This window comes from Mustela putorius, unplaced genomic scaffold (genome assembly GCF_011764305.1).
Source record: "Mustela putorius furo isolate JIRA1106 unplaced genomic scaffold, ASM1176430v1.1 tig00003834_pilon_pilon_pilon, whole genome shotgun sequence".
NCBI classification, from domain to species: Eukaryota; Metazoa; Chordata; class Mammalia; order Carnivora; family Mustelidae; genus Mustela; species Mustela putorius.
This window is the reverse complement of record NW_025421987.1, coordinates 37,829,994-37,902,082: the sequence shown is the minus strand read 5'-3', so window position 1 is coordinate 37,902,082 and position 72,089 is coordinate 37,829,994. Positions and strand designations below refer to the sequence as shown.

Sequence of the window (72,089 nt, the reverse complement as noted above, 5' to 3'; positions counted from 1 at the left end):
GGAAGTTTGGAAAGAACCCAAATACATGGAGACTAAACAGCATCCTTCTAAAGAATGAATGGGTCAACCGGGAAATTAAAGAAGAATTGAAAAAAATCATGGAAACAAATGATAATGAAAATACAACGGTTCAAAATCTGTGGGACACAACAAAAGCAGTCCTGAGAGGAAAATAAATAGCAGTACAAACCTTTCTCAAGAAACAAGAAAGGTCTCAGGTACACAACCTAACCCTACACCTAAAGGAGCTGGAGAAAGAACAAAAAAGAAACCCTAAGCCCAGCAGGAGAAGAGAAATCATAAAGATCAGAGCAGAAATCAATGAAATAGAAACCAAAAAAACAATAGAACAAATCAATGAAACTAGGAGCTGGTTCTTTGAAAGAATTAATAAAATTGATAAACCCCTGGCCAGACTTATCAAAAAGAAAAGAGAAAGGACCCAAATAAATAAAATCATGAATGAAAGAGGAGAGATCACAACTAACACCAAAGAAATACAAACTATTATAAGAACATACTATGAGCAACTCTACGCCAACAAATTTGACAATCTGGAAGAAATGGATGCATTCCTAGAAACATATAAACTACCACAACTGAACCAGGAAGAAATAGAAAGCATGAACAGACCCATAACCAGTAAGGAGATTGAAACAGTCATTAAAAATCTCCAAACAAACAAAAGCCCAGGGCCAGACAGCTTCCCGGGGGAATTCTACCAAACATTTAAAGAAGAACTAATTCCTATTCTCCTGAAACTGTTCCAAAAAATAGAAATGGAAGGAAAACTTCCAAACTCATTTTATGAGGCCAGCATCACCTTGATTCCAAAACCAGACAACGATCCCATCAAAAAAGAGAGCTATAGACCAATATCCTTGATGAACACAGATGTGAAAATTCTCAACAAAATACTAGCCAATAGGATTCAACAGTACATTAAAAGGATTATTCACCACGATCAAGTGGGATTTATTCCAGGGCTGCAAGGTTGGTTCAACATCCGCAAATCAGTCAATGTCATACAACACATCAATAAAAGAAAGAACAAGAACCATATGATATTCTCAATAGATGCTGAAAAAGCATTTGACAAAGTAAAACATCCCTTCCTGATCAAAACTCTTCAAAGTGTAGGGATAGAGGGCACATACCTCAATATCATCAAAGCCATCTATGAAAAACCCACCGCAAATATCATTCTCAATGGAGAAAAACTGAAAGCTTTTCCGCTAAGGTCAGGAACATGGCAGGGATGTCCATTATCACCACTGCTATTCAACATAGTACTAGAGGTCCTAGCCTCAGCAATCAGACAACAAAAGGAAATTAAAGGCATCCAAATCAGCAAATAAGAAGTTAAATTATCACCCTTCGCAGATGATATGATACTATATGTGGAAAACCCAAAAGACTCCACTCCAAAACTGCTAGAACTTATACAGGAATTCAGTAAAGTGTCAGGATATAAAACCAATGCACAGAAATCAGTTGCATTTCTCTACACCAACAACAAGACAGAAGAAAGAGAAATTAAGGAGTCCATCCCATTTACAATTGCACCCAAAACCATAAGATACCTAGGAATAAACCTAACCAAAGAGGCACATAATCTATACTCAGAAAACTATAAAGTACTCATGAAAGAAATTGAGGAAGACACAAAGAAATGGAAAAATGTTCCATGCTCCTGGATTGGAAGAATAAATATTGTGAAAATGTCTATGCTACCTAAAGCAATCTACACATTTAATGCAATTCCTATCAAAGTACCATCCATCTTTTTCAAAGAAATGGAACAAATAATTCTAAAATTTATATGGAACCAGAAAAGACCTCGAATAGCCAAAGGGATATTGAAAAAGAAAGCCAAAGTTGGTGGCATCACAATTCCGGATTTCAAGCCCTATTACAAAGCTGTCATCATCAAGACAGCATGGTACTGGCACAAAAACAGACACATAGATCAATGGAACAGAATAGAGAGCCCAGAAATAGACCCTCAACTCTACAGTCAACTAATCTTCGATAAAGCAGGAAAGACTGTCCAATGGAAAAAAGACAGCCTCTTTAATAAATGGTGCTGGGAAAATTGGACAGCCACATGCAGAAAAATGAAATTGGACCATTTCCTTACACCACACACGAAAATAGACTCAAAATGGATGAAGGACCTCAATGTGAGAAAGGAATCCATCAAAATCCTTGAGGAGAACACAGGCAGCAACCTCTTCGACCTCAGCCGTAGCAACATCTTCCTAGGAACAACGCCAAAGGCAAGGGAAGCAAGGGCAAAAATGAATTATTGGGATTTCATCAAGATCAAAAGCTTTTGCACAGCAAAGGAAACAGTTAACAAAATCAAAAGACAACTGACAGAATGGGAGAAGATATTTGCAAACGACATATCAGATAAAGGACTAGTGTCCAGAATCTATAAAGAACTTAGCAAACTCAACACCCAAAGAACAAATAACCCAATCAAGAAATGGGCAGAGGACATGAACAGACATTTCTGCAAAGAAGACATCCAGATGGCCAACAGACACATGAAAAAGTGCTCCATATCACTCGGCATCAGGGAAATCCAAATCAAAACCACAATGAGATATCACCTCACACCAGTCAGAATGGCTAAAATCAACAAGTCAGGAAATGACAGATGCTGGCGAGGATGCGGAGAAAGGGGAACCCTCCTACACTGTTGGTGGGAATGCAAGCTGGTGCAACCACTCTGGAAAACAGCATGGAGGTTCCTCAAAATGTTGAAAATAGAACTTCCCTATGACCCAGCAATTGCACTACTGGGTATTTACCCTAAAGACACAAACGTAGTGATCCAAAGGAGCACGTGCACCCGAATGTTTATAGCAGCAATGTCCACAATAGCCAAACTATGGAAAGAACCTAGATGTCCATCAACAGATGAATGTATCAAGAAGATGTGGTATATATACACAATGGAATACTATGCAGCCATCAAAAGAAATGAAATCTTGCCATTTGCGACAACATGGATGGAACTAGAGCGTATCATGCTTAGCGAAATAAGTCAAGCAGAGAAAGACAACTATCATATGATCTCCCTGATATGAGGAAGTGGTGATGCAACATGGGGGCTTAAGTGGGTAGAAGAAGAATCAATGAAACAAGATGGAATTGGGAGGGAGACAAACCATAAGTTTGTCTTATGGTTGACAAACTTATGGTTTGTCTCCCTTAATCTCACAAAACAAACTGAGGGCTGCTGGGAGGAGGGGGGTTGGGAGAAGGGGGTGGGATTATGGACATTGGGGAGGGTATGTGCTTTGGTGAGTGCTGTGAAGTGTGTAAACCTGGTGATTCACAGACCTGTACCCCTGGGGATAAAAATATATGTTTTTAAAAAATAAAAAATTTTTTAAAAAATGAAGAAAAAAATAAATAAATAAAGCTTTAAAAAAAGTAAACAAAAAAAAATGAAGGTTAAAAAATAAAGGGGGGGGGTCACTGCTAAAACCAGGATTTAAATCCAGACTGGCTCTAGTATGTTTACTCTTGACCACTGCACTGTATAACCTCTCAGACAACACTCTCAAATCGTTGTGAATTGAGCTAACTGGCTGGAAATAGAAATATTAGGACAGAAGGGAGACTTCCAGGGAGCCAAGGAGGAGGGCTGCATGAGGTCCAGACAGAGTGGCCCCAGTCATCCAGATCTGGCTGTATGCCTGTCCTGCAAGGGTCCACCTGGCCTTGTGCATGATACAGGACCACCTAGGTCACAGGGTTTAGCCTACACCTTGATTCCTTCCCTCATTTGTGCCGGTTGATGGTTTCTGCCCTAGGCCAACATTGAGCTTTCAGAAGAAATGCAACCACACTGAGAAAAGCCAGAATGTTTTTAGTTGTCATGAAGATCTGGGGATTCATGGGAAAGAGTGACACCTCCCAGAGCACAGCATTTATTTAATTCTTTCACATCATGCAACTTATCCAACTTCTGAGTCTCTCTTCTTCCTTCCCTGGCCAGTTTCCCACCCCACCCCCACTTCTATCTACCCTGCAGTGCTTGGTTCCAGCTTCTGTTTTACTTCCCTTCTCCACTTAAAACCTAGTCCCCAGGTTCTACCCTCCCCCCAAGCCTATCAAAGTCATTCTCTGTCAGTTGCTAAGAAGATAAAGTTGTCTCCATATCCTGATCGAAGCTCTTGGCCAACTTCCCAAGGCTGACCTATGTGTTGCTGTTGTGAGCGTGTCTAAAAGAAATGCCTGGAGCACAGGCAAGGACCTTCCTCCCAGATAGAATCTCAGCCCTTGGGTACGGGAGCAAAAGCCCAAACTCAGTACAACCCTCAGGAATCTCACTGAGATTTTCTGAGACTGATACCAGACATCTCCTGTTGGCTAGTGCACTTGTTGGGAAGGAGATAAAAGGGCTTGGTTCTGTTCGGGAGGAAATAAAAAGGCCTGGGTAGTTCTCCCCTCTCCAGGAGCTTTGTATAGCTGTCCCACTTGGGCTTGCAAAACAGCTGGCAGTGTGAAGGCAACATTGACTGAGGCGGCTTTTATAACTCAGGATCTCAGGTCTCCGAGGGTGGGAAAAACAGAAGGTGCATGATCTCAGCCTCCCCACTGATCTGGATTACCCTGCCACCCCCTCTCTGTGATTGCATGTGAGAGAGTAAGGGGTGAGGGGGAGGGAGAGAAAGCAGATGGAGCCTCCCTCCAACAGTGTGCACAGACTGAGGTGTGGGAGCAGAATAAACTCTGTAAAAGGAAGTGAAATCCCCGATGGGACCGTCATGCTATGCCTCTTCTTTGCTGTGTCGCCCCCTCACTCTAGGGATGACTAAGCTGATTCATTCAGGGCACATCCATTTTCAAGTGGAGAGGAAAAGTTAGGGCTTGAGAGAAGGAGAGAGGCAGGGCTCCATGTCTTCTCCTGTAAGAGCAGAGAGATGTGTGTGCAGGACAGAAGGATCTGTAGCCCTGTCTTCTGATTAGTAATCACAGTGTTTCACACAGGCCTGAACTGTTGCCAACGTGTAAGAAAGGGAGTTGGGGGTTATTTTTACATAATAAATCAGAATTCATGAATATCAGCACATCTGGAAATCTCACCATCTCATTTTAATAGTTTCCTAACAGGTTTCCCTGTTTACAGTCTGTTTTAAACCCGGCAGCCAGAGGGTGCCTTCTACAGTGTAAATCCCATCATGCCATTCCATTGACTGAATCTGTCCATTATGTCCCATCCTTTCCGAGCAAAACCCCCAGCCCTAGAAATGCTCTGCAAGACTCTGCATAGCAGGGCAAGGATTTCCTTAGCTCCCTCCTCTTCCTCTTTCTCCTCTCTTCCTCTTCTCCCCACAGACTACACAAATTCAAGTCCTAACTCTGTTCTCTGTGTGTCTTTGGGTGAATAACTTAACTGGTCTGTGTCTCACTTCCTCATCTATAAAATGAAGCTGGTCATCTTATCTTTCTCGCTCGATTCTTCTGAGGACAAAAGAAGTTAATATTTTAAAAGCCCTCAAAACAGCCTCACATGTGGTAAGAAGAATCCTGTTGCTCCTCTGCTCCAGCCATTGGGCTTCCTTGCTTTTCTTCAGATAAGTCCCATTTGTACCTGCCTCAGTGCCTTTGCAAATGCTGCTTTCTCTGCATGGCTCTGGCTTCCAGAGATACTCACAAGATTTGCCACTCCCCACCTTCCCTACCACCTTCAAGCTTGCTTACCAGTATTTGGGATGAATCAAATTTTAACAATTCAAAGCAAAAATGAACCAAAAAGAAGGGGGGAAAAAGCCAGTTCAGAGGAAAAGAAATGGGTATTGACTGAAATAGAAATGAAATGGAAGAAAAAGATAGTTATCTCAAAATGAAGATTCGGTTACAAGGTGGCTAAAGGAGAAGAAATTCAGATAAGAATTTAAAAAGGAGCTTTGAAAAAACACTGAAAAATAACAAAGACAATTAAAATATGTGGCAATTTTTTTCTAGAAAATCATAAGGGCACCTAAATGTATAAACTATATATGGATCAGTGTTGTCTCGTTTAGATTTTACTAAACTGTTGTTCTAGATGTTCTGTCTGAGCATCCAAGAGCAGCTTGTCACTGTCCCTGCTATTGAAAACTTTTTGCCATGACTTCCATTCTGCTTCTTTCCCCAGTCCAAGCTGAACCCTGTGGCCTCCCAGGAAGCAGAGGGCCCTCACTCCCTGTGTCTATCCCTGGCTGAGATGCACCATCAGGCTCCCCAGAGTTTCCAAGCGGCAGATTATGCTGGGCTCAGCTCTTCGACCCTCTCTCCATTTTTCTCTCTCCCTCCAATCTCTAGGGTCAGGGTCAGGGTTAAAGTTAGCCCCAGGGGCAACCTTTGCTTCTCTGGAGTATCACTGTTTCTCCATTTCTATTTGGCATGCCAGCAATGATTACTTTCATTCATTCATCAACAATATTTATTTTAAGCAATAAGTATCTAGTATTGTCTTTATTTCTAGAGAAGACGGAACAATTTTGTTTTTCTTATTTCTAAAGAACTCTGAACAGTTATAAATGGAAACCACAGTCTGAGTGCCTTAAATTAACATCACCTACTCAGAGACAGTGGAGGATGGAAGGAGGCACTCTCCACATTCCTGCTTTGGTCCCAGGCCACAGAGAGGAGGCTACAGAGAATCGTCTCTTTTAGGCAGTTTGGAAGATGACTTGTATCTCCTGACCCACCCTGCCCTTGGTGATGCCTCTTCTGGGCTCCTTGGCAGCATGGGGGCTTTCTAGGGAACCCTGGTCCAAACTATAAGAGCAAAAGAGGTGTTTTCTTGTGCTCCTGGCACAAGCCCCCTTTGCACATTATCCGGAAGGAGTGAGGCTGAAGTCTGGGAGAACCAGAAATACTAGAGTGCATCTAGACATATAGGAGCTGTCAGAAGGGTGCCAGTGAATTTAATATGATTAAAAACTTTCCTAAAATACTAAACAGCTCAGGGTGGGGAAGGGAAACAAAAATAGAGGGAAAAAATGAATCTCCAGACATGTAAAGATTTTGTTTGATGTTCTTGGAATTAGAACTGGAGTTAGAGAAGAGACAGTAGTCACTTTTCCCCACCCCTTCCACCTTTTGCCCCTCACCCCAACACCATAGATTTGTTTTGGGGGAGGGAGGAGGCTTAGGTATCTCAGATGTCCACTAATTTTTTTTTTTTTCCCCAGGAAGCTTGTCTCCTGGTATCATCATCTAAAGGCTCTCTACCCCTTCAAATGAGAAAATGAGATCGTTGTTTTGCTAACAAGTGTTGGAGTGGAAAAAAGTCTTGCAGATTTGTTCTAGAATATTGTCATGTTAGTGTTTTCCCTCAACCTGAAATAAAACCAACTTCCCCATTCTGCCATACCCCTCTTTTCTCCTCTCCTTTTTACCAGAAGCAAGGTTCTGTAACCACACTGGGAGGAAGTGAGCTAGTCCAGGGTTCCCACTTCAGCAGAACACTAATGAGCGAGCATGAAATGACTCTGTTCAGGATGCTTGGTGGCATCACCCACTCTCTCTTACCTGTGGCAGAGGGAAGAAGGTCAAAGAAACATGGTGCTGGGGAGAAGGATAAATTAAGAGGCCAAACATAAAGAACATAAAGGGCACTCATGAATGTTTCATAATTAAAATTTGGGTTTATATATGTATAAGTCCTATAAATACAAATTTTAGGAAAAAAATTCTACATTTGCACATTTTCCCATCTGAAGACCATGTTAATATTCATTTCTGTAGCCACATAATATGCTACTTTGCTTAGTTTTCCATTCAACCCTAATATTGCTGCAGTCTGAGATTATTTAAAATTTTACCATTTGAATTTTGACTTTTGAAATTAGATATGTTTGCAAATGTGAAATAAACTGCCTTTTAAAATCCAGAAGTGAGGGATGCCTGTGTGGCTCAGTCAGTTGAGTGGCTAACTCTTGATTTCAGCTCAGGTCATGATGTCAAGATCATGAGATAGAGCCCCCATCAGGCTCCGCATTCAGCGGGGAGTCTACCTGGGATTCTCTCTCTCTCCCTCTGCCCCTTCCTCCCCCTACAAAAAATATTAAAGTAAAATAAAATAAAATCCAGAAGTGAATGCCTTTCGGTCTGACACCCACAATGAGCATATCGAGGTTTCTGGGGCACTTCTGAATATGCTCCCACTCTCATCAGGTTTCACCCCCGTCACATGGATATACTTGCCCACCTCTGTTCTCACCTGCTGCCCCTGGATGAAGCCTGACTGCTGTTCACAATCTAGGATGTGTTAGTGGTAAGTCCACATTCTGAGGGCTGACTGACTGAGATCATGGCATGGCTTTGCCATTTCTTGTCCGTGTGACTTTGGGCAAGTCACTTAGTTTCTCTGTGCACATTGCTTCATCTTTAATATAGGGGGTAATTTAGTCCTTATGTCATAAGGTTATTGTAAAGAATAAAATCATTTTATACGTGTAAAGTAACTAGAACAATGCCTGACAATGTTATGTGAATGTTAGCCATAATTACTCTTCAGTACTCAAGTTCATATTTTCTCCCTGTGAGCTCCTCCTGGGTCATTCCTTTCTGATAATCTGAACCCTTCCTGTTCCTTTTAATCTCAGATAAATCTCCTCTTTCCTATGAAACTATTGTTAGTACCATGTACTTAATCCATAGCGTATCTGTCTTTATTGTATAATGAATTTTTCCTAATGTACCTTTTATATGCCTCAATTAGACTAAAGTATTTAAGGACAATTTAATGCTCTTATATGAGTTTTTTTTATCTCTTATGTCCTGTACAGTCTTTCGCCCACATTGATCCTCAAGTAATTTTTGTTACTTGTTCACTGGGACTAGGGAAAACAGTAACAAAGATTTGAAGAGAATATGGCATAAAAAATAAAGAAACTCTATTTTGGATGTGCCAGCTCCTATTCTGATACTGAAGAATGCAGAATTTTCATCCTTTCTGAGTTGGAGAGCTGGGATGATCATAGTTCTCTTTGTTGATACCATGTGGGTTTTCTTTGAAATATTATCTCTGAAACCACATAGGAATTTTCGTTTGTCTTCAAATTTATCCAATAAGAGAAAGATGCTGACATGCATTAGCCAATACCATTCCAGTTTCGCTTTTCTCTCAAAATAGTCTACACATCTCTCTGCAGAAAGTTCTGCCGGGCTTTGGAAGGAGTGTTGCCCACCTCTCGTCACCCCCCATGATTATGTAGCAGGGAGGCACTCATCCTGGGCCAGTGTTCCTGCAGCTGGCTTCCTGCTGAGATTCTGGTAGCCAGATGGATGCATGCAGGTAGTGCAAGGAGAGGGCAGAGAGAGAGAGAAGCATGAAGGCGGTCTCATACTTTCTCAGGCTCAGGTAGAAGAGCCTGTCTAGGCTGGCTTAGCTTAAAGGATGTGGGTTTGTCCTGGGGTGAACTTGATGGGAAAAGTTTGCTCTAGTTCTGAACTCAGCTCTTAGAAACTCTTGCCAAATTAATCTCTGCTGAATGAAGAAATGAGTCAGTGAGTGAGGAAGTGGACTTAAGAAAACCAATCTTGGTATAAGCCCTCAAACTGAAAATGTGAAAAAGAATATGTTGGTCTGTGCAGCTATCCTAGTGGCCCAGGCCATACTTGGATATCCCCTGAGTTCTAGAATAAAATGGCATAAAAAAATTATACAATCTTTCCACCCGGGTCTCTAAGCCTTATACCAGCCTCTAATCCATTTCTAGAGTTGTCTAAGGTGCAAACATGATCATGTGATATTCACACTTTCAGTGGCTTTTTGCCACACTCTGAAAATGTCCAAAGCCCTTGGCCCATCATGCAAAGTGCTCCATGTTTTCCCCTCTGACTTTTTTTTGTCATTTTGTCTAGTGCTCTTCAATTCAATATTTAAAGCTCCATTTCTTGTCCTTTGACTATGGAAAACTATTTGCTAACCTCCAATGTGTAAGACACTCTCAAACATCTTCACCTTTTGTTTCTCTGCCAGGCATGTCCACCAGCCTTTTCTCCCTGGCTACCATCTACTCATTCTTCAAGGATTAACTCAAGAGTTTCAAGAGTTCCCTCTTGAATGCATCTTTCTCTGATCCCCTTCTAAGTATTTAGGGACCCTCTACATTCTCCCGCAACTTTTACCAATTTCTATTTTAACACATTTTATCTCTTTCCACACTTTGACCTACTCAAGGAAAAATATTTCATTGTACACATGAACATAATTCTGGTAGAAAGCTATTGTTTTACCAATTTCTATTTTAACACATTTTATCTCTTTCCACACTTTGACCTACTCAAGGAAAATATTTCATTGTACACATGAACATAATTCTGGGAGAAAGCTATTGTTGTCCCTAAGTATAATTATGTGATTATAATATAGTATAATGATGATATTATGGATATTGAAGTTAGTATTGCCTGAGTTTCCATTATAGACACCCCCCATTTTCTGAATTGCGCTGGTTTTGTAAACTCTTTAAGCCTCAATGTCTCCATCTATGAAACAGAGATAATAATCAGCCTCCTGTGAGTATTAAAAAGAAATTTTGACGGTCAGCGTCTTATTACAGTGCCCTGAACACAGTGTATATTCAATATTGTAGTACAGACACAAGATAAATTTTTGTTTTCTCTATTCAGCAAAAAAGAAGCTAGAAAAGCACTTTGAACTCAGGGAGGCTAACCTTATTTAGAAGGAGGTTGGGGTGAGGGATGTTCCTTAGAATGCCTGCCCTCAGAAGGGTAATGCCTGCCCTCAGAAGGGTAAAGGGATGGAGAAAACGACAGACTAAGACTGTACTGAAGCTGACACCCTGGGCTTAGAAGAAGGAAAAAGAGGATAGGGTTCTGGGTACTAGCAGACGGCTCAGCTAAACCTAACTCTGCGTTCCAGGTCTGACATGCAGTTAGAGTGGGGTGATCTGTACAAGAAAGAATCACTGATGTAAAAATGCGGGAATTGAGAACTAGCCCTACAACAGAATGCTGGGCTCAGGTGTCGCAGCCAGCTTCTCCTCAGCTTGCAGTGTCTCACTACTCAGAGCTAGTGCAGCCAAGTGGGAGTGCTAGGCTGAAATGTACCTCACAGCCCATAATAGTTTTTTTTTTTTTCCTGAATGAGAGAGAGTGCAAGCCAGGGGAGGGGCAAAGGGAGAGGGAGAGACTCTTAAGAAGGCTCATGCCCAGTGCACAGCCCTACATAGGCTTGATCTCACCTCCCTGAGATCATGACCTGAGTCAAAATCAAGAGTTCGGCACTTAACCAGTGAAGCCACCCAGGTGCCCCTCAGGCCAAGATACTACTTTACTGAACAAAAGAGAGTCCAGGTCTCAGATTGACTCCCATGACTGGTAGGTAGAAGGATGGGCTTCCTTATCAGGTCTCTGGATTGAAACTGGATCATATTAGTTGTGTAAGGACACTTAAAAAGGGGATGGGGCCCTCCCATTATGATGTTGCCATTAGTTGTGAAATGAATGGACTCTATAAGGTGGGGTTGATTTTCAGTTCCCTGAGAGTATCCAAAATTGATGAATATACCACAGGCTATGCAGGACAGTCCACTGAAGTGTGGGAAGAAAATATTAGAACTTCTATTTGTCATTTTTAATATATTATAAAAATATATAGTGTTCAGTTTAACATAGACAAGCCTCACAAAATGAATAAGTAGCATAAAAAAGATTTCTACAAAAACCCCCAAATCCCCGGATCTCCACAATACTCCACATCTTAAAGATAATACTAACAGTATAAAAACTAACACGTCAGAACCGACACTCTTCTTATTTTTAGTTGTTAGAAGATAAACTGAAGGCATACCAAAAATCTTTAGTTTATTTGAACAGAACTTGATTTGAATCTGGCAGCATCCAATCTAGCAGACAGAAAGGAGCTCTGAAGAGCAATACAAAATGGAAGACTTTTATAGGGAGAACAGAACAGGAACTAGGAAGTTGTACTGGCAAAAAGAGGATTGGTTATTGAAGTTATTTTCCCTCAGGAAATGGTGGGGGTCTATCAGGCAGATGACCTAACTGCGGCTAATCAAGAGATTCCTGATCCACTGGTTTAGATTCCATTCTGGGATAGCTGAAACTGGAATTAAGTCTCAGTGTACTGATGTAGGGATAAGGATAAGCAACTCCTTTTGGGGTCTGTCTTCTTGTTTTCAACATAGTATAAACTTGTCAACCATGAAATTATATTAAAACGATGATTTAAGGAGATATGACAGTATGCTATATTATAGATATTTATAAATGTAAACTCAATGTCTTCTTTCAAGGTAAAGAAAGTATTTTAACAATGGGTGAGATGATAATTGCTTTTCAAAAGAACCCCATACTCTGAAAAATGCTTTATGAAAATGATGCTTCCATTAACAAGTGATTTTGTTGCTGAAAATGATTTCATCTTATCAGATACTATTCTTTCTCTACACACCTACAAAATTAGAAAATACTGCTTTCTGAACTATTTTTTAAAGTTGTCCAAAAATGTTTGGTGTTACTTTGACTCTTTTGCTTAAAATATATAAAAGCACAACACCTTGCGGTTCGTTTGCAAGAATAATTGATATCAGGACAAATGTTAATTTGCTAGTTAATTTCATTTTAGCATAATCTTAATGATTTGACTATCTACTCAATTTCTAGAAAGAAGGAAGAGTGAACAAAAGTGCCCCCCCACTATCTTACATTATTAGTTAACTTTTAATGAAGCAAATGGAGTCCATCTCTCAGTTGGAAGATAATTTTGTGTCTACATCAAATAATTTTTTTCCCAACAATTATGAAGCCACATAGGAAGCATGACCATACTGGTTACACTTTTTCTCCCAAATAAGAAATTTGAGCTACAAGTGTGTGAGTATTCTTCTTTCTGGGACTCCTCATTTCTGGTGAATTTACCTTCAGAAATAAAGAGCTGATCAGCATTCAGTTAAAAGTGAACCCAGGAACTCAGATTCTAGGATATCCTGTGGGTAAATCACTTAAATGAAAATTATTAAAAGTGACATTTTATTTAATCTTCATGAGAACATCAGAATTTTAATGTACTAAAAATTACAACATACACACCCTTGGAATTAAAAAAAAAAAAAGGAAAAATTACACAGATACACTTGACCATGTCTTTTATTTAATAGGGTAACAGGGGGCCAACACAGCAGGTAATCCAGAAATTGCTTCAGTTTCTAGGTAAACTACTTCTTGTCCACCTTTTCTCTGGAGCATTATGACTACAGATTATAGCTCAAATGAATGCCAATTCCTTCTGACTATGGGCTGTCCTGATTACTGCCCCACTCACCTCCAGCTGTCTCCCAGATCCAACACACATTCCAGAAGAGTACTGGGGATGGGAAAGTAAAACATATCAGTTAGGATTAGGTTCATCTGTGAATAAAACGGACCACTTTTCCCCTCTTCTTCCCCCCACACACAAAAAGTTACTTAAAAAAGATAGAAGTATCACTTCTTCATGTGAAATAATTTCAGAGAGAGTAAGTCCAAGAATGATGACAACCTCACAATCATCAAGGAACCAATCTTTCTCCAAGGTTCTGCTTCAACATGATTAAGAGGTTGTCCTTGGTCTTGGGGTTCAACATAGCTGCTCGAGCTCCAACCATTGCAAAAAAGATAGAAGTATCACTCCTTCTTGTGAAATAATTTCAGAGAGAGTAAGTCCAGGAACGATGACAACCTCACAATCATCAAGGAACCAATTTTCTCCAAGGTTCTGCTTTAACATGATTAAGAGGTTGTCCTTGGTCTTGGGGTTCAACATGGCTGCTCAAGCTCCAACCATTGCAGCAGCAGGATGGAGGAAAGGCAACGGAGGGCTTTTTAATTAAGGAGAACATCTGAAGTGTCACACAATGCTTCCATTTATGTCATATGGCCCCAAATGAATGATGTGGTCAGTCCTAGTTGAAAGGGAGAGTGAACATGTGCATTTTTTACTATAATCTAGGCTAAAATATGTATCTCTTATTACTAAAAAAGAGGGGAGTAAATATTAAAAGACAAGCATCAGTATTTGTCATACCCCTATTCCTTTCTTTAATTATTTTAGGTTTTATAAAAATGACAAAGTCCATCTCAATTATGTAAATGGGACCTTTTTATACTATGGAGTATTTAATTCCTTTTATTCCATTTCCCATAGAATTTTAAGTTATTGACCCAGAGGCCAAACTCCAGAAGTGTAAATTTCCATATGGCAGTGATCTCTAAATGTGACTCACATCTTTGCTTCCATCCAAAGGTCAATGATTCCCCAAACCATTTTGTTTATTGATCCCACTATTCATCTTTTTACTTATTTATTTGTTTTTAAAGATTTTATTTATATTTCTATTAAAACTTTATATATGTGTGTGTGTGTCTGTGTATGTGTATAATGGAATATTACGCCCCCCATCAAAAATGAAATCTTGCCATTTGTTCTGAAACAGAAGATATATATTTATTCATGGTTATGTGACCTCTATAATTGGGAATTCTTCTAGAAGTTTTGAGAAGAAGGTCTAAGATTTTAGGAAAATATTAAAAATACTAAGAAGGTAAGTTTGGAAGTTAGCAATGATGAAGAAGTGGATTTAATAAGTATCAAATGAGAGATGGCAGATTTTTTTAAAGATTTTTTATTTTTTTTAAAGGTTTTATTTATTTATTTGACAGAGAGGAATCACAAGTAGATGGAGAGGCAGGTAGAGAGAGAGAGAGAGGGAAGCATGCTCCCTGCTGCGCAGAGAGCCTGATGTGGGACTCGATCCCAGGACCCTGATATCATGACCTGAGCCAAAAGCAGCGGCTTAATCCACTGAGCCACCCAGGCACCCCTAAAGATTTTTTATTTATATATTTGACAGACAGCGATCACAAGTAGGCAGAGAGGCAGGCAGAGAGAGAGAGAGAAAGAGGAGGAAGCAGCCTCCCTGCTGAGCAGAGAGCCTGATGTGGGGCTCAATCCCAAGAACCTGAGATCATGACCTGAGCCAAAGGCAGAGGCTTTAACCCACTGAGCCACCCAGGTGCCCCAGAGATGGTAGATACTTTAAATAGCTCACAAAATCTTTACAGAAGAACCCGAGATTCAAGATGATTTTTCAAAAATTTGGATTTGGACAAAAAGAAATCATTTTTAGCCAATACCAAAAGTCAGAAGCTTAACCAACTGTGCTAGCTAGGTGCCCCTACACTAAGATACTCTTAATGATAGAGAACAAACTGACAGTTAGTGGAGGGAGGCAATGGAGATGAGCTAGATGGATGATGGGTATTAAAAAGGGCACTTGTTGTGATGAGCACTGAGTGTTGTATATAAGTGATGAATCACTGAACTCTACTCCAGAAACCAATATTGCACTGTATGTTAACTAAGTAAATTTAAAATAATTAATAATTTATTAATCGTTTGGTGTAATTACTTAGAAAACTCTACTTAGAAGGTGTGTTTTTATTGATTAATTTATTTTACAGTTTGCATTTCAGTGTTCCTAACTCCCTTCACAGATGTCTCTTTCAAGGGGGCCTTGGCTGTAAAACTGCCTGGCAACAAATTTGAAGTGAGACCATGAAAACGGTAGGAAGAAGACATGAGATATCTTTCCAATAGTTGTTTTCTTTTAAAAAGTTTGGGTTCACATAAATATTTTGCACCTCAAGTAGCCATGAGAACAGAAATTTTTACAAAAGATTCTGTGTGATGTCAGTCTTGGATCACTTTGAGAGTAATGGTTCCATCCAGGGATTTTTAGATGTTGCTAATCTGCTATGTTTTTAAAAGATCCATATCACAGTGATAGGAACATGCTGTGGGTAACAAGCAGGGCTCATGGGAATGGTATTAGAGCACAAAACTTTGGCCTTAAGGTCTTTGTTTTGATTCAATGCACTTTGTGAATGACTAACTGCATACCAGTAGTTTGGTAGTTGAGGTCTACACAGATATAAAGAAAAACACATTGTCATTGTCACTAAAGGCACAGTAGATATTAAAAATGCAAATTATATGATGATTAGATAGATTAGATAGATCAACAAAGATTTATAAAATATTAATAAACTGGACTCCTTCTTAGAAATCATGTTGAAACATGCTACCTTTCAAATAAAGGAGTTTCAGACATGGCTTTCTAAATGTATGTTGAGAAAGAGAAGTCAAAGATATATATTGATCTTGCTATAAAAAGAAAGCAAACATTTAAAATAATAATAATAATAATAGGCATTATTTAATTCTCATTTTTGCATACACACGTTAACCAAATACACCATTTCAAGCCCAATGACTTGACTACTAACCACAGTATGGAAACACTATAAAGAAGACTCAGAAAATTACAAAGTTGAAAGACTCCCTTTTGACTTTAGGCCTCAGGAATGTTGTTAAATTAGAAGAAAATCTTTTCCCAAATTTCACATAAAGAAAAAGGAGATTTGGACAATTCAATCATAGACTTTTCTTTTGAAATTCAAAAGATATAAAAATAAACCATTCTTTCTTTTTAGTTAACATATAATGTATTATTTGTTTCAGGGGTACAAGTCTGTGAATCATCAGTCTTACACAATTCACAGCACTCATCATAGCACATACAAGGCACTAACATTTTCCTTTATAAAATAGAGGTAATAATAATGCCTGCCTCATCAGGCTATTCACCTGAGAAGTCCTGGCATGAGGAGATTGCTCAATATAAATTCATTTTCTCTTTTCAAAGACAGTAATTAAAATGTAACTATGAATATTTGTCCGGATCACTGAGGACAAAGTAAATTGTGATGGGACTTATTTTTTACTTTTAGATCAAATTTTTTTATTTCAAAAAAAGCAGAGAACTACAGTAGAGGTAGAGAAATCCTTAGAAAATCATTTCCCTTCCAAGTTCTTCCCTTCCAAGAGTACACCCACATCTACCTTCACATAACGATACCACTGGACTCTGTAATTGTGACTAATAAACTTACCCACTATTTTACAACTATGAAGTCTATAATTAACAGAGATATAAATATTTAAGAGTTAAGGTAACCCTTGAAAATGTCTTTCTTCTTCTAGAATTACAGAGCAATTAAATGTAAAAATGTAACTAAAGAAAGACTACTTAAAGGCACTTCATAGAAGGCTGATAGTATGAAGGAAAATACATCATATTTATAATCACAAAAACTAGGTTTCCATTTCAGCTGCTTGTGTAAGCACTCTGTGCCCCAGAGACTAGATTTCCTTGCCTGTGAAATGGAGATGATACCTGCTGTAAGAATAAAATAGTGTGCATAGAACATTCAGCCTACTATTTATCTCATAGTATTCACTCCTTCCTTCATTCAACAACGTTTAATAAATTCTTATATTATGTCTGTCGATGTGCAAGGCACTGGAAATATAGACATGGTTCCTGCTCTTATGGAGCTTATAATATGATGGAAGAGGCAGCCATTAAGAGTGACACAAATCATAGTTTGATAAATAAGTGGAGGTTCCTGCTCTTATGGAACTTATAATATGGTGGAAGAGGCAGCCATTAAGAATGACACAAATCATAGTTTGATAAATAAGTGGAAGTTAATTCTGACTAAAAATTAGTTCTATTTCCCTTCTCCTCACTTATAATAAAGAGAACACTTGTTCTTTGTACTTTCACTTGTAAGAATTAACTGAACTGATGAATGTGAATCCTACTTGGAAATTCTACAGCTTTCTACAAATGTCCATTACTATATTTGCAACAAAACTTGATCATGCAAGGCCCTAGGGCAAGTACGAAGATTAACTGGACACAGGTTCTATCTGCCCCTTCTGGGGGAAGGTAGGACTACTGGGCACTGTGAGCTATAATTCCAGGCAGTACGTCCTAAAAAATGTTTTGAGAGAACTTGAGGAAAGTGTTGGGGTCGATTCCACGTTAAAACATGTTAACCCCCTAGGGCCTGCCTGGGCCTACTTAGCCATAGTGACTCCATGTTGCCTAGGTAGACATTTTGTTGTCTAGAAAAGTTACTGCTCTCGGTTCCAGGTAACTGTTACTAAAACACAACACCTAAAACAAGGTAACTGTTACTAAAACACACACCTAAAACAAGGCCATTTTGTTGTTTAATAAATGCCTCAACAGTTACTAGTATTGGTTCCAGGTAACCGTTACTAAAATACACAGGTAGGAGACATCCAATCAGCCAAAGCCACATATGCAGATGTCTACCATTGTGCCCTATAAAAACTAGCCTGTAAGACCAAGGGGCATCGCTCTCTTCGGAGGCGGCCCGGGAGGGTCAGTCTGACTTCTAATGCTTGGCATAGAATAAAGCTTTACATACCTTTCACTTTGTCTCAGCCTCATTTCCCTGGCCGGTCAGTCTAACTTCTAATGCTTGGCATAGAATAAGGCTTTGTGTAACTTTGTCTCAGTCTCGTTCCTTTGATAACGGACCCAACAGAAAGTAATTAGATACTTGGAGGCAGCAAAGATGGGCTTGATTGAGAAGGCTTAGGGAGACTTTAATGGAGCAGGTATATTTGAACTGGCCTTGACAGGAAGCATTTGGATTTGAGGAGATCAGGAAAACAGAATAAGCAAAAGCACAGAAGCTGGAGAACAAGGGGCAACAAAGAAACAGTACATGCTGCTTTATGGCTAGACTCAAGGAAGTGTTTTGGAAGTACTTGGCAATTAAGAGTTTTGACAAGTAGATTGAGATCACAGCATAAAGAGGGAGTATGACCTGTATTTTTGACAGCTGCAAGTCATGGAAGGAATTTGAGTAAGACAATAACATGACTGGAGCTGTGAGTCAAGAAAAGTAATCATCCTATAATAGCATGTCAAAAGGAGTGTTACGACTATTGATATAATTTTGCTGAAGAGCCTGGAGAGGAAGATTTTGAAGTCTTATATTTTGTCTTCTTGAAATCCAGAGTCTTGAAGCCATCAGAGTCAGAGTGGTCTAGGGAACTTGAAGTATTCTTATAGTTGTTGGCACTGGCACAGGTAGAAAATAGGCTTCCTTTTCCAAAGAGTATGGAACTCGTAATATAGATTCAAAGAGCATTTTTGTTTGGTGAAAATAAAGCCCTCTTTGCAACCACATCTCTCATTTGCCTTAGTATACATCACATTATCTATAATCTCATCTCACAGAAATAGACTAGAGAGACACCAGGAGGTAAAAACAATTGCTCTGAAAACCAAGCTGCAATGACTCACCATTCTAAAAGGTATACACCAGACCCTGTTTCACACCCACTCAGGGCTGTGACTTTAGCATTCAGTAACGGCTGATCAGAGCAGTTTAATGAAATATCCCTGCTTCTGGAATTCCCAAGGGCTGCGGCACAGAACAAGCTGACCCTGACCCTCTCCCTCCACACCCAAGAGCCTCTCAGAGCCAAAACAGCTGTGGGAGATGAGTGGCAGCTGGTCAGCCAATCAACAAACAGCTGGTGGGTTACAGGCTCCATCTGTGACTCTGCAGAGGTGGTGGGGGAAGCCAAGTTGCTCTGCCCAGCTGGGTTCAGAACCTCTTGACTGAAAGAGAATAACAGATGTTCATTTAAAAAGTCCAACTACAAACCTCAAACATAATTTTACTGCACAAATACATGCCAGTGAATATTTGGAGAATAAGAACATTTTTTTGCCAGCCCTCACAGGGCGCTTGGAAGACAGACTCAGAGAAAGGTCTACATATTTCTAATCTTTATCACATTTCCATGATGAACTCCAGAGAATGTGAGACACTGTCTTGGTATGTTCTATAGAGCTTTCAGGGCTTGCACTGGGTTTGTTTAGAGCTGGGGCAAACATGGGACTGGGCTTCTTATTCCCAAGGCAAGGAGAATTGATTAAGTAGGAGCGGGATAGATAGCTATAGGCTTTGTAGTATTACTTTATATATAAGTTTTCACATTAAATAGACACATTTAGCATGAATTGACCAACATAGAAAAAATGACACAAAACCATCTACATAAGCTTTTAAAGAATTCAAAGTTCAAGATTTAAAATTCTCTTTATCCAGATAAGCAACTAGCAACTAGGGTTGGGCCTCATGATAAAAAGATTATGCAATAAAGAGAGGCATCCAGAGGTTAAGCCCTTTCTCTCAATGATGAGCAAGAACCTGGAAATCTCCAAGCCTGGAAAAGATCACCTGAAGGCCTGTTCTCCAGAAGCCTTACCTTGCTGCCTTGGCCCAATGTTTTTATGGCCAATGTGTGAAGTTATGAGTTCTCTAAAGGTCAAGGAAGTTGCTAGAAAGGTCTTAAAAGGTTTTTTTCTGGCTGGTCTTTGGGCTCTAGTTTATATTTGCGGCTCTATCTTGTCTGAAACTGCCTCCAAAGTCTTTCTAGTTCAATTATGAGAAGGCCTGAACCTCCACTTCCACATCAGGATTTCCTGCTCTCTCCTGGAGGACATTACTCTGTAATGAGGGAAGGAGAATATTGGCTTCGGGTAAACTAGAGGTTTTGGGTATCCAGGACAATATTCCTTAGTCCTTCACTTGGGGTAGAGTTAAATTTACTTTAAGCAACCAAATGATACCTGTGAGGATTGTGAGAGTAAAAATGGATTCTAATAGGCACTCAAACTGATGAGCTAGATCCCAAAGCACTAGAGGTAGGTCAGGAGACCAAGATAGGGTTCATGGATTAGAGATCACAGGCAGAGTTGGGACAGACACAGTTCAGGGTAAACACCTGAATCTTTTTTTTTTTTTTTAAGATTTTATGTATTTATTCGACAGACAGAGATCACAAGTAGGCAGAGAGGCAGGCAGAGAGAGAGGAGGAAGCAGGCTCCCTGCTGAGCAGAGAGCCCGATGCGGGGCTCGATTCCAGGACCCTGAGATCATGACCTGAGTCAGAGGCAGAGGTTTAACCCACTGAGCCACCCAGGCACCCCATAAACACCTGAATCTTGGTATGCTGAATCACCTAAAAAATATCACCCATTGTCACCGATAACTGCATTCAGTGACCGAGGTCCCAGGGCATGCTTCCTACCTTGTGTTAGTTGTTTTGGGTATAATTGATTAGTGGAATTATCTCAGATTCCTAAAGAAGCTTCTGACACAACAGGCATGGAATTTTTCCTTTCAAATTGACATAACATCTGCTATTTCTACTGTGGACTTGTGTAGGGTGGGAAAGTTTAAATAACTTCTTAAAAATTATTAATACAGTGCCTCTCATGGTATATGTTTGTTTTCAGGTTGCTTTAAGGACCTCCCTTGGAAAATACACGAAGTCCTTACTTCTCAACAAAAATGTCATTCTGAGAGAAGACCACCAAAATTAATCCATCTCAACAAGTACTAAATGCCATAGCAAATAGTTCAAAATTTCTTTGCAACCTTATCTTGAAATCTGAGAGAAAAATATAAAGTTTATTTTAGGTGTAACATATTGAGTTGCAATTGCAAATGTGGGCTACATTCTTAGGATGATGAAAAAATGACTCAGCCCTTGCTTTGGGATAGAGCACAATTTTCCCAACCAAATCTATAATGTGACCCAGCATCCATCACTTCACAGTGGACTAATATAGCACAGTCCCAATGAGGATCACATTTTTAAGCTTATTCAATGGCTTTTCAATGGCTTAACTGATTTTCTGAAAGATATATTTCCAAATAATTTTCATGCCCGGTACCAATCATTCTTTTTGCCCTTGTTGATTTTGTCTCCTGCCAGATCCATTGCATGTAACTTTAGCAGTTCTTCACTATTTCTTGTTAGATAAAGATGCTAATTGATGGGCACAGTTGTCACATGGAGAAGAACTTTCAGGAACTAACTTTGTAAGTAGACAGTCCACTATTTTTGTGTTTTTATGACACTTGCTTCTTTTCTACCTTTTTTCCTTAGATAACAATTCTGATGACAGGTATTTCATTCAAATATTTTTTTTTTCCTCAAAAGTGAGCCAGGGGGTCGCCTGGGTGGCTCAGTGGGTTAAAGCCTCTGCCTTCGGCTCAGGTCATGATCTCAGGGTCCTGGGATCCAGCCCCTCATGGGGCTCTCTGCTCAGCAGGGAGCCTGCTTCCTCCTCTCTCTCTGCCTGCCTCTCTGCCTACTTGTGATCTCTGTCTGTCAAATAAATAAATAAAATCTTTAAAAAAAAATAAAAGTGAGCCAAGGAAATTACTTCAAGTCATACACAGTAATTATAGTAACCAGACTCAAGGCAAACTATTCACCTGGGGTAGCCACTCTCCAAATGTTTGAATTTTCTGTGAGGGAACCTCTATTTTAACACTTTCTCCAACAGGATGCTTGCTGTCTCCCCAGGCATTTTGCTTCGCATTTGAACAGCTCTGGTGTTACAACATTTTCCTTATAGTAAGCTGAAATCTTATCTAATATTTGGGCATATGAGAGTACAGCTGTCAGGATGCTGGAAAAAACACAGTGGGGAAAAGGGAGGAAAAAGATCAATAGGGTTATTTTTGCCATGGAGGCAAATTGAGTTTGAATAGTTGGGTGAACATTTAACTGGCTTACTGCATTTGAAAACACAGAAAAGAAATTGTTCTTTTAAGTATCTGTCAGATTTTCATGCTCTGAATATCTATAGAAAAAATAGTTTGAAATCTGTCTAAGTACTTGTGTATTTTCAATAAACTGCATAAATATTAAACATTTAAACATAATGAAGTATTTGTTTTTCAAAAGAAAAAAACTCTAAGAAATAACCTGTCGATTTAAAATCCTTTTTTTTTTTTCCTCTATGTCCATCTATATTACTTACCGAGTGAGAAATGCTGATAATTTAGACATACTAGCTCACCACGAACAGGTGAACGTGTGTCATGTTTTATTGCCTATTTTGAGACAACACTTAAATTAAAATAATTAAAAACTACCATATTTTAAAAATCAAAGGCATTATTTTATTTCTTCTTTTAAACTTTATTCTATTTTTGTTGTTGTTGTTGTTAAGGAAATGTTGAAAAAGAAAAACAAGACTGGGGGTATCATATTGCCTGATTTCAAGCTTTACTACAAAGTTATGATCACCAAGATGCATGGTACTGGCACAAAAACAGACACATAGACCAGTGGAACAGAGTAGAGAGCCCAGATATGGACCCTCAGCTCTATGGTCAAATCATCTTCAACAAAGCAGGAAAAAATATACAGTGGAAAAAATTCTCTTCAATAAATGGTGCTGGGAAAATTGAAAAGCTATGTACAGAAGAATGAAACTCGACTATTCTCTTACACAATACACAAAGATAAACTCAAATTGGATAAAAGACCTCAACATGAGGCAGGAATCTATCAAAATCCTAGAGGAGAACATAGGCAGTAACCTCTTCGACACTGGCCACAGCAAATTCTTTTAAGACATGTCTCCAAATGCAAAGGAAATAAAAGCGAAAATGAACTTTTGGGACTTTATCAAGATCAAAAGCTTCTGCACAGCAAAGGAAACAGTCAACAAAACAAAGAGGCAACCACACAATGGGAGAAGATATTTGCAAATGACACTACAGAAATTATTTTATTTCTAAAAATAAAGTTAAAGGCATAATTTTCTTTCCTGCTTTTTTTCTTTTCTTAAGTTTTAAGTTATAGCCAGGTTAATTTAGGTGCAACATGGCAAAAAGAAATGATTTCCATCTTAATCCAAGTTTACACTCAGGAAAACTTTTATAATTACGTTGTTAAAACCCTTAATTAATGGAATCACTGCTCAATTTCCAATGCAACTGCACTGCTCTTTAATTGAATACAGAAGCTCTGGGGCTCTGCTTTCTCTTCCTACATGGGGATGTTCACCATTCAGTGGACCCCATAAGATGTGTCTGGGGAGTTTCATAGTTCCCTGCATTTTGTGCAGCTCACATTCAAACCATCTTCTTCTAAAGACTGTGGACCTGAAGGTCATGCATTTCTCTTGCTTCTCTAGGGTACCTTCACACTCATCTGTTGGTTAAAGTTCAAAACCTTCTTTGCAGGAGGAAATCCCAGGGTCCCAAGCTCCACTCAGGTATTATACTGAGGGCCTACCATCTCATGACCGCTTGCAGCTTGATCCAACTTCACAACATCAGCAGGGTTCCACAATTACTACTAAAATCAGTGCCCATCAGCAGGTTTCCAAGGTTACTGCTAGAATCAGTACCTATTTTTCAGCCCACTTCTAGACCAAGGGAGCCTTGAGTTTTCTCTCTAAAGTTCTTTGCTCACAGTTGAGGAATTTGCAGCAGGAATAAAACATTGATGTTTGAGGAAAATTATAGTGACAACCCTTTAGGGGATAGATTAGAAGGATGGGTCTGGTGGCCAGAAGACCAATTGGAAGACATTTGCTGCTGTAAAGGTAAAAGCCAACAGAAGACACAACGTGTAAACACTACTCTGGCTTCTGATTTCACGGCAGATTGGCCCAAAATAGTTAATAGGTGACTCCTCCTCAGTTTTTAACCATTTCTCTTTGTGTTTGGAGCTTAGCACTTCTGTCTGATCTTTTAGTTCCTTCCCACATCATTCCAGTAAGCTGTTGCCTTAGGCTGGATGTTCTTGTGCAGTCACTGTTCCCCTCTGTCCTGATTATCTGAGAGTTAGCACTGTGGTAGGCACATCGCATACATAAAAAATAGCCATTTACAGTCCAATCCATAGAGACGGGTCAAATAGTGGTTTCCAGGGACTGAGGAAAGGAAGGCAACAGAGGGAAATCATTTAATAGGTAGAGTTGCAGTTCGGGAAGATGAAAAAGTTCTGGACATGGATGGTGGTGATGGCTGCAATGGGCATGCACTCGTATTGCTCAACTGGACGCTTACATATCATTAAAATGAAAAAAATCATTAAAATGTAAATGTTATGCTGTCTATATTTTACCACAATGAACAAAGAAATAAAAGAATGAGAACTTCTGGGGCAAATCAATCCAGAATCTTGCTCTACTTCAAGATACTTTATTTGTGTGAGCTAACAAATTCCCTATTGTTTTCAGCAGTTAGCTCTGGATTTCCTGTAAGTTGAACCATGAAGCACTCTAATAAAATCATTGTTAGAGAAAAGTTGAGCCTTTTATGTAAAAAATAACCATTCTCATTTTTGGAGATGAAGAAACTGAGAGGTTCAGGGAGGTTGACAGCTTGCCCAACCTTGCCCAGCTTCTCACACCATTAGTGAGCATGAACCTCGGATTCTAATCTAAGGCTTGTCCAGCTGAAAATTTTGTGCTGATGAATATATGGAACCTCCAAATATGGGAGCTGGGAACTGCTCCCCAACCAGAAACAGGAATTTTTTTTTTTTTTTAATCTAAGCCCTTTCTCTTGTTTTCAAAGCAGTTACTTACCAACATTTATTTGTACTGACTGAATTTCCTGGTAGTTAACGCCAAGACTCCTGCCAAAATCCATCATCTCAAATTATCTATAAAGGGGACCACATGCTTTTATTTTCCATGCTTAACTTTTAAATAAAAATAATATTTAAAGCTTTGGAATGTTACCTGTTAGCATATTCAGAATGAATTTTGAATTTTTAAACTCTCTTTGAAGACCACATTGTATTTGATCTTTATTCTGGAATTCTTGCAACAGATTTTGGTTAAGAATATTTAAGTTATAACAATATAGTTTTTAAACAGAGATTTCTGGGGTGTGATTACAAACTAATGTGACTTTTTAGAAAACAGTAGAATCCAAATTCATATCATTGACATCAAAGCAAACATCTTGGGAAAATGTATATAGCGATATTTCAATTATCCATTCACTGAAACATAAGAAGTACTTATTCTATGTCAGGTGCTCAAGAATTTTTGAAATTCTTTTTTTATATTTCTTCCAAAGCCAGTTAATGAACGATACAGAAAGCTTATTTATGTTTTTACTTGATAGAGAACAAGAAGGAGAACACAGAGGCAGTGGGAGAAGCAGACTCTCTACTGAGCAGGGAGCCTGCTGTGAGACTCAGTCTGAGGACCTAGAGATCATGACTTGAGCTGAAAGCACATGCTTATCCGACTGAGCCACCCAGGTCCCTAGAAAACTTATGTCATTATAGTCATCTATTATTTTGACCACAGCCAGAAATATACAATTTTGTCATCTACTTTATTCAGTTGGCTTGTCTTCTAGAGACTTCAGGCTATGACTAAAACCCAACTCCAACTTCAGAGGTTGAAGAAGTGACAAAGTGGAGGGTATGCTAAGATTCCTTTACACGTAGTGTACAGCTACTCTGGTAAGGTTGGCACTTCGTAATAGCTGATCACCCCATCTTAAATAGTACCTTTCTTCCTTCATTTGCTATTACTTTTCCCCACGTTGCTTTTCTCTATAGTGCTTATCTCTCACTGAGAGAATGTGAGTCTCATGAGGGCAGAGACTTTTGTCTGTTGCCATATTTCTGACACCGGAATAAGGTTCAACACACAAAATGTGCTCCATCTACCGTGGGATTGAAGGAACGAATAAAACGAGGATTTACATTACTTGACACAAATGTTTGGCTTCAATTTCACAATTCCATGACTCAATGCAAGCATAAGGTTCCATTTTGATGACTTACAGTGCCATGTGCTCTGTTACTATTATTATTATTCAATAAATGGAGATAAAGTGATTGGTCCATTAGCAGTGTAGATTCTTTTCTTCTGTTCTTTCCTACTTTAAGGTGATAAGTCATAGTTGGGTTGTTTTCTGAAACTTTGCTGTCTCTCCTTTTAACTATATTAGATCAGTACAAATGTCCCATTTTTGTACCGTAACTGCATGCAGGGTGCTAAGAATGCAAAATAAGTGTAGGGTTACTGCATGTTTTCAGAAGCTTAAAGATGTGCTTGGAAGGACAAGAGCCAGTATTTGAAGTACAAAACAATTAGAAGAGTGATGTTCTGCAGAATACCTTCACAGAGAAAGGAGAACGGTTTGTGCGGGGACTTCTCAGAAAACACTGTGAAAGAGATGGTACAGAGCGTGGACATTGAGAAATGAGCTGAATGTGGGCACATGTGGTTAGGACCTGCAGAGAGAGGGTCAGAGGCAATATGTGATTCAAGCTGTGGAGCAGTGGAAAACAGCACGTCCTCTTGCCTTCCTCCTACCACATCAGCTTCTCCTCCTCCACAATCTGGATTCCTCTTCTCATCTTTTAAATATTGTGTTTTAGGCCACAGGACTCTTCCTCTCCATGTGTACTCCTTAAGTGATTTCTTCCAGCCTCATGCATGAAACAGCCTCCCAGATTTATAATCCTGGCCTCAGTCCTCCCTGACACCCAGACTCATGTACCAACTGCCAGCTTGACCTCTGTACCAGAGTGTCTAACACAATTTTCAAGCAAGACATTTGTCTGTTTCCCAAGCTACTAGTATCATCTCTGTCTTTAAAGTGTATACCAAAGAGGATGGCATTTCCGCACCCATACTCCTGCTAGCAGCCTAATGTAAGCTCCCACACAGTTCACTTGATCTAGTGCAATGTCTTCCTAACTGGTCTTCCTGCTGCCATTGTCCATTCACCATGTAGTATCCATAGTGATTGCTTCAAATTATGTATCAGTTCTGGCCACCTCCTTGTTTACGATCCTTCAAACGTCACTCGTCCATGACACGCTTGTATAACAGAGTCTTCTTCAGTGCCTTGTACCAGCTATTCCCTCCACGTAGAATGTTCTTCCCCTTCCCCAGTACTTGGGTGTATAGCTCTTCCAGCTTCACTTAAGGCCATTATCCTTGACATCTGTCTAAGATGGCCATCCTCCCTCCATCGCGTTTTATACCCTTCTCTTTAAAAACAATCGCTTCCAAGCACTTATTTAGGTACAGGTGTATTTTTTTTTTAATATTCTTGTCTGTTTCCTACTATTGGAATATAGTTTTCATGAGGTCAGGGAGTGTTTGTTCATTGCTATATCCCTTGTGACTACAGCGATGTCTGGCACTGAATAAATATCTGTTGAGTGAATGAATTGCCATCTTGTTGGTTAATCCCTGTCTATGTAAGGTAGTATTCTAGCAATGTGATCAAAACCCAGAGGGCAGGCTCAATACAGAGAAATGACAAGTGAAAGATGGGGTGATTCCAGCAGAGAAAGCGCACCAGACAGAACCAAGATGGGGACTGAGACAGCAAGGATGAAGGACTGTCAGGTAATCACACACCTCCTGCCGCTCAGATTATCTTGGACTCATGTAGACTTTAGTGGATTCTAGGGCCAATGAAACATACCAAACAGGATTTTCCAGTGCCATGCAGTAGCTGCCATGGGAAGCCTCTTTCTGGGGAAAAGCCTGCTCCAGGGATAAAAGGAGCAGTCTCCAACAGGAGTGGACTCCATGCATATTGGCTGCAGCCATTGTCAGCACTGAATTTTTTCATGAGAAAGTTGGCTGTAGAAATATAATTGACAATTGTTTGGCTTCTCCAGTGGGAACATCTAAGGGGGAAGAGACTTCCTGGTTCTGTATCATTCCTGATACAAAGTCTGCACTCTTGGCAAAATTTGAGAGAATGGCTGAAAGAAGGGAGAAAAAAATGGACCATTGGTCTCTTTTTGGCTATACCCACAGGTGTGCAGAGCAGCATAATTAAAATTTGCCTCTTTAAACCTGATTGACAGGAATCTTTTGCATGCATTCAATGGCCAATGGCTAAGACTTTGAACACAGTACTGTCTATCCCTTGCCAACCTGGAACTAACCCCCACGCAGCAAACTGATAAGCCCACAAATTTAACCTCTTGCATCGGTATTGATGGAATGGCAATCAATACTGATCTAAATTTCAAATCTTAACATTAAAGATTTAAAATGAGCCATTAAGTTATTTACATAGTTCCTTAATTTCTGCTAGGACAACATCTTTCAATTTGTTCTAATTAGGAGTTCAACATTCTCTTAACTAAGTAACCTTCCACTTGGGGGGAAAAAGTGCCTTTATGCCCTCCTCCCCCAGCAAATTCTAAAGTAATTAAAAATAAACAAATAGAAAAAGAATATTTATAACTGCTCCCCAAGAGTTTGGGCCATTAATATTTCTTATTTTTATTTATCTTTTTAAATACACACATTTATCAATTTTGGATTAAACATGTGACCCTGTTAACATTCCAGAAACAATTTCAGAGTTTCTTTTTGGGGATTACTCTTTCTCAGAGCCTCTCTGGGCTGGCAGCCTCCTGAATTTGCACACCGCTGGCTTTCCCCTGGTCCCTGTTGTTTATTTCTGTCATTGTTCTGCCCTGTGAATAGTGAGAAAGAATAGAATTCTTTTTCATGCTGAAGGACGTAATGTGGTCTTCATCCTTAAGACTGAATCTTTGATTAAGGTCTGCAAATGAAAAGGAAAAGCACATAGCAATCTTCAGTATATAATTCCGCATCTCTGCCACAAAAGTGTGATAAAATGGCTCTGCTATTTCCCAGAGGTTTAGTCCTAGGTTGCTGAAGCCTTGGGTTATGTGAGTCTGACCAGTTAGCACACCTCCTTTTGGATGCCTCCTTCCATTTACTCCAACTTCCATCAAATGGCTACTCCCATCCCTGTGTCTCTAATGCCTGTGTCATTGTTTTGTGCACTCATTTCCTTTCCTTCCTCCAAATCACTATGCAGCCAGTGTCAGGCAGTTTCAACACAGTGAATTCCCAAGGTAGTATTTCTAAATTCTACTTTCAAATGTTATTCCTTTTACCTTTCTCTGACTCGACATCCATCTCTTCCAAATCTCTCTTCTCCGCTAATGGGTTAATGTCTCTTTTTTAAGTTACAAGGGAAGAAATGGAAAGATCTAAGAGAGAGATTTTTTTAATACAGAACTCTTAAATCTTGGACTAGAAATTGAGAATCTTTACAAACCATGATAATGATTTATAGGATTTTCTAACAAACCCATGCTTCTTAATTGCTCTTATTAAGTAAGTGCTTTATGGACTTCTGAGGTTTCAGGGAAGGCTTTAGGCATTGAGGTTGGAAAAATTCTGAATAGGCAGAGAGAAACCCCACTTTGCTAGTCTGTCTGAGCAGAGAATGGGGAATGCTGAGAAGACCTGGAGGTGGTGCAGTCGGCTCTATCCCGCCTATGTGTTTAGCGCGCCATCTAGTGAGGCTCACGGAAGGGAAGAAAGTCTGAGGGCTCCAGGAAGACACAAACAGCTCAAGGTTGGGCTGGCTTCCCCTCTGGGTCAAATTGCCATGGCAAAACTGACTGTTTTCAACTCTACCAGTGCACAGCTGACAAATGTTGTGCACATGGTCAGCAAGTTGGTGGAAGCCGTGGGATATTTAAGGAAAAGGATAAAAGACTTTAAGGACCTCTTAAGAAAGGAAAAAAGTACTGTTATACAATTATTCCAGAAAGTGGGTCTCTAAAATTATAAGTGCTCCTGTTGAACAAACCATTACTACTTCTCTATGAATACTAGAAACACAAAAAAGGAGTTGAAAGAAGAGAAAAAAAGAGAAAGCATGGGAAGAAAATGAAAGAAGGGGACCGGATAGCATAGTACTTTCTAGGTAGTTTTAAACCTGGGCTCAAATTTCAGAGCTTATGATTTGTGTGAGGGTAGGCAATTTATTTAAACTTACTAAGCTTCAATATGTCCATCTATAAAATGGGTATCATCCCACCTATCTCATATAGATGATGTGAAGGATAGAGAAAGATATATATATGAAAGCACCAAGCCCAGAGATGCATCGGAAAATGCTCAACCAATGGTAGTGTTATTGGTGGGGAAAAGACAAAAGGAAAAGGGGAGGAAAGAAGTAGGCTCAGTAAAGGATAGCACGGAACACACTATGATGTGAGAAGGGAAATAACATCTACGACTGTCCAACATAGCCAAAGGCATAATTTATTTGATCAACTGAGCAGATGAATCCCATGAGAAAGGATGTCTTCTACAACTCTAGTGGACAGAAGTTCTCTGTCTGAAGTCCACCTTTGTTACTATACTCACAAGTGTCAGAAAGAGCTCCTCCATAGGAGTGCCCTTCCTCTTGGCACCCCTTGGTCTCCAAGCTGTGGGTTGAAAAGCCTACACTCAACCTTTAGGGGTTGAGGTCTGGGGTCTTATATGAAGCAAAGGTAAATGTGACCAATCAGAGATGGGGCTGGTCAATGGGTAGCAATTAGGAACCAGGTGAGGGTAGCCACTGTCATGGCCTAGCTCAAAGGAGTCTTCTGAAAATCCTGGTTCACCACTGCTGTAACAATTAATACTGACTGAAAGATGCTCTTCAGACACTGGAAGAAATATCTATATATCCTGAGTCACCTACTGTCACCACCAAAAGCTGATGCCCCTGGCAGATCCAGGAGGTGGATCCACAGAGTTGCCTCAATCTCTTCTTCAGAGTTGCCTCAATCTCTTCTTCAGAACCTGATCTGGTGACTTCTAAGGATTGCCTAAAACACTCCAGACTCCTGACATCTCTGGAAAGCACAATCCTGCACTGTTTCCCCATACTCCCTCACACATCCATGGCCTCTGAGGAAACTTCTAGCTTACCATCTCTAGCCAGAGCCCAGGGCTGGAGATCGTAATTCTCTTCCCCAGATGTAATGACCAACTACAGTCTCAGGGGAACAGCAGCCATCGCCTGCCATCTCTGACCTTTTCCCAGCTTCCTTCTATGCTAAGGAGAAAACTACGAACAAGAACTCAGTAATATGATCCCCAATTAGCATAAAATAAAAACAACCCAGTCATGTTTTCCATAGGCTTTTCCAACCTCAAACTAAACACATAAAACAGGGAGAAAGAGATAAAAATATATGCACTGAACTATTAATATATACACCATCCATGGACGTACAGCCAAGCACTCTGACCCAAATGAGTATCTGTCTCTAGGAAAACCAAGCAGCCAGATACAGAAATCTGAGAATTTTCCCTTCTCGGTGTGCAATGTGAGTCCAGACAGGAAGGGAAAGTATCCTGGTTCCTTGGTATGGAAGGGGTTAAGTCCTCAGCCATCCTATTCTAAAGAGATTTATGATGATGTGTAGTGTTTCAAAACTTTCCCCCACCCCAAAGAACAGCCCTCCCCTTCCCCACCGAGGCCACTCTCAATGTGCCGAAGTGGGAAGGAGGTGGTGTTTTGCTGATCTGTTAAATTCTTAGTGAAGTTCCCTTGATTTCCAGCGGCTGCTGTTGTTTGAGTTTGGTTTGGATCAAAACTGAGGTTGTCCTGGCATTTCTGGGACTGGGTCCAGGAAAGAGGAAGAAGAAAAAGAAGGAGAAGGAAAAGAGGAGGAAAAAAAAAAAAAGTGGGGAGAAATAAAGGAGGGGAGAAGCGCAGGAAAAGAAAGTCCTTTTTCAACATCACATTCCTGTGTTTTGCCTCAGCCTGGAAAACATATTAATCCCAGGGCTTTCACGCTCGGAAACAAAGGGACTCAGCCAGACTGTGGGGGAAAGGGTGATAAGAAGGATTCTGGAACTCTAAAGAGAGAAAGAGCAAGATTCAAGAATAGCTGGGACTTCACTTTCAGGGGCGCACTGTGTTGTCGGCACAGGGGACTGCTACACACAGACACACGCACGCGAGCAGAAACTACAGCCAAATGGAGAGGCAAAGACTCACAAGGACAGCTCCTTTCCCCTCATCCTACTTGTCAAGAAGGTGAAAAGACAGCCAGAGGAAAGAAGAAAGCAGTTCGGCCCTCAGGTCAGGACAGGCTGTGGGTCCGTGGCGCCTTTGGGAGCTGGAGCTGCAGCACACCCCCCTTTGTACTGCTCAGCCGGGCGAAGGAGAAAGAGGCTTGGGAGGAAAAGTATTTCATCTAGGAAACTGTCCTGGGACCACACTTCAGATTGCCTTTTAAACCCTCTGCATTCCATCTCCATGAGCCACAATGTAAGTGTGTAATCCTTTCTGTCTTTGGTGCGTTTGTTTCTTTGTTGCTCCTTTGAAGAAATGAAATAGGAATGTTGTCACAATTAATATGCTCAGTGTGCCTTTTCTCTGGAGCATCAGAGAGCCCGGTGGAAACAGGGCAAGCATGCTGAATGGGGAGCGGAGCTGGGTTTCCTACTTAATGTAACTGTCTCTGTTAAGCACTAACAAATTACAGGGGTTTAAAAGCAACAGGATCTCATCCTTTTTTCCATTCCCTGACCTCCTTTGCTGCTTCTCTCACCACCCCTTCCCCCACCCTTTGGCCAAGATAGAGAAAAAAGAAAATGCCCAGTTCTGTTTGCAATTAAATGATTTTCTTTTTCTTCTTTTTCTTCTTCTTCTTCTTCTTTTTTTCCCTCCCACTCCCCCTGTCCCTTTCTGTCTTTTGACCCTGCTGCCTTTCAAAGTGGACTGCACAATGACATGGAGAATGGGACTCAGTTTGACCATGCTGTTGGCAATGTGGCTGGTGTGTGGATCAGAACCCCACCTCCATGCCATGAATAGAGGGAGCCCTGGAGGGCGGAAAGCACCTCTGGTTTCCCCAGCCAACAGAAGGCCAGCTCGGCTTCTGAGGCACACAGGGAGGTCTCAGGGAATTGAGAGGACCACTCTGGAAGAACCAAACCTTCCGCCTCTCCAAAGAAGGAGGAGTGTGCCGGTGTTGAGAGTAGCTCCCGCGACAACTGCGCCGCTGGCCCCCCAACGCATCACTGGGGCCCCGGTGAGACCTAAGCAGAGACCAGTAGCCCCGAGCTCTCCCCGTGACATGATCCGAGATGAGGGGTCCTCCGCTCGCTCAAGAATGTTGCGTTTCCCCTCTGGGTCCAGTTCTCCTAACATCCTCGCCAGCTTTGCGGGGAAGAATAGGGTGTGGGTCATCTCGGCCCCTCACTCCTCCGAGGGCTACTACCGTCTCATGATGAGCCTCCTGAAGGACGACGTGTACTGCGAGCTGGCGGAAAGGCACATCCAGCAGATCGTGCTGTTCCACCAGGCAGGCGAGGAAGGAGGCAAAGTGCGGAGGATCACCAGCGAGGGCCGGGTCCTGGAGCAGCCCCTGGACCCCAGCCTCATCCCGAAACTGATGAGCTTCCTGAAGCTGGAGAAGGGGAAGTTCGGCATGGTGCTATTGAAGAAGACGCTGCAGGTTGAGGAGCGCTACCCTTATCCCGTCAGGCTGGAGGCCCTGTATGAGATCATCGACCAAGGCCCCATCCGCAGGATTGAGAAAATCAGGCAGAAGGGTTTTGTCCAAAAATGCAAGGCCTCTGGGGTCGAGGGTCAGGTGGTGGAGGAGGGGAACAATGGTGGAGGGGCAGGAAAGCCGGTGAGCAGTGAGAAGAGAAAGGAGGACCAGAGGAGAGCCCAAGTCCCACCAACCAGAGACACTCGGGTGAAGATGCAGAGAAAGCCGGCCACTACCACGGCCGCCCCTCCCCCGCCTCCTCCAACCCCAAGGGCCACCACCCTGCTTCCTGCTGCAGTCCCAACAGTGACCCGGGCCACCTCTCGGGTGGTAACTGCAGCTGCAAGATTGACCACCACCACGGCCCTTCCCACCACCCAGAGGCCCTGGACTCCCAGGGTGCACCCCTCCTCAGATGCCCACAGGGCCCCGGTGACGGTGGAGGTGGCCCCTGCCAGGGAGCCGGTGGCCTCAGAGAATCTCTACCCTCAGCCCAGGAAGGATCAGCACAGGGAGAGGCTGCAGGCCACCAGGAGGCCCAGCAAGGCCACCAGCTTCGAGAGCTTCACGGCTGCCCCTCCCACCACCATCTCCGAGCACAGCACAAGGGCGGGCGCCGGACGTTTCCGGGACAACCGCACAGACAGACGGGAGCATGGCCACCAGGACCCAAATGTGGTGCCAGGTCCTCACAAGCCAGCCAAGGGGAAACCTCCCAAAAAGAAAGCCCAGGACAAAATTCTTAGCAATGAGTATGAGAGTAAGTATGACCTCAGCAGGCCTACTGCCTCTCAGCTGGAGGAGGAGTTGCAGGTGGGGAATGTTCCCCCCCAAAAAGCAAAGGAATCGAAAAAGCATGAAAAGCTTGAGAAACCTGAGAAGGAGAAGAAAAAAAAGGTGAAAAATGAGAAAGCAGACAAGTTACTCAAGAGTGAAAAGCAGGTGAAGAAGGAGAAGGCTGAGAAAAAGAGCAGGCAGGAGAAAGAGAAGAGCAAGAAGAAAAAAGCAGGTAAAACAGAGCAGGAGGGCTACCTGAAACCCACCACCAAACACTTCACTCAGAGTCCCAGGAAGTCTGTGACGGATCTGCTGGGGTCCTTTGAGGGCAAACGAAGGCTGCTTGTAAGTAATCTTCTCCCCAGCGTTGTTCTGTGGGCTGAGGCAGGGCATGCTAAAGTTTGCTTTGTTATTTTTCTTAAAATCATGTTGCTGGATGGCAGACTGTGGCTGATTCCGTGCCATGTAAGGGAGATCAGGAGGTTTGTCCAGAAGGGGAGCCAGGCCAGGTGCTTCTTTTGGTTTAGTGCTCTATGAACCTCAGTCCACACAGGTTTGTGACCCTAAGGTCCAGACTTAATGGCCGGGAGCTCTTAGACATAAACCCAGGGAAGCACATATGCTCAGCTTCTTCCAAACCTGTCAGTATCCATCATCCCCTGTCCTTAGCTCTCTTCCAACAGATAGTTCTGGGTAGAGCTCTCTTTTACCAAGTTCAAAGAATAAAAGAAGATCAAAGGAGTTCCTAAAATGGCATGCATTGACTCTTGTCATGACTTAGGAAAAGGACATATCACTTCATGAGCTTAGGAACTAGAACTATGTGTATGGGGAAATGGTAAAATTTCTCCTTTTTCTCCTAATTAGGTCTCTATCAGAGTGGAAGCCTGAATGAGGAAAAAAAGACAGCCGGGGTGGGGAGTGGGTATGACTGGGCATGGGGAAGTATCCTTGTTGGCCTGACCCTCACCAATGCTTTAAAACCAGGTAGTTGAAATCTTCTTTCCTTAAAGACTGCCTCCTGCATCACTGCCCAACTTCCAGTGAGAGGCCAAAAAGACAGCATGGGGAATTGGGTTAATTGCTCCAATTTCCAATGTGCTAGGGAACAGATGTCAATTTCTCCTGAGCCTCTGTCAAAAGTGTCCCTCCGTGAGTGTGTGTGTGCGTGCGTGTATGTGTATGTGTGAAAGGAGACAGACAAACCTTGCTCCCACTTTGCCTGTGTTTCTGAAGCCACTGATACAGAGCAAGTCATAGATCCATCTCAGGAGCTCTCTCTTTTGGCCATTACTAGCCTCCATCCAAAGCATAACTGAAGAATCTAGTCAAGCCAAAGGAAGCCTTTGGACAAAAATAAATTCATCCTAAATGTAAGGGCAGTTCTTATCAGCCATGTAAGAATGGCTTCTTTCTGGGACGCCTGGGTGGCTCAGTTCATTAAGCGGCTGCCTTCGGCTCGGGTCATGATCCCAGCGTCCTGGGATCAAGTCCCACATCGGGCTCCTTGTTCTGTAGGGAGCCTGTTTCTCCCTCTACCACTCTGTCTGTGCGCTCGCTCTCTCTCTCTCTCTCTCTCTCTGACAAATAAATAAATAGAATCTTAAAAAAAAAAAAAAAAAGAATGGCTTCTTTCCCTCCCATGTCTCCTTGTGCCCTCTTTTAGGGCCCTTCCAAGATTTCTACCCCTTCTTAATGTTGTTATTTTACTCTAGGCTATCAAGGAGGAGAAGGTACAGCACGATCACTTCAGAGAAAATTATCAGTAAATTAATGTCAGGCAGTGTGGGTCAAGAAGGATTTTTTTTCCAATACATGGGTGAGAAGGAGACACTTCATGCCACTGAGGACAGCATTTGTCCTACTAAAGGCACAGGGTGACTGCACCCCGCATCATTACCACCACCACCACCCCCCATCCCGCCACCCCCACCCCCCCACCCCACCCCCGCCAAGAGATAGGCACTTTTCTCTCAAGGCATCTTGGGGCTTTTAATTTTTCCAATCTGGTCTAAATTTGGATTAATAATCTGAGCAGAGAGGCCCTGGTGTCCATTTATCTTTAGTGGTTTCAAAAAGTTTAAATACGCACGGTTTGAAATGTTGCTCAGAGCAGAGTTCCTAGTGGTGTTTATCGTGGGTAGGGCATATCCCAAAATTCTCTCAGCTGTTTCACAATGGTGCATCTATGCATTAGAACAAAATGTAAGTTTTCATTGATTCTACAGGTTTGTGTGTGTGTATGTGTGTGTGCTGTTACGCATTTTTGTATATTTCACTCATTTTTAACCAGAGCTTTAAAATATATAAATTAGCAGAGGAGAGGCTGTCTGCTAGAGTAGTTTACTTGGTTACTAACCAGCTACTTGGTTATTTTCAGAGTACATAAATCTAAAGGAGAATATTTTAGTCAGAGCCAAAAAAGTCATTCATTTCAGAGGAGAATTCTACCTGGGACTTAAATGTCTGTTATAGACATTAAGGGAGCCAACTGCTCTCTTTGAGGTATGGGCAAGTCTGCACAGTATGCTCCTCCCGAGGACCGAGGACTTTGTCCAGCCTGCTAAAGCTCATCACCCAACCCTGGTTGTTTAGCCAACAGGGCAGGCAAAGTTCTCTTCATGGGCAGGTTTTTTGCAGGGGGAAAATAATCATGGGTAAAATGTCGGGATTGTAATTGTGCACCCGTCTGGCAAATACTTGCATTGCCCCTGGTTTGTGAGTCCAAAGAAAGAGGTTTTCATACTCTAGCCCTGATATTAGTCATGCCTTTCATTTCTCCCCTTTCGTTCTACTCGCTTAGTCAGGGATTTGAAAGCCCAGCTGGGTATTTTCTGCTTTAAACCGTGTCCCTGATCATAAATTTCTAGCAATTGAAAATTCAAACGACAGCCTCTGCTGATGTCATGTGAGACAAACCAGAAACCAACTGGGGTGGCTCATAGCAGCGTTGCTCTTTGGGGCTGGTGAGAGAACCAGGTTTGTTATTAGGAAGAAAGTACCAACAGGAGGGGGTTCCATCTCACCATCCCACGTGTGCCCAGCTGATGATCATACCAGAAATTTGTTGTTAGAAGAGCTAATATCTAAAATAGGCACTGATTAGAAAAGACAAGATGAAATAAACATGATATAATATCAAAAGATGGAGAGAAAAGGAATCTGTTTCACCAGGCAGAGGGGAGACTTGGGTTTCTGGGTAAAAGAGCTGGTTGGTGCCATTTATCTTTTTTCCACTTATTTTTCCTATTACACATGCTGATGTTATTCAGGAAGTGCAGGGATTCAATTAATATTCATTAAGACTTCTCAGTCTCCGGGCTATAAAAGGAGGTCTGACGAGATACACCTCCAACTGGCCTCAACCGAACCCAGTGTGAGCAAACTGATGTGAGGTTACATTCTAAGAAGTCACACTGGACTTTTAGCTCCTCTTTCCATTTCTCAGTAATCAGCTACAATGTATCATAAACCCCTAGGGCTTTACATGTATTTATATCATTCTTTGGATGAGAAAACATCATGTAGCTCCTCCTTAACCCATTTTTTTAGAGAAACAATGGTCACCATGGTGAACAGCATCTGAGGGACCTTCCAAGGAGCTGCAGGTAAAACCAGGTGTCCTATTCTGAGACCAGAGGTCAGTCCTTCAAGAGCACATCTTGCAAGGTGCTTTGCCAAAGCTGTCTGGTTTAACTCTCATAACAATCCCATGAGGAAGGACTCACTAACTCCACTATATAGTCAAGGAAAAAAGCTTAGAGAGTTTGAGAAATTTCCTAAGGTGCGTAGCTAATACATGGCCAAGTCAGAATTAGAACTCAGGTCCCTTTGATTTTAAAATTCATACTCCAGCCACTCCCGCCATTCTGCATCCTCTGAGTGTAAGCCTTCAGTGGACATATGACATAAAGTGAAGGAGAAACTGAGAAATCATCCTGTTAGTTCATCAATTCATATGTTTTAAAATTCACTTTTAACCTAAATTACTCAGGTAAATGGTAAGGTCTAACAATTGTCAATATTTTGTGCTAAGCAACAGTGTAGAGTTTCCGACCTTATTGCCCAGCTGGTTCTCTGCACCTGAGCCCTCTGGCCTGCCTGGGGGTCAGTCGAGAATAATAGATTGAATCCCAGTTAACTTAACCCCTCAGACTGGTTGGTGTCAGTTTAGAGTTGACAACAGTAAGAATATAGAAACACTGTTTATCATTAAAACGTTGGACTATGTGGTGTAGAGCTGAAAAGCCATCATTTTGTGCCCTGAGATGTACCTACTTGTCACCTAGCAAGAGGCCTTACACTGTGGAATTACATAGACTCAAGATCAAGTTAAACGCTCTGGAGACAATCTCCTGTAATTCAAGTAGCTTCTTATTTTTAACACTACCTCAGAAATTTGGATATTGAAACAACAATCTATTTATTTGGTTTAATTTTAGAAAAGTATATAAAGCTTTGCTTTACTAAGGCATACTCCTAGCTTGAAAGTTATTTTTCAGAAATCTGTAAAAATCTAGTGTTTTGAGCCTAACACAGTGCTTAAAATAAGCTGAGACTTACTATATCTTCCCTTTAGCATCTTCTCATTCTTGTTTTTTCCCTTCACTTATGCAAACTGGCTCCATTATATTCTGAGGCTCCTTGTGCCAACATGCCAGTTGGAACAGAAACATAAAATAGAACCACAACACAATTCTGAACCCATGATACATGTCCTGATTTATACCACCAAACTGGAAAGAGGCCAAGTGTCAGACAATAATGCTTATTGAGAATTTCTAGGATGCTCTTTTTAGGAAGACAGAATTGGACATGGTTACATTTTTTTTTAAAGATTTTATTTATTTATTTGACAGAGATAGAGATCACAAGTAGGCAGAGAGGCAGGCAGAAAGAAAGAGGGGGAAGCAGGCTCCCTCCTGAGCGGAGAGCCCGATGCAGGGCTCAATCCCAGGACCCTGGAACCACAACCTGAGCTTTAACCCACTGAGCCACCCAGGCGCCCCGGACATGGTTACCATTTTAAACACCGTTTGAAACACTATCAAACTTAACAGCAAAGGGGAAGGAGATGTCAGCACACAGGGAAAGAGTGGCTGAAATATGTTCATGTGATCAGCCTCTACTACTGTCCCTGATGCTAGCTTGAGCAGCAGATTAAATGCAAGGGGAAAGGGGTCTTTAGCAACTGGTTCTCAGGGGTCATCTAGACATTCTTAAGCAGGGGACACTACACCTCACCTCTGGCTGACGTGATCTATGGAAACTAAGGAACATGGGCCAACATTTGAACAACAATTGAAAGGAGAATGTGACCATTGAGGGCTAGGAAAGATGTTAAGGAAGATGCTGCATTTGAAGACTTCTTACCTGTAGTTAAGGTGGAGGGGAGGGGAGAGCTTTTTGTGTGGAAAGGGTACTAGGGGCCAAGGCAGAGGAAGGAATGAGAGTCAACTCTTCAGAGGCAACATACTTATATGTGCTTATGTGCACACAGCCTACAACACACACACACACACACACACACACATAAAATTTTTTCCCCTTGATTCTCACTCCTATTTTCAGGGAAGTTGTTGCATTATAAAGATGCAAAAGCCAAGGTTCAGAAAGTTAAGTGGCCTTGTTGAGATGGCCAGTGTTGAACTAAGAACAAATGCAGTCCCTCCCACTTTAACTACACTCATCCTTTCTCTGCCACTCTGCCCAGATTCCTTTCATTTCATAACAGAGACCAATCTGGCTGCAGGGTGAAGAGGTCATATAAGGGAGGAATAGGAGGAAAGGTTAGCAAGAGAGAGTCTGGGGCCAGGTTGCAGGAGGGAGGAAGTGAGTCATGCAAAATAAATGTCACCTCAGGGGTAGGTTAAGGCATCCCTGGGCACAGGTCCTGAGGTGAAAATAAACATCAGGGTTCTTTATTTATTTATGTTGATTCCTGCTGGGTATCCAATGCCCTAGGGCTACTGTGTTCAGAGGTATTGAGAGAAGCTGCCAGGCCAGGAAGGATGGGCTTCTGAATGATTCTATGTTGTCTGAAGTCCCAGTTATTCACAGGAGGGAGAAATAGACCAGAGGGAGCTGTGAGGACTCTTGAAATCCTGTCCTATCATCTTGTCCATGGGCTGTAAAGGTCCATGGCCAAGTATGATAAGAATAAAATGCAATCTATGTATGGATTTGAAGTTACAAAAGCAAGTAATTATCAGTCATCTAGCATGTGGACAGCTGTGCCCTAGAGACTCCTCTAAGTACATTCTAAATATGGGCACATCCTTCATTTAGAGAAGGGAATCCAAAGTCATTACCAGTAAAGCTTATCTTTGTTCCTGGCTATTTTGTATTTTCATTTGAACATTCATTTATTTCAAAGTTGGGTGTTTGTGAGCAAAGAATGGCCTGGAAAAAAAACCTTAAATATACCAACTGAAAATAAAGCTCCAAGGTATGAGCCACTATTAAAACCTGAAGAAATATGTTCAAATGTCATAAAACCAATTGAAAACTAACAAACAAAGCAAAAATACCATCACCGTATCCTTTTATAGCCACCCTAAATCTTTTTTAAGGCTAAGTATGAATCAATGAATAAATTTGGGAAAATATTAATTTTCCTCTTCGGGAATTACATTTCTAAAATAAGCATGGTCTACCCACCCTGTCCACCTGAACAGGCATATAAACACAAAATCAAAAATACACAAAATCATGACCACTTAACTAAATATAAATAACAACCTGAGGGGGGAAAAAAGCTACATCCCAGAAAAATCTTTGTTAATGTCCCACTCAAAAGTTATCGAACACATTTTGATTTCCATGAGGGATAGTATTTTGTCTGGCGCAGGGAATTTATAAAAGAGAAAGCCTGCAGGCACCAATAAACACATCTCTGACAGAGCAGTATAAATAGCAGTTTCAAGTCGGGAGCAGATTTATTAACCGTTTTGATTAAGTGTTTGGAAGGGATTAACAACATGGCAACTTGCCTTCTGAAAAATGCCATGCTAATAGCCCCAAACTTCAGAAATCTTTTATAAGGTTAGATGAATAAATAGAAAAGTGGCTGACAAATTTGAATATTGTCAGGTTTGAGAAAGGGTAGAGAGGCTGGGCTCTAAGCCAAATGATGAGTTTGCAAAGGGTCATGCAGACAACAGTCTAGGGAGCTCTTTAGGGTCAGAGAGCTCAACAAAAGACCTGCTCATCATCAGAATGAAATGCCACATCCTTCCACCTCCAGGGTGAACCATGACTGCCCACTCATGGGGTGTGGTACATAGTTCTGGTCTCTGCTCATGAAAAACCTGGTAAAATTGGAGAGGGCTCAGGAAAAGCCTACAAAAAGAATCAAGGAAGTAGAAAAGCTTTTATATCCAGTTAGATGGAAACATTGAGACATTCCTAGAGCATTCAACAAGAGCCCTAAAAATGAAGGGTATTCTCCTTTTATCCAAAATTATAAAATCTGCCTTCCCAGATGTCTCTGGAGACTGTCAAATCTCTTTCTTTTGCTCTGTCTTTTCCTCTTTTTTCCCCAGAAGCCAGGGGTTGGCAGTGAGCTTCAAAGACACACAGGAGCTTGTTGAAAAATGCCAAGCCTGAATTATAGAAAGCTGAACCAAAAGAGCAAAATCCACCCTGTTGGGGGTTCTCCAGTGTCAAAGAGATCTGCCACAAACCCTGTACAGGCCCAGTGTGGCAATGAATATATTCTGTGTAAAAAATCATAGGTCAAAAGGCCATCCTAAAAACTTTCTGCGAGATTGTCTATTAAAGTATGATTAAGAATGAAACAGAATCTATGTATGGATTTGAAGTTACAAAGAGTATGAAGCTCTCTCAACCCTGTGGGACATGAAACAAATGAGTGGAAACCACTGAATTCACGAGAGCAGTCCATTAGGATAATAAAGCTCAAAAGGAAGGAAGGGGGATAGCACTTGCTAACAATGACTGCATGTCCAGTATTCATGTAACAGCCTTGCAAAATAAGTATTCCTGTGAAGAGTTCACAAATGAAAAAGCTAGGACACATGAAGACTAGTACTAAAGATAACTAGTGAGAATAGAAAACCCTAAGGTATCTGGAACCATTTAAAAAAGGGGGGGGAGGAGCTTTCCAAATGGCTTGTTTGGGCCCTAATTACGGTAACTGTCCAATAGAACACTTTAGTTGACTCTCGTGTCAGTCACTACCGGCCCTCTATTTCAAATTCTCCCCTTGGACTTTGCCTCTGTGTACGACTATCACTGTGAATTAATATTTGCTTGCCTCCTCCCATCTCTAGCTGATCACGGCTCCAAAGGCTGAGAACAACATGTACGTGCAGCAGCGAGATGAGTATCTGGAAAGTTTCTGTAAGATGGCCACCAGGAAAATCTCCGTGATCACCATCTTTGGCCCTGTCAACAACAGTACCATGAAAATCGACCACTTCCAGCTAGGTTCTCTTCAACATTTTAATTGCATTATTGTTTTTCTCATACCTAAGGTGGGACAAACTTTATGGGAGAGGTCAGTGGGGCATTAAGAGGATCATTCAGTTATTCAGAGGGCCCTTTCCTGTGGTGACAAAGGTCAGTTTAACAGCCTATTTACGTAACTATTCTGGATGGTTCTGGTGTAAGTTTTTGGCACGTTACAATGAAAAAAATATGCAAGCATTCTATGGGTTGAAAGTCAATAAGGCAGAGAAAAATGAGAGAAGAAATACAGTGGTGGGAGAGCCAGAAAGGTATGTAGACAGTTTCCTCTGGCTCCGGAGTCATCTAGCCTGTGAATGATACCATCTGATCTTCCTGCTGCTTTCACACTGCAGGTGACTCACTCACAGATGGGGACCTGCCAGACCTTTGGAAGCCCTTGACTCTAGTCTAGCAAGCCTAGGGAGGGCAGAGAAAGGCTGTTCAGTTAAATAAAAAGTCACTGAAAGTATGGACTGAACTGCACCCAAATCCTTTTGGAGAGCCAAAGAATTTGGCTGACTATAGAGTTTTCACAATTTTTCATATTAATGGTGCATGTGAGGCCCATGAGGCATACAGCTCAGCGCTGGGCAGCTGCCTAACTCCTTGCAGTTCTCATGGGAATGTTGCAAGACTTACTGTGAGTGGTTTGGTTGCAGAGTCAGAAGCCCCAGATCTGATCCACCCAGTTTCTTCTATAATTATTACATCTCTGGGGCGTTATGTCTTTAAAAAAAAAACAAAAAACCTTTTTCCCTTCATGCATTCTCTACTTTTTAATTTTTTTTATTTTAACTACAACTGAAGTCCTTCATATTTCACATTTGCAGATCCTGCATATTTTTCATAAAATACATTTACTCAGAAATAATATAAAACATATTTTCCCATTAGTTAACATTTAACTTCAATATATATAACACATTATCTCACAGATTTTTCTGTCATGTGATCTTGATGTAATAGAATACATAGCAGTCAAAATTATGTCATATAATGCCAATTTGGTTTGGATATTGTCTAGCTTCTAATTCATATTTTTAAAAAATTGTGGTAAAGAGGCACTTGGATGGCTCAGATGAGTAAATGTCTGACACTTGGTCCCAGATCAGGTCTTGTTCTCAGAGTCATGAGTTCAGGCCTCATGCTGGGCTCCACACTGGGTGTGGAGCCTATTAAGAAAAAGAGAGAGAGAGAGAAGAAAAGAAGAGGAAAGAAAAGAAAAGAAAAAAGATAAGTTTGCATTTAAAACATGTGATCCCCAATTTTTTTTTTAAAGAGGGAAAGAGACGGAAATGTGGAGAGGCAGAGGGAAAGGGACAGAGAGAACCCTAAGCAGGCTCCTGACACTGAGTTTGATCTCACAACTCTGAAATCATAACCTGAGCTAAAATCAAGAGTAGGATGCCTAACCAACTGAGCCACCCATGTGCTCTGAGCCCTATATTCTTAACTAATTTTTAAGTGTGCAATACAGTATTGGTAACTATAGGCACAATATTGTATAGCAGGTCTCTAGACCTTATTCAAATACGATGTTTCAGTAATCCTTTGTCTATTTTTATTAGCTCACCTTTCCCTGAGTTAGCTCCAAAGGAAAATTAATACCATCCTTTCCAATGTCCCACCATAGAACACTGTGGATAGGTGATTGGTTTTGCGGACATCAATCCCTATGCTGTGTCTGTGTTTGGGAGGGAGTACAACAACAAAGCCCTTAACCACCACAATAATAATCATAAAAACAGAAGACAGAAAAGAAGTTCTAGAGTCAGACCAGTTCAAATCCACAGTCCTAACTTATCTGTTGCGTGACTCTGGGCAAGTTGGTTCCTAAACCTCACCCTAGAAAATAATGAAACCTATTTCACGGGCTATGGTGAGGATTTAGTAAGATAATGCCTATAAATATCTGTCATATAATAAATACTATTATATGATCTGGAGATCAGTGAGCTGTCACAGGGACTAGAGCACCTATGATTAAAAAGAACTTGGAACTGCTTTCTGCTAATGACAGAATGTTGACAGGGAACCCTCACAACTGACCTTCCAGGTCACCAGGTGCATTATGATTCCTGGTAACAAAACCAAAGCCCAGAAGATTAAGACTGCAAAGCCACCTATTTAGTGTTTAACTGAGATTCAGCCATTTACTTCTGGATTTTTCAAATAGTAGCAAGAGCCAGTGAGCTTAATTACAGTCCAGATGTCTAGAGAGGAAATAGGTATTCAGTCCAGTGCAGAAACTGGTGCTGGCTGGTGATGAAAGGCCTCCCCTGCCAGGTGTTCCCAGTGTCAACTGTGTTGCCCACCAACCCTTACACAAAGAATCCTCATTCCTCATTTCAAAGAAGCTTGGAAAAATCATTATATGTTCTACTTCAGCCTCTATGTGGTCCCAACTGTTAAAAGCATCTGGTGCTGCCTTGGCAAATTTTTAGCATTAATCCTGCTGTTTTTTAGACATCTGGATTGAATATAGGCTGTAGAGGCACTGAGGGGTTTTTTCCTGCCCTATTGGAAGTCAGGTGTTGTGCATTGGGTGTTTGCCTCTCACTGAATGTTAGCTTGGACATCATCTGGGGGCAGGGCGCGGCTTCATTTTTGATCCTCATTTAATTCCTGGAAGGCCTTTCTCTCCTTGTGTTATGTCCCAGTTTACCCTCCTTATGGGAAAGGCTGTAGAACTTTCAGCCAAGACTGGGATCCAGCCATGGGAAAACAGGAATTGGCGTCCACCATGGACTCAGTGAACCAAACTCTAGCCTTGACCAATTTTCAGCTGGAAATCTATCAGATGGCCTTACTTTCTTTAAAAAAAAGAAAGTCTACTCTTCCAGACTTATACTGGGCCCTAAAAAGAGAGCCCCACATCCAACTACACTGTGGGCTGTACTCACCAGCTGGTCTATTTTGCTAAATGTATTTGGACTATAGGTGATGGACCTACAAATACCTAGAAATTTACCTTAAGATTTCAGTCATTAATCTAATGAAAGTCACTCATGCCTGAGCAAATTACAATGCAGACTAAGCCCCTGTGGTTTTGCCATCCAAAATAACATTATACAGGAGAGTTTAGAAAGATACAACACACAAAAGCATTCTCAGTTGTTATTGGTACTTAAAATATCAATTGGACAGAAAAATTGGTGTACATATGAAGAGGATGGATAATTGACAAAGAGGGCCAGAGAGAAAGAAGTAGCTGGCTAAAGGCAATTTGCTGGGGCGCCTGTGTGGTTTAGTCGGTTAAGCATCTGCCTTCCGCTCAGGTCATGATCCCAGGGTCCTGGGATTGAGCCTGGCATCAGTAGGGAGTCCGCTTCTCCTTCTCCCTCCCCCTCTGCCTCTCAGCTTTGCTGCTACTTTCACTCTCTCTCTCTCATGCTCCCTCTCTCTCAAATAAATTTAAAAAAAATTAATAATAAAGGCACTTTACTGCAGAATGGAAAGAGAAATATGGGGAAAACACAGGAAGTATGTTCCTCACTTAGAAAGATACAGGGATAAAAAAAATATTTGACACTGATATCCAATCACCAGCTTTTAAGGGTTAGAACAGATAGGACTTTTTATGGACAAAAAAAAGTTCTTTGAAAACTTCCTTTGAAAGAGGAAGAGTTTGAGTGTATGAAAAGGGGGGTAGAAAGTTGATGGGGCTGGGGCTGGAATGTAACAACAGGACAGAAAGTGATTCCATAGTCATACGAGTAAGGAAGTCATGGGTGAGTTTCTAAAATACCTTTTATAGGTGAGAACAACAGATTCCATCTCAGCCTAAATATTCCCTTTCTGTCTCTGATTCTGTTGAAGAGAATTGTTTCTTATGGACAAGCCTCACTGACTCCATAACAATGCAGAAATGTCACTTTCCTTGGGGAGCACCTGAAAATTTGACCCTTTGCCCCAACTCTTCCTTTCATCATGGTGACAAAGTCTGGAAGTTGCCTTCTCTAGACTCTGCCACCTTGTGCTGGGAGGCCAGGCTGCATGAGTGATCAAGATTTCCAAATCCTGGCTGGGTGTGCCTCTCTGTTTATTCAGTCTCCGATTATCAATCACTGTGTGCCTTCGAAGCTGGCAAGCACGCCGCCACCTGTTCAGTCATCCCATTTCACTGCCCTCCTGCCTCTCAAGTGTGTCAGTGTCAAGATCAAGCCCTGATGATCAAGGGGCAAAAAGCACTTGATAAGTCAACCATACGAAACAAGTGCTTGAAGAAAGTGATGGAGGGTTAAGCTCTTCCAATGGCAGAAGAAATTTTTTATTTTTATTATTTTTTTGTTGTTGTTGTCTCTAAGAATTGGCTAGCCTTGGGAGGGGCCATCTCTCCCCAGTCAGAAAGGGTTTTTAAGATGTCAAAAGATCATAATATATAGAAAATAAAAAATATGATTAATGCCATTATGAGACTTCATACATGAAAACCCAGATTAAGAAAATAAATCTATAGGGTGAGTTTTCTCCTATTACACTTAGACTGGCTGTGTTACAGGCTCACAAGATAAAGGAAGTGCAAGGGTTTGATGGTGGGTTCTCTACAGAGACTCAGAATTGCTCACCTTCTTTATTCTACCCTTCACTACTCTTTTTTTTTTTTTTTTTAATGTGACATCCTTCTTAGGGGAGAGATTTCATGATTATCAAATCTGTACCTAGTGTTTACGTGTGCCAGGCTACAGGATTTTGAAGGTGGTCAAAGTCAGTCCCTATTGATGAAATGCTCATATCTAGTGGGAAGGCAGATGCATAATCACTGGTTGTGATGCAAGGTGATAGGCGTGATTGCAGAAACGTGTAGAAAAGTGTTGTGAGTGCACAAATGAGGTAGAGGCAAGTCGACAGGTAATTTGTTCCCATGTGGACAAGGATAGGAATAGCATTCCAGAAAGAGAAGGCATATTTCTAGAAACCGAAAATAGAGGCTGGAGCGTGATATTTGGAAGAGGTAAGAGATCAGCGAGCTAAGATAGGCTGAATCTAGCAGAAGTGCCCTTGCTGCTAAATCTAGGATTTGGATTTTATCCTGTCCTTGTTCTCTGTCCTTAGACTGCATAATAATCACCCAGAAAATATGTTAAAATGCAGATTCCTGGGATGCCTGGGTGACACAGTGTCCGACTCTCGTTGTCCACTGGGGTTGTGATCTCAGTTTTGTGAGATCGAGCTCTGAGTCAGGCTCCAGTCTTAGCATAGAGTCTGCTTGAGATTTCTTTCCCTTTCCCACTGCCCCTTCTGCTCATGCTCTCTCTCAAATAAATGAATAAATAAATCTTTAAAAGAAATGCAGATTCCTGGGCCTCACCACTAGCCACTCGGATCCAATTGGTCTGGATCCAAGGATTGTAATGTTAACTGGTGCCCCAGGTGATTGTGATAAAAGTGGACAGTGGAACATGCTTTGAAAAACTGCCGGAGGAGATCAACTCCTGAAGCAGCAGAGAAGCTGATGCTGTCCAGGGACATTGGTCAAATGCCTAAACTCAGGTAGGACAGGTAGGAGGAGGAGATATACCATGAATACTAACAGAGGAGAAGCCATCATGGATGGAAGCTTCGAACATAATGCCTGGTACACATTTGGTGATTAATAAGTTGTGGCTGGAGCTGAAATTTTCTGTGGGGTCATTACTGTCTGTAGTCAGACATGGAAGAACAAAGATGTGAAGGAATCTACCACTACCTGAAATTGGCCACTGACTTTTGGAATTGAGGTCCTTCAAGGATGGAAAGCCAGGCTGATGCCCCCCTTGCAGGACAGGTCCCCACCAGCATGTAACAGAGTTCACGCTCCCTTCTGTCCCTCAGTCACCTTGGGTCAGGGACAATCTGTTTGGGATAGACAAATCCCACCAAATGGATCTGGGTCTGGGAATCCGTTTAGTGGGATCAAGACCATGTGGACTGTTTATAGGATGTGTCCTAAAGAATGTTTGCTTCTAAGCCCTGTGAATGAGGACTGGAGAGCCTTGGCAAAACTTGGATAAATAGAACAAGAAGCTGGCAGATTTATGCTGCATTTCCAGCCCAAAGAGAGCCTTGTGCTCACCCAGTTCCATCTCAGCCCTGACCAAGAATGAATGCAGAGCATAACAGAGACCTGGGGCAGGGAGGTAGCTGGAGCTGGGAGTTGGCCTCGCCTGTCCCTTGCTCAGAATTGGGCCAGAGGGGAGCTCCTGCGGAGAGTTGCACCCATCCTTGCAGCCACGGTTGATCAGTGCTTTCATTGTTCTTTTGGTCGGGGGGGGGGGGAGGCGCAGGTGCTCTTCCTTGACACAAACATTCATTTGGGATGTTAGATATTCTGTAGTCTGGAAATGTAAAGTGTTTTATGTTTGATGTTGCATCAAAACGGTTTCAGAAAATATTTCAGTTGAAAAGAAAAACCAGACCATGAAATTGGTTTCTTGTTATATCCCAGTTAGAGCGAAGTTTGGCTTAAATTTTGATTATAGGTCCAGTCTATCCTTGAGTGGGACATATTTTGGCCAACTAAAGAGAACGCTAGAGAAGAGTGAGGTCATATTACCTGAGGCTTAACCTTTACTCTGTTACTAACTAGTGATGTGAACTTGAACAAGTTGCTCCCCTCATGGACTCTGTGATAGGTTTATCCTCTGGTAAAAAAAAAAAAAAAACTTGAGACTCTGAGATTTACATGCACAGGGTGAATGGGGAGTGTTTTCAGGAATGATGCTTATGAGAGGTGAGGGATACAGGAGAACAGAGAGGGAATTTTAATTGTACTGCCGTCAACTCTTTAGAGTGGTCCCCTTCGAGGCAAGGGGATCATCTTTTAGATCTGAATGTGGGCTGCCCCCTAGTGAGAGTGTGACTTGGGGCAAAGGCAGCTCTTTTCTAAGGAGAGTGATTTCCAGACAGGGAGTCAGCTCTCTCCACAGTGACCTTGCTTCTGAAGGTGGGATCTGGACCGCAAGCCACAAGGTCTGCTTTAGTTCCTGTTTCATATGTTCCCAATATTATTTTTTCTCAATAATGTGACTGGATTGTGTCAGATAACACTTGCACCACTTCTCTATTACCACAATAAGGTTTTGTAATGAAGACCCGCATACTTCAGTGGCATGTAATTATTAAACATTGAGTCACACATCTGTATGGTTCTGCTCATCTGGGTGGGGTTTGGTGGGCCTCAGCGAGACTGGTCCATGTACTTGCAGTCCTGCTGATTTTAGTTGGACTTGATCACTTCATGGGCCAACTGGTGTTGGCTGATCTGGAGTGGCCCTGTCTGGGCTGAGGCCAGGGTAAGTTGGTGTACCTTATCCTTCAGAAGGCTAGTGTGGGTGTTGTTCTCATGGCCATGGTAGAGGCAAGAGCAATCCCAAATGTACAGGCCCAGTTCTATTCTCTGGGTCATTCGTGCTGACATCAGCTATCATTGGCCAAAGCAAGTTGTATAGATGACCTGAGAATCAGGAGGCAGGACAGTTTAACTCATTCACCTTAATGAGGAGCTGCACTTACTGAGCCAAGAGTCTAAATATGGAGAGGGTGGTGAATAGCGGCCGCCTTTGAAATCTGCTACCACCTCCAACTTCCTTCCATCTCATTATCCATTCAGTGGTTTTTGTAGCTTTCTCGGTTAGGTAGATATAATGGTCTAATTTTGATTCTAATTAGGAACTTGAACTCCAACCAAGTTACTTATCGCTGAATCCAGGGCCCAGCATCGACTTAGCTCAGGGCACTGACAACAAATATTTTGTTGAATGAACAAAAAAGCAAAAATGACTGTATGTTGGGAGTTAAAAATGGTGATCCCTAGGTTCTAGATAAAACTTGGTTTGTCAAGTTTTAAAATAATCAGTTGTTAAAAACATTTTTGAAATCAGTTTTTAATGATTTACCTTATTATTAAGTATAAACTATGTTTCTTGTTAAATTTTTTTAAAAGATTTTATTTATTTATTTGACAGAGATGACAGTAGGCAGAGAGGCAGGCAGAGAGAGAAAGTGGGGGAAGCAGGCTCCCTGCTGAGCAGAGAGCCCGATGCAGGGCTCAATCCCAGGACCCTGGGATCATGAGCTGAGCCGAAGGCAGAGGCTTTAACCCACTGAGCCACCCAGGCACCCCTCCTTGTTAAATTTTAACTACTATAGCCATGTGTGGAATAAACAGTGAACGTTTCCACTCACCTTTTCCATTTCCTAGAGGCAGCCATCGTTACCAGCCAGTTGTCCTTCTGGACATTCTCTGGTGTCTATTCCTGTGCATATGTGTTTTCTTTTGTTTTATTTCCTTTTAACCAAGAATAACATCCACTATGCATTTTCTTCAGCTTTTTTTTTCCCAATGAGACATATTAAACAAAAACCAACATGAATCTGGCAATTCTTTTTCATCACTTTGTAGTTAATTAATGGCAGCAAAAATGTGCATTTAAAAATAGTTTATATGCATGAAGCATGTCATTTTTCATTTTGCAGACAGTGCTTGGTCCTCATATAAGCTATCAGCTCCCATGCCTTTGAACCCGCTCCATAAAGAACTGTCCCAATCTTGGGGAGGAAAATTGGTTCTTTCTCTTTGTGTTTTGATCTTCTTTGGGGGAAATCAAGTTCCTTGTTGGTATACTTTCAGTGATCCTCATCAAATAAATCAAAGTAACAGTTAACTTGTCATCATCCCCTTTTTATCCATAAAAGAGTAATGGTCTATGGTACTCAAGCTTTATAAGCTCTGTATCTGCAAAGCTGAGGTTGTTTCTAGTATGATATTACTCATTGGGTAATAATGCGGATAGTAACTAGTAGAGTCTTTTCACTAATAGATCTATTATCACTTATTTGCTAACTTTAATTTTTTTCACATTTTTTTAAGGACAGGAGATTATTTTGGAAAGGAAGGTTTTTTATAGGGTTGAGGGAAACACTGGGACGTAAAAGGGAAGGAAGTGGCATTTTCATCTCAGAAATGTGAAAATCATTTCCAGAGACGTAGGAGTTGCCATGTTCATACTTCTCATCAACCTAGTGACATCTTTAAGAACCATTTCAAATTATAATAATTTATTTTTAGGATTTAATGTTAAAAAATACATAATGGTTAAAAACTACCATACATTTAGTAGCACTTGGCTGGAAATGGTATTTACTTACAACATTTGTATTATGAAAAGCCCTACATTTCTGGAGTTAAAATGAACCTGTGGCCAGGCTTGAACATAGGGTTATTTTTCTCTATAGCAACAACATAGTTCACTGAGTTCCAAAGTGATTCTCTAATAAAAGTGAAGAAAAGACACAGATTTTAGACTCAACTAAGTAAATAAAACTAAAATAAATTTAAAAACTCCTTGGTGAGGTGGAGTGATGACTCATTCCCAGGGTGGAATTGGCAGTCATCTTCCAGGGATGACTCAGCTGCCTTCACTCTCACTTTGTGCTTTCTGATTCACTACGATCAAGGTAGGCAGATGTGGGGCTTGATCATCTGTAGAATACTGACTTTCAAAATTAGTTTATTCATTTATTTCTGTATTTACTTATCCACTTGGGAAACTTTTGTTCAAATAGAATGTTAGTTGAATGTGTGCAATTAATGAAAGCTGTTGTAATTAACTCAGGATGGAGACCGGGAGCCATCACCCATTCGCTTCCTACTTATTTCTGTCTTGTCATATCTATATTTATTCACATTTCATTTGCCTTAAGATAATGAAAAACCCATGCGAGTGGTGGATGATGAGGACTTGGTAGACCAGCATCTCATCGGTGAGCTGAGGAAAGAGTACGGAATGACCTATAATGACTTCTTCATGGTGCTAACAGATGTGGACCTGAGAGTCAAGGTATGGGTTTCTGTTTTAGGTGATACAGTTATATGCCTTTGAATACAACTCGGAATTTTTTTGCCAGTGAATCTATTAGACATATGAATAAGCACAAATTATTTTATAAGTGGGAAGGTTTGGGAATGGTTCAGATATTCCACATTACCTTATAGAATTTGTGCCTAGAAATGCAGTCTATGAAAGAGCTTGGTTGGATGGCCTCCTATGGCCCAGTGGTTTGACTCAGACCAAATTCAGTGTCAAGCATTGACACTGATACTGGTTGAATAGCTATGATTTGCCAGGCGCAAGGGATAAAAGGTGAAGAGTATTTGGCTTCTTCCTTCAGGAAAGCCAGATTGAACATGACCTACTCTGAAAGGTCTTGGAAGTTTACCTTCTGATTCAACATGGACAAGATAGCAGAGTTTTATACCTACTTTCTTCCTATGCTTAGGAACAGAAGTTCTGAGGCATGAAAAACTGTGCCATGTAGTAATGATAATAATAATTATAAAAATAGTAGCAAAAATATCTAACTTTTTAAAGTGTTTTCCACATGACAGGCACTCACCTCAACCCTTTACAATCCCTATCCCAAACTTCTGAGATAAATAACAAGTATTACTTTTATTTCCCAGAAGAAAAAGAGAGGCCCAGAATGGTTAAGTAACTTGCCCAAGTTCACCCAGTTAGCATTGCGCTTCCTACCCATGTGGGTGAGCTCCAGATCGCATCTCTGAACTATTCTTGTACACCAATAGCATACCATGCTACGTGAAAATCATCAGGGAAAAGGTCACCAGGGCTACCAAAATAGCTAATCCATCCTGCACTATTCTTCTGGATCTGGAGAGGGGTCCATTTATTAATCCATTCCTCACTTGTGTTGCCCCACCTCTAAGGCGGGGCTAGGTGGATACAAAGGTCTCTGACAGCTTTCACCTTGTAGTTTACTCAATTCCCACTGGAGGCATAGCTCCAAGCGAGGTCCAGACTTCTCTCTAGTTTACATTGCCTCTGCTCAGCCAGCCCTCAAATCCATCTTAGGTTGCTGTTGGAAGTCCAAACAGCTAGGATCCAAGAAACTGAATGGCATTATCTTGAAGTTGGATTCCAACTTTTTTCTAAGAATACATATATGAACATGACCTAATTTTAAGTGACGCTTGCTCAATAAAACAGTCTCTGGGAATCACAAAGAGTGTATGCAGATTCCTGATGGTCAAAGAACAGTCCTCCTCATAGTGCAAAATTACCATTATAGTTCATGTCAGGTGTTCTACAAGGTTATTCCATTCCCATGTTGGTTACAGTATTTCTTACCTTCTCTCCAGTTGTGCAGTGAATAGGAATCAGTTTAGTCCCAGAGATAGGGAAGCAAACCTAAGATACATGTAATGAGGAAGGCATGGACCCTTTCCAACAAACATATGCAATTAAGAAATTCTCATAAAAGGTAAGGGACAGTTGTTTCATGGATTCTGAACCTCAAAGCCTCAGCAGAGGTACTTTTGAAGAAGAGAGTTTAGTTTATTAATCAATGTACCCTCCAGGCTCTGATTTCTCCAGTGCTCTCCTGAGTTCTCCCAGGCTCTCTATCCTTCAAACATAGGGAAGAAACACCCTTATACACTATATGCTTTCTATTCTTTCTGAAACAGCAATACTATGAAGTGCCTATATCAATGAAGTCCGTGTTCGATTTGATTGATACATTCCAGTCCCGTATCAAAGACATGGAAAAGCAGAAGAAGGAGGGCATTGCTTGTAAGGAAGACAAGAAGCAGTCATTGGAGAACTTCCTATCCAGGTATCCCACTTTTGGAGACCCTGAGGAGGCAGGTGGGAAGGTGTTCTGGGTGACCTAATAAAAAGATCAAGGAAACATGAAGTAGACCTGTGTGCAGACCCTCCCTGGTGAAATGTCTGTCTGCTTCATAGCCCCTGGCCACAGGGCTTAGTCTTTTCCTGTTGAAAGTGCTCTGGTTATAATGTTGACTGGGGTCAGCTCCAAGCTTGATTGTTGATTTGGTGGCTTTGGATAGGTCTTTTCTTTCTTTCTGCTCCTCTTGGGGCACAGAATAGAGAATTCTGACCCGGGAGATTTCATTTATTCCACCAGTGAATTTAGAGGGCTTTGTATACAGCGTTTTTATTTTACATGTTTATTTATTAGGATACTCTGGTTCCAAACAGGATTTGGAACACTCTCCTTGATTTTCTGCTTCTTTCTAACTCTTCAGAAAACAACAAAAACCCCCTCTAGGACCTCAAAAGAAGAAATTCTCTTGACCCAGCTCCCTGATTCCCTGAGGAGTAGGGTTTATTGAAAACCATTGTATGAAAATTTCAGTAAATACATGGAGAAGATTGTCTTAGAAAATCGCTCTACTTTCTTCCTTCTCCATCACTTCCCTCATGTTGGATAAAAATTCTACAGGGCTTTTGGGGATCTAGAAGGTGAAAACTGCAGAAATTCCTCCCACAGCAAATAAAGGCACAGAAATCTCAGTGTAACATCTCCTCTCCTCACCTCCCACACCTAGTTACACTGTGTGGCCAAGACACTCCAGAAATGGAGCAAGAACTTACTTGGAGTCTCATTAACTTGGAAACTGTTAACTTCCTGTGTATTCTCCATTCATGAGTTGGAAAATCAAGAATGCTATGACTAGTAAGTGGATAGATCATCTGAATTCCTCTAGATTCAGGATGCTTGGGTCTCTTAAAAGAGAACCTCATGATGTGTAAAGAGCATAGGACTTCTTGTTCATCCAAGTTTGGGGCCTGCAATTTACTAGCTATGTTGATTTCTCTATGCTTCTCAATTAACCTGCCTTAAAAATTTCACCCATAAAGGAGAATATTAGCAAGTAGATCTGACTACAGACTACATCCCAGGGTTGCTGGGATCACTTTTTTTTTCCTTGAGAGAGTGCATGTACTGTAGCCAGAGGAGGGGCAGAGGGAAAGGGAGAGAGAAAATCTTAAGCAGGCTTCACACCCAGCAGAAAGCCCAATAGGGGCTCCATCTCATGACCCTGAGATTATGACCTGAGCCAAAATCAACAGTCGGACACCTAACTGAGCCATCCAGGTGCCCCAAGTGACCACTTTTTGTATGCTCACCTCTCTGCCAAGCACTTCATCTTCCTTTCCAACTTTAATCTTTATAAACAACCCTAGGATCTGAATACTGTAACTATTGTTGTGGTGCAGATGGGACAACTGAGGCTAATGGAGATTAAGTAACTAACTTTTGGTCAACATTGAGCTAGTGCCAGCTCTAGGACTCAGTGGCCCCAGGAGAATCTGGCTCCTAAAGTTCACATTCTTATCTGATACTCCTTTTGAAACTATAATGTGAATTATTTTTAGTCTTGGAGCCAGAAGCCCAGAGTTTGAAGCAAAGGGAGACATCCCTAAAACCACAGGATTTCAGAACTGAAAGGAACTTGAGGTTCTTCCTTCATTCAGATTTTCAGGGTAGTGCAAGCATCTGGACTGAAGACAGAAGGGGTGTGCCTTTATAAGGACTTAAGGTTCAGCTCAGTCTTCAGGCCAGTCTCTTGGCTAAGAAAGGGCTCTAACATTCCACTGGGCAGATGGCTTTTTGTCTAGTCTTGGGGGCACTGAAACATTAGCTTCTGGTCTAGGGTCATCCCTCTCGATGGCACTGACTTACAGGATTGATGAGAAAACCTTTCTGTCACCCTTGAGGTGTTTTTCTTCCTTTTCCTTCCTTCCCCTGCACTCCCCTTCCTTCCCCCCCACCCCTCCCACCTTCCTTCCGTCCTTCCGTCCTTCCTTCCACCTTTCTTGTGGCAGACAAGATTCTTAGAAGTTCAGTTTTGATTTTCACAATTAGAGTCAAATATACCCAAGTAATACATTGAAGACCACAGTTCTCTCTTAAACTTTTAAGTTAGGTTTTTAAATTGTATTATTCTATTTATAACCTAGAAAACTTTAGCTATCATTTTTAAGGGGCTTTGAATAATGTTTGATCTTGCTTACAAATACCATAATTAAACAATTTTATTTCAAACAGCCATTTTTACATTTAATATGTATTTTTTTAATATTTTATTTATTTATTTGACAGAGAGAGATCACAAGTAGGCAGAGAGGCAGGCAGAGAGACAGAGAGAGGGAAGCAGGCTCCCTGCTGAGCAGAGAGCCTGATATGGGACTCGATCCCAGGACCCTGAGATCATGACCTGAGCCAAAGGCAGAGGCTTTAACCCACTGAGCCATCCAGGCGCCCCTAATATGTATTTTTGAATTGTTTGACATAAACAAACAAAACCTTGCTGAATACTTAAATGATCCAGTAATCTTATAAATACAGTAAATCCAATGTTTTCTCAGATATTCCAGTAACTGCACGCGACTTAGAAACACACATCTAAGCCAATCACTCAATTACACATTCTAATCATAGTCTTAGGGTTGTCATTTTAATAAACCAAATTCTCTTAAATTTCACAATAACATAAATTATGTTTATAAAGACCAGGTTCCTTCTTAGAAATATAGATTATCGCTATGATTCTTTGAAAATCTTCTCTTCTTAGTTCTAAATTTTCCAGGACTAAAAGATGCTTACCTGCTGAACCAACAACCCTGTAAACTCAAGTCACCTGTCCTCAACAGCAGACAGTTACCACCCAGTTCATTATTGTTATTTATAGCCAAGGATTTGGGCCAGCCGGGAGACCTGCAGCTAGAGACATTCTGAGAGATTTTTCCTACCATCTCCAGGCAGGCTGTCTTTTTATAATTACTGTGTCATGGGTTTCAAACCTTGACAGGAAAAGCTTGACATTATCTCAATTTCAATCACACACAAATCTTGCAGCATTCATTCTGGCTGATCACACATCCGAATCTGGCCTATCTTTGATTTTTAAGACTTGTATGCACATTTTTCATCTAAAACCTTTTGTACTGACCAGGACACTATGATATGTAGATGTATTTTCCTTCGAATGTCAGAGTCTTGTACGTATTCGGTACTATGTCAGGAAAAGGCATCGGCTGCAGATACTCAGAATGGATGCAATTCTAATTTGGATGTCCTATAACTGTGCATGATTTGTGGTCACAACTCATGCAATCACCGTGCTGATAATTATCATTGATCTTAAAAATCAAAGCGGAATTTTTTATTATTACCTAGAGGCATGAGTAGATTCCTGAGTTAGATTCCTGGCATCTCCATGTATTAGCTGTGTGACTTAACTTCTCCAGGTTTTAGTTCTTCATTTGTAAAATGTGAATAATAAGTGTACCTATTCCTAAGATTGTTGTGAAAGGTAAATTCAGTACTAGAGGTAATGATGGGGGATGGGGCATCTGGATGGTTCAGTCCATTAAGCGCCTGCTTTAGCTCAGGTCATGATCCCAGGGTCCTGTGATGGAGCCCCGCATCTGATGCCCTGCTTGGCGGGGGAGCCTGCTTCTACATCTCCCTCTGCCATTCCCCCCATTTCTGCTCTCTGGCTCTCTCTATCTCTCTGTCAAATGAATAAATAAAATCTTGTAAAAAAATAAACAACAACAAAAAAATAAAGGTAAAGATGGACCACACATTAGTGCAAAGTGAGTAATCAACGAATGCTGGCTATCGGTAGTGTTAGGACCAGTTATTCAGCTCCTAGTTAGAAAACTTTGTCATGAAGGGAGAGGTCGGAGGAGATTTAGTAAACACCTCAGGATTGAAACCAGGCAGAGAGAACGGGGGAAAAAAATTTTTTTTTTTAAATAGAAGTTCTATAAATAAATGAATATCCAATCGGAATTTTCCTTCACATTTGCTGAGTTGTTGGTGAGTCTACACAGCCTGGTTTCAGCTGACCAGACTCTGAAGCCGGTCTGGTCTTCAGTGACACTCATCTGGTTCAGGCTATAATTACGTTCCTCTGAGACAAAAGCCCCAAAGAGTGGGCAAATGCACACTAATTTGGGAGTGCCAGTTAAGAGAAGCAAACACACATACAGCTCACAGAATTTTTATTTACTGATACGTTAAAGTGACAGGAGAACAATTTGTCCGAAATAAGGATCTGGGCCACATTGACATCTCTTGTTACACTCTGTGGAAGTTATTTCCTTCAGTGTTGCAAGCTGGAGCCTCATATCTTAAAGGTCCGTGGGAGAAAGAATCATCCCTTAGGGGAAATGACCTTTGCCTGGTTGTGTCTGCGACAGGGAGTCTCAGATCCTGTCCCTGTCTAATCAGGACAGCATCCAGTGGTGCACACCGGTAAACAAGCCAAAATATACCTCACCCAAAATAGCTCCTTCGAGGATACCCTACAGCTCTGTGTGAGGCCAGGAAGGCTGGCCTGGTTTGGATGCTGGCTGGGGGCCGGGTGGGGGCGGGGCAGTGCTGGGCTGGCATGTCTCCTAAGGAAGCAGGGAGGGTACAGGAGACCCATGTTTGTGATCCGACAGCAGTCACTGTTCCCTTTCCCAGGAGGTCTTGGACAGTCTCAGACATTCCTCTCCCCTCCTCCATGCTAAATACATTCATCTCCCTATTCTCAGTGGACATTTTAGTTTTTCTTTCCCTTTGAAGAGAAACAAGCAGAGGAAGCAAATGTAATGTCACAGCAAGCAGTTTTTGGCAAGCCTTGCTACAGGCGCCCATTGAGAGGTTGTATTTCATCAGACTATCATTTTCTCTCATTCACCCAAACCACTATTCCCCCAAGAGGCCATTTTCTTTGGGGCTGAAAACTCTCGTGTTCACTGTGAGGCTAGAATGGGCACAGGGAGAGAAGTCGTGAATATAATCAACTGGCTTCCAGCTCAGCGAGGGTACTAACATCCCCCGGTTGTCTGCACAGAAGGCAGAATGCAAAACTCCTCCCCTCCAGTGAAAGGGGAATTAGAGACAACTCCATACTGTTAGCCCTTAGATGCATACCCTCTCCTTCCTATCTCCTGACTGCATCAGCCAACCACCAGGATCTCTGAGGGTGATAGACTAGAGAAACCATTAGTACCAACTGTTTGATTGACTAGTTTGGCAAATTACTTCTCTTCTCTAAGCTTCATTTTGTCATCCATCAAATGAAGACAATAGGCTGTGCCTTTACTGACCTCTAATGATTTCTGTGTAGATGAACATGAGCTATGAAATGATACACAAAGGATTAAATCACTTACCATATGGGATTTGGTAGATAAATGTCTGAGGTCTCTTCATAGACAACATCCTCCATCTAGAAGGCCACAGATCCAGCCACTATCTATAGCCATGCCCTCGTGTGGACAACTTACACTGACGGGTTTTAATTTAATTCTTAGGTGTTATGAGCTCTTTGAAGTAAATGCTATTTTTGGTTCAGAGAAAAGGAAAAACTGAGACTTGGATGAACTCCGTGACATGCTCAGGGAACCCAAAAAGTTAGCAGTGACAAAACATGAACTCAGGTTATAAGACAAAAGTTTTCTACTACCCTACAGTGTCAGAGCAGAAACAAGTTTACTGTATTATATGCTGAAATCCTAGGCTCAAGGTGTAGCCCCATTCCACTTTGCAGGAGGGCTCTATAATGTTGGTTTTCTAGTTGGTAGGCTACCTTTTAGAACTTGCATTTGCCGATGGATGAACCACTGGCTACCGAAAAAGATACCTCGGCTTTGTTTTCCCAGGAATCCTCCCTGACTCTTTGCACCACTTCCCCATTTTCCTTCTTCCTGTCACTGTCATCTACTTTAAATTTAGTTCTCTTTTTCTACTCTATTTCTGTCCCTACCTTTGATTCTTGACCCCCTCCAAGCCCTAGTGAACTCTATTAGAACTTGAGTTTTCTTCAGTTCTTCTGATTCCCTCTTTCTGTGGTTACTATATAACATACCATTTTGGCCAGTCTTCATGGCATCTGAGGACCTCATGTCTCCCCAAGTGACCCTACTGGGTGTGGTGGCCAGACTCATGCCTGATGCTTCATGCAAATGCCACAGTAGGCAGACCATGAAGTTATAACAGAAAAACTGCAAGAAATGTGGAAAGGAAGTTTAATGGCTTTGCGGAACTATGAGATATTTCTAAGGGCCAGTGTTTTTTATTCTGGGCATAGACAACCCCGACAGGCAAAGTGACTGCTCTCTTACATTAGCCTCTCTTGTTTGAAGCAGTAATCACGGCCTCCTGTTTTTTCCAGGTTCCGATGGAGGAGGCGGTTGCTGGTGATCTCTGCCCCTAATGATGAAGACTGGGCCTATTCACAACAGCTCTCGGCCCTCAGTGGCCAGGCCTGCAATTTTGGTGAGTGGGAAGCCTCGTCATCACTGTTTTCCCATACCACCCTCTTCCTGGTCAATTCTAAAATGGAACATAGAAGCTTAGATCATCCAAATATTCCTCAGTCCAGACTGGAGATTCCCAGACACTTACTCAGTTGTATTGAGCATAAAGTTGCTTTCAGACTGGAGCCTTCATCAAATGCAGGGTTTTTTGGGGTTTTTGTTTTATTTTGTTTTTCCTCAATATTCTCCTCTCTGGGGTTCTTCACTGAAGTGTTTGAAAAACCTGCTGTTTTACTTTTAGTGATCTGTGCTATGTACCCTCTGGTTTATTTGGAGTTTTTGTTGTTGTTGTTGTTTTTTAAAATTTGTCTCAACATTCTAAAACTCGGGTATCATCATTTACTTGGGTAATACTTAGCTATAAACACTGGGTCATTCTCCGTAGGTTAAATGTCTTCTGCAAAACAGGAATGGCTTTGAGAATTAATATATTAATGGAAGCATACTGTACTATATCACTATTCCCTTAAAAAGGATTTTGATCTATAATTGGAGAGAAAATACAGCAAGGGGGCACCTGAGTGGCTCAGTGGATTAAAGCCTCTGCCTTCGAAAGACTATGGACTCTGAAAAACAATCTGAGGGGTTTGAAGTGGTGGGTACTAATACCCACCACCTGGGTATTAGAGAGGGCACGGATTGCATGGAGCACTGGGTGTGGTGAAAAAAACAATGAATACTGTTATGCTGAAAATAAATAAATTTAATTAAAAAAAAAAAAAGCCTCTGACTTCGGCTCAGGTCATGATCTCAGGGTCCTTGGATCAAGCCCCGCATCGGGCTCTCTGCTCAGCAGGGAGCCTGCTTCCTCCTCTCTCTGTGCCTGCTTCTCTGTGATCTCCGTCTGTCAAATAAATAAATGAAATCTTTAAAAAAAAAAATACAGCAAGATCTGTCAAACAGAATCTTATTTTAGAACAAGTAGGTCAAAGAGAAACATAGTTTATTATTTTTTTTTGTAGTGAACTACTCAGTGTTTTAAAAACGAACATTTGCTTTCTTTACCAAAATTATTATCCTAGTGACCTAAAGTATCATTTTGAATAAGGATGCAAAGAAAGGAAAATGCATAGTACATAGAACTTACTACTAAAATCAGTGGTGAAGCAAGGAGCTAAGGGCAGTTTCAAAACTGGAATTACAATTGAAATCTCATTTAAAATGTACTTCTACAGAGGAAGAATTTTGACAGTCATTGGTGGGAGGGGGGAGTATCTAGAAGCCACAGACTTTAAAAATTCCATTTCTAACTGGATTACAAATGAATCAGCATTATTTTGATACTTCTGCTAGGAAGAAGAATCATTTATTAGTTATAAAACCGTGCTTAGGGGCACCTGGGTGGCTCAGTGGGTTAAGCCGCTGCCTTTGGCTCAGGTCATGATCTCAGGGTCCTGGGATCGAGTCCCACATCGGGCTCTCTGCTCAGCAGGGAGCCTGCTTCCCTCTCTCTCTCTCTCTGCCTGCCTCTCCATCTACTTGTGATTTCTCTCTGTCAAATAAATAAATAAAATCTTTAAAAAAAAAAACCGTGCTTAATTTATTTTTAAAAATGGGGGTATAAGTTTTGTAAAGCATTAACAGAGCCTGGGTCTTTACTATGACTCAGTATCTGTAAATTTAAATACATTTTAGTTTTAAGATATAAAATAATAACTCAAAAGAGGTAGACAACAAGCTCATAACAGTAAAAACAACTAGAAAATTCATGAGTATTTAATGTATAGTCCTACTATCAAAGTTAATAAATAATGACTTATATCAATATATAAGGTTGGGTTTTTTTGTATTTTAAGTATATTTTAAATTATTTGTAGCCACCAATGTTGCTAGGTAAGGCAGAAGTTTAGAGCGGTTAATAGCCCTTCACAATAAGAATGTAAATAAAATCATGGCTTACTTCAGCTGTCTAAAGACAGTTTTGGAACAGTTATTAGGTGATGTTTCATTTAATCTCTGCACACAAAACTTAAATCACATTAGTGCAAGCAAACCCTTTTGCAATATACAGGAAATGTAAACAAGTCTTATTTTCCAGGAATAATTAAATTCATGATCTTCCCTTTTGAAAACATGATTCAACGACATTGAGAACAGAATGCTTCACTTCTCTGAGAGAAGAGCAAAGACCACAAACTTTTTTTTTTTTGGATAGCCATTTGCTAGGATTTTAGCCCCTCTTTAAAACAGCCTCAAGCCATGGCAACTGTCAGTTTTCTCCTCTGAACAATAAACTCCATCGATATTCGTATTATTAGTCCCAAGTTATGACCCTGAATAGATTGACATTTTGTCTTGATATGATATGAAATGATATGATATGAAATCTTGATATGATGAACTGGCAGCCCCCTTGTCCTCCAGTGTTTTTTCTCCTGAATCTCTTGGTGTGCACTTCATCCTCAAAAGAATTCCAACAAGCTACCAAGGCATGACCTTCTCTCCTTTCCTGAAACTTTAGCTGTGGGTAGGAAGCACGCTGTGCTTAAGTGCTTCTCCTTTGAATCCTCTAAGTAAGTGGTAAGAACCTGCCCTTTTCACTGACAAATTTTTGTGCAAGAAAGCTGGAAATATTCCTTTAACAATCACACTGGATAGGTTCTGCTTTTTTCTCCAAGAGACAGTTGAATTAGCCCAGTAAACACCATCCACCTAAACTGTTATAACCTCTGGCATGACTTTTTCTCAGCACTCGAATCAGCTCAGATCATCCCAGATATTTAAATGTTCCGACAGCTTCATTTCTGTTTGTTATTTAATAGAACGACAGTTTAAGAGCAAATTCTTTTATTTCCATCTACAAACAAAGCAAAACAAAACCAAAAAAAAAAAAAACCATATCTGACCCTGTTATTAATCCTAAATCTGAAATTAGGTCTTTTTCAAGGTTTTAAAATTATTTAATGACTCTTTTATTAGAAAAAAATGGAGTATTTTGCCTAATGAAGTTATGTTCTTTTTAATGTAGAGAATCCTAATTGTCAGCTATTGGCCTTTGAAGGTAAAAGATGATTTACCAACGTTATGGTTTTCTTTCTCCTTCCAGGTCTGCGCCACATAACCATTCTGAAACTTTTAGGGGTTGGAGAGGAAGTTGGGGGAGTTTTAGAACTGTTCCCAATTAATGGTAAAGTGTTGTTCTTTTAAAACATTATGAACTACGGTTACATTAAATTAAATTATATTAAACGGTATGCAAGCAGTGAGGGACCGTTAAGGTGAATGCAGTTCACTGAATTCATCCACCTTGTGTGTGCGCATGAGTGTATGTGCACATAAATGGGAAATAGGGTGCAATCATTAATATTGTTTTTAATAGAAAATCGTAAGTGGCAGTAAAAGTAACCATTTTCTTAGCTAGAATAATGCTGTTTATCTGCATAGGACTGTATGATTTACGAAGCATTTTTATCTATGCCACCTCATTTAATTCTCACAATAATTTTATGAAGCTCATGGATCGTATCTTACTAATCCCCTTTTAATAGATGGGCTCAGTACAGAAAGGCTCAGAGAAGCTGAAAGTAGATGACTAGTGACTCGAGTTTTCAGAAAGCAAATCAGTTCTTCCTTGCAAGATCAAGATCTTCACCAGAGATAGTGGCATAAACCCCTTGGCACGGAAAGCTTCAGTACCCTCCTCCTCCCCCTCCCCCTTTTCACTGCCCATAATAGTTTAAATACATGTATCCACATCTTAGGTAATTGGTATTTTCCCCTTTAAGAAATTTTTTTTGTTATAAGATTTTTGTTCTAAAAAAAGCATCAAAAGGAAAGCCAAATTTGCAAAGAAGTAACTAAGCTAATTGGAAATAAACTTAGAAATATCAACAATATAATCTTTGTTCGTGATACACTTGAAAGAAGTTGATCTTGCCAGAATTAAATTAAAGGACTGGTTTTATATTTTGCAACATTCCTATAAAAAAGACGTCACATGTCCCAAAGTTTGACACTAATAATATTGTAGAACATCAGAGACATTTAATTTCTAGTGGAAAAAGTACAGCAACTTTCTTTAATTGGATTCTGAACCAAAGGACTCATGGGTCCTCTCCCTATTCTCATAGTGATTTCTTCTCATTTTGATCTTTGCTTGAGGGCTGACTGTTCAATCCACTAACAACTTTTCTAACTCTGTTCTAGGGAGTTCTGTTGTGGAGCGAGAAGACATACCAGCCCATTTGGTGAAAGACATCCGGAACTATTTTCAAGTGAGCCCGGAGTACTTCTCCATGCTTCTTGTTGGAAAAGATGGAAATGTCAAATCCTGGTATCCTTCCCCAATGTGGTCCATGGTGATTGTGTATGATTTAATTGATTCCATGCAACTCCGGAGACAGGAAATGGCCATTCAGCAGTCACTGGGAATGCGCTGCCCAGAAGATGAGTACGCAGGCTACGGTTACCATAGCTACCACCAAGGATACCAGGATGGTTACCAGGATGACTACCGTCATCATGAGAGTTACCACCATGGATACCCTTACTGAACAGAAATGCGTAACTTTAGCCCCAGCCACTTCCCCCCGCAGTTGTTAAAGCCACAAGTGGCCAGCTATGTGAAGGAGTTTTTCCACACTGCCTACATTCCCCGCCTTTTTCTTTATGTGTTCTTTCAAAATTAAATAAATAGCAAACTTTTGCCTACTTGTGAGTTGTTATTAAAACCTTAAATCATAAAGATGTTTAAAAGAATGCTCCAGTTCTCTAATTGGAGGGGATCTGGTGCTGAATGGATAATTCCCTCTTCTTATATGATAGATACTATTTGGAATATGAAATTCTATATAAAAGTATTTACACCTCTCATTTACTTTTTTAAAAGTATTCATTGGTAAGTAAAAACTGATAAAGAAAACTAAAGATCACAGTGCAGATGTTTTCAGGAAACATCTGAACACATATAACAGAGGAAACAGCTTCTTAACACTTTTGGAAATGTCAGTCTAGAAATGATTGAGATGGCTCTGCTTTATATTGTGAGTTTCTTTCACAAAGCTGGATACCATCGGAATCCAGTGGTATTGGCCACCAAAGTCAGGAAAAGCACCAAACCCAGCTTTGCTATCATGACCATTTCCTGCCCTGTTTCTCTTATCTTATTGTCTTTTCAGAGCTAGATCAGAGAGCCAGGAAAAGGAATCCCTACATCATCACCAGAATCTGGCACTGCAGCTGGAGATGATACTTTCGGAATTTTGGCAGGTGCCATGGAATTGCTGGCATGGAAAAACGTGACCCTTCACACCTAGCACCTCTCTACTTACTCATTAATAGAACTATTACCATACTGGCATCTTGTAAAAGAAAACTACAAAGAAGGAGATTATATCCAAGGGTCCTTTTGTCTTCAGAGGTAAATGTTACTGAGTTACAATGGACAGAAGTGTAGCTGGAGAGCAAAATACAATCTTTATCCCTGAAAAAGAGGATATGGCAATTCAAACTAAATATGCTCCTTTCCTCCCTCCCTCTTTCCCTGCTGTCTTTCCTACTTTTCTTTTTTTCAACAAACAAACAAACAAACAAACACCAAGTAATACTACCAACAAATATCTGTGAACTTGCCCTGGGCAGTCAGTCTGATTCCCAGGCCTTTAGTATCCTAATGGTGCCAGTCTCTATCGATAATGGGGCTGCTTATTTTTTTGCTCCTCTTATTAATCATTAATTCTCCAGATCATCTTGGTATTGGTTATTAACTCTAACAAGCATAGATATTAATAACTGCATTCAAGCCACATGTGAACATTAGCTCTTAACTATTTGTGCAAATTTGTTTTTATATCCTCTGGACTTTGTTATACATAATTATATTGTAAAAGTGGAATTTGTAGCTCAATAAACTTGAGAAATTCCTTATTTTGCCCTTTGTTCTCCATGAAGCCCATTCATTCTTACCTGTTTCATAGACAACTGAGGTCCAGAGAGTTCAAGTGATTTTAGAACACAGTTCCCTTATTGGGTACATTATGCTCCCGTCCTCACCCCCTTCCAACTTGAGAAGCTTTCTTCATCTCACTTTTTAGAACAGTCTATACCAGCTGCACAGTGCGCTGGTGGGAGAACCAGGATGATGTCATTGCTCTTAGATTACCAAGGTGATGGATAGCTTAAAATCACCAATAAAAAAAAATGGATTTCATTACCATTGCTTCTGAAATTATGTAGGGACAATTTCTAAGTAAGAGGCCCAAAGAATCTCAAGTTCAGGAAATATAATAATGAGGGAGTTTCATCTTCCAAGGAAACCAAACAGATAATAGAAAATTTACTTACAGAATAATATGAATAAGGTTCTAGCTTCCACAATCAAAGAAAGACAACACTTTTTCATAACCCAAGATGACTTTTCACTGGCACTGCAATAATAATTAGCAATGTGTCTGAATTCTCTTTCCTCCTGTGAGTAGAGCCAAGAAGCCATGAATCATTATTTGCCGTGCTGTAGATAAGCCATAGCTCAGCAAAGGGACTGAGACACATGTAGAGGAAAATGCTATTGGTAAATGTCCTCAAATCCTGTAATCTGGAAAAACATAAAGTACAAACGGGGATTAAAGAATGAAAAATTAAACAGGAGGATTAGAGAATGAGATCACGTGAATCCCTGTCTTCTGGGAGTTCAGATCGGGTCATTTGTAATCTGGGTATTTTTTGCTCATTGTTTATTTGTTTGTTTGTTTGTTTAAATCTTTTTTTTAATTTTATTTATTTATTTGACAGACAGAGATCACAAGTAGGCAGGGAGGCAGGCAGAGAGAGAGAGGAGGAAGCAGGCTCCCTGCTGAACAGAGAGCCTGATGCGGGGCTCAATCCCAGAACCCTGGGATCATGACCTGAGCCGAAGGCAGAGGTTTTAACCCACTGAGCCACCCAGGTGCCCCTCATTGTTTGTTTTTTAATGTTCCTTCCAAACAACAGCAACAAAGAAGACATAGTTTTTGAGAATTATTATGGAATTATAGTATGTAGAAAGAAAACACCCAGGAGAGTGAGGGAAATCTGGAAGACTCTGAGGAGGCCAAAGTTGCTGGCTGTTGCAATTCACTTTCATGAATTTCCAGGAATTGTTTTTCACTGGAGAAATCACAGGGCAGAGAGATCCTTCCACAGAGGCAGAGACAGAAGCAGGCTGTCCAGACAGTGGAATCGGTAGAGCCCAGTTGGTCTCATTTTCTGGAGTAGAGTTAACATTGAAGTTCACACTGTCTCAACTTTTAGAGCCTTGGTGATAAAAACAGCTCAAAACCAGAGGCAGTAATGGCTCGATGAGCACTGATGGATGATCTCAGTATTCAATAATGTATGGAAATTTCAGAAGAGAAGCCTCTTGAAAAGAACCCCTGTTTTTCTGCCACCACTAAGTCCCCTTTCCCTGCAGGATTGCTTTCCTTGCCTTCTTTTTCCACCTTGGGGGCCCTGTACTTAGTGATTTGGGGGGTGCAGATAGTGGGGTGTGCCTGATGAGTACTCTTAACACCATGACAAAGTGAAGCACAGTTAAATGCTACTTCTCTTCAGTTCTCTCAAAGTTCTCTCAGCTCCTCATCTACAAAATGAGAGAGTAGGAATAGATATCTAAGTTATCGTCTAACTCTATGGTATTTATGACTCTTTCTTGGCCTGTAGGGAGCAGGATGCTAAACTCAGAGGTTTCCTCTAGTTGAACTAATGTTAAATTCATAGAGAACCCAGACTTTACTGAGGCGGATAGAGACTCCCGGGGCCCAGCCCTTTCCCCCCTTCCTGTCCACTGCTCTCCATTGCTCCTGCTGAGGTGAAGAAAAAGACCAGATGCCTGTCCTGTTTGATTAAGAAAAGAAAAAGAAACAGTCCCCTGGGATGATTTACCACTCTCCTGAGATGCCTCCGCATAGATTTTTTATTTTTTATTTTTTTATTTTTTTTCTCCGCATCGATTATACTTCCACATGCAGGGGCCATTCGGCCTTGAGAGACCACGAAAACATCCCGTTCCCATCCCCCATCACCATAACCATAAAAACTCACCCCTAACCCAGTCAGGTGCTCAGCCTTTGGGAAAGGATCCCGCTGAGCCCGCCGGTGATAGATAATAAAGCTGCATTTCCCCTGATTTCCATGTGCCGCTTGAAATTCCTTGGTCCCTTCAGATTTTCTGCAACATCATAGTTCAGACACCAGTTCCAGGTTCCTTTGGGAATGGAGAAATGTATTGAATAACTTCTTTCCAGCATGGTGCTCTGCTGCAGCTGGACCCAGTGGGCTCATCACCTCTAACTCAGTAATCCTCATTATCTCCATAGAGCCAGACTGGAGCTTCCAAGGACATTCAGGCTGGCAAAGACTGAGCATCTTTAACACTGATGGAGTCTCTCCAACAAGGCAAAACCTTGCTCTCTAACACAATTTCCTAATGTGGCAACCATAGGCATCACCTCTCTCATATCCTGAAGATTGGACAAACTGGGCCGTCCCTGATCAGACTGAAGAGATCTTAAATAATAGCATGTTCCTTCTAGAAAGCAAAAGAGTGATTCCCCATTCCTCTAGTCTATGGGTTGATACTCATAGTGACAGGGTGAAGAGAGGGGGTGATTGTAAGTAGCTAAAACTGACCCTGCACAAAATTTTCTTTGGCTTTCCATCTCTTCCACAAAATCCTTTTCCTTTCTTCTGGCCCTTTTCCCTTTTCCAGCCACTTTCTCATGACCTATTCTGGCTTAGCGATGGCTACAATTGATTAGGCATAACTGATAGGCTAAAGGTGCCGTGCTTTCCAAGAATATCTACAATGCAAAGGAAAATCCTTGAAGGAGAGAGGCAGGGAACAAACCACTTCTGGAAGACTGCCAATCCCTAGAAGAAGCCTCACTTTTCAAAAATGTTAGAGAAAGAGTAAATTCCTCTGCAGACCTCACTGTCATGCCATTTGTCTCCGTCAGTCCTCTTTTTTATCTTTAGCTTACTTCTTTGTGATGAGCACTCTTTAGAGAGCCAAAGTAGTGTAGGGTAGGCAGAGGCTGGCATATTGCCAAATTTGGCAAGACCTGATCCCCAACAGCTGAAAGCCTTGTGTATGCAAAGAACCATCTGCTCATTCTGGTTCTTAATCCAAGACACTAGCTTATAGATTAGACTCAAGTTATATAATGACTCAAACATTCATTGTATTTATACTATTTTCTGTGTAGTCTGCTAGAAACCAGGAATATAAACAAAAATAATTTTTTTTCCCTGCACAGAAGCTCACAGACTAGTAGAGAACAGTCATATGCACCATTCTGAAATACTGTGCATGAATAACCAATATTGGGTCCTCATGTGAGGGGTAAGGGGTGCAGAGGGAACCAAGGAGAGATGAGTGGTGATAGTTCTTCAGTCTTTTGGAGCCTAGATTTATAAATTGTTCTTCCTTTCAAGCTCCACATGATGTGAGCAAGTGCCTTATAGTGACTGTCACCATGGTCAAGGGCTTTGGATACTCACAGTGCAAGCACTGCTTCTCCTGGGAACTTCTTCCCTCTCCCACATTTTAGAAGTTGTCTAGATATGAAGTTGTCTATAGAAGATGGCAGCATTAATTCATCTGTAAACACCACACATTCCCTGAGATAACCAAAATGAATAAAAAGTAGTGAATTTATAGGAGAAAACTTCATCAAAATCGAAACTAGAGAATGGCTTTACTCTTATAGCATGAACTTTGAGTTATGCATACCTATTTACTATACTGAACTTGGGGAAACATGGCAGGAGGAAAGATAAGGAATACACTTGTCGTCCATTGCCCACACAAGGGTCAGCTAGCTGTCTGAGAGGCCAAAGATAGGCGACATGGCTGTGTCCTCCTAATGTGCCCCTTCTGACTCACCTAGCTTCCTAACTGGAGGAAGGAGGTTTGGAGGTGAGGGTGTATAAATGGAGAACAGAGCTGGTTTACAGAGAGGCTTAGAAATGCTTCATCTTTATCTCTGGGGAGATAAGGATGTCTGGTTTTTGACCCACAGCCAAGATTACAGGAGTGGGATTTATGATGTGCTCTTTAAAGTCTGGAACTACTCTGGTAATCCCTAGGGTCAGTTTCTTTAATGATGGTTTCCAACTGGCCTAAGGATTGAGTAAATCCAGCTGATTACATGGCCAGCGAAGCATAAAAATCCTGGAAAATCCTGCTTTGAGCTTCCCAAAGTCAAGATTCCTCACACAGATCCTGGCAGTTCAGGCAGGAGACAGTGGAGACAGAGTGGGCTGTATGAACAGATGAGAACCCTGCAGAGCGTAGTCATGAGCTCTCTCTTGGACCACCAATGTCTACGCTCTCCTTTTCTTATTGCACTGTATCCTTGGCCATTAAATAAAAGTGAGTGTACTCTGTGGAGTCTGGTGAGTCCTTTCAAATATAGGAACTTGGGAAATCTTTGCAGGGTGGTGTGTGTATGTGTATATGTATGTATGCATGTGTCTATAGATATTTAAGTATGTATTTGTATATGTATATGTGTGTAAACCTGGTGATTCACAGACCTGTACCCCTGGGGATAAAAATATATGTTTATAAAAAATAAAAAATTAATTTAAAAAATGTACAAAATATAGCATTTTATATAGCATAGTAGATGTAAATAGGGTATTAA

The 72,089-nt window shown here is 41.0% G+C and overlaps 1 protein-coding gene and 1 long non-coding RNA gene across 2 annotated transcripts; one reads left to right on the top strand and one right to left on the bottom strand.

Annotated features, from left to right (window-relative positions):
* Positions 1–32,055: 32,055 nt before the first annotated feature.
* On the top strand, positions 32,056–66,117 carry CCDC80 (coiled-coil domain containing 80). Its single transcript, XM_004761451.3, has 8 exons — positions 32,056–32,859; positions 33,309–35,212; positions 43,162–43,318; positions 53,024–53,160; positions 54,807–54,955; positions 61,323–61,426; positions 64,514–64,594; positions 65,614–66,117. The coding sequence occupies exons 2-8, from the start codon at positions 33,320–33,322 to the stop codon at positions 65,958–65,960; spliced, it is 2,868 nt and encodes a 955-aa protein (XP_004761508.1). The 5' UTR covers positions 32,056–32,859; positions 33,309–33,319; the 3' UTR covers positions 65,961–66,117.
* Positions 66,118–66,208: 91 nt separating this feature from the next.
* LOC106006693 lies at positions 66,209–71,886 on the bottom strand. Its single transcript, XR_001180961.2, has 3 exons — positions 70,942–71,886; positions 69,484–69,646; positions 66,209–67,999 (listed from the first exon to the last, which is right to left on the bottom strand). It is a non-coding gene; the product is annotated as an uncharacterized LOC106006693 (long non-coding RNA).
* Between the last annotated feature and the right edge of the window lie 203 nt (positions 71,887–72,089).

Excerpts from the sequence above, each read along its gene's own strand:
- CCDC80 (XM_004761451.3), top strand. The coding sequence starts at position 33,320 with ATGACATGGAGAATGGGACTCAGTTTGACCATGCTGTTGGCAATGTGG. Across the intron at positions 35,213-43,161 it reads AGGGCAAACGAAGGCTGCTT|CTGATCACGGCTCCAAAGGC; the intron begins GTAAGTAATCTT and ends TCCCATCTCTAG. Across the intron at positions 64,595-65,613 it reads AGAACTGTTCCCAATTAATG|GGAGTTCTGTTGTGGAGCGA; the intron begins GTAAAGTGTTGT and ends ACTCTGTTCTAG.